The sequence below is a fragment of the Elaeis guineensis genome, chromosome 1, assembly GCF_000442705.2.
Source record: "Elaeis guineensis isolate ETL-2024a chromosome 1, EG11, whole genome shotgun sequence".
NCBI classification, from domain to species: domain Eukaryota; kingdom Viridiplantae; phylum Streptophyta; class Magnoliopsida; order Arecales; family Arecaceae; genus Elaeis; species Elaeis guineensis.
In genome coordinates this window covers 117,282,511-117,344,994 of record NC_025993.2, presented here as the reverse complement: position 1 = coordinate 117,344,994, position 62,484 = coordinate 117,282,511, and the positions used below count along the sequence as shown (strand labels likewise).

General features: G+C 36.0%; 1 protein-coding gene and 1 non-coding gene across 3 annotated transcripts; one reads left to right on the top strand and one right to left on the bottom strand.

Annotated features, from left to right (window-relative positions):
- Positions 1-20,422: 20,422 nt before the first annotated feature.
- Positions 20,423-23,907, top strand: LOC105038791 (ACT domain-containing protein ACR6). The gene is made up of 7 exons (XR_012142836.1): positions 20,423-20,641; positions 21,624-21,669; positions 21,793-21,907; positions 22,019-22,086; positions 22,312-22,907; positions 23,002-23,106; positions 23,189-23,907. It is a non-coding gene; the product is annotated as an ACT domain-containing protein ACR6 (transcript).
- A 1,287-nt stretch (positions 23,908-25,194) lies between these two features.
- On the bottom strand, positions 25,195-37,904 carry LOC105038790 (SWI/SNF complex subunit SWI3A homolog). 2 transcript variants are annotated; one of them, XM_010914693.4, is made up of 7 exons: positions 37,659-37,904; positions 37,023-37,549; positions 30,980-31,465; positions 30,699-30,868; positions 30,554-30,600; positions 26,056-26,216; positions 25,195-25,552 (listed from the first exon to the last, which is right to left on the bottom strand). In XM_010914693.4, exons 1-7 carry the CDS (start codon positions 37,717-37,719, stop codon positions 25,355-25,357), a joined length of 1,650 nt encoding a protein of 549 aa, XP_010912995.1. In that variant the 5' UTR covers positions 37,720-37,904; the 3' UTR covers positions 25,195-25,354. The 2 variants fall into 2 exon arrangements, 1 of the variants encoding a protein (XP_010912995.1); XR_002163697.3 differs by having other exon boundaries at positions 25,341-25,552; positions 30,699-30,864.
- Positions 37,905-62,484: the final 24,580 nt, after the last annotated feature.

Genomic DNA, 62,484 nt, shown 5'->3' with positions numbered 1-62,484 from the left:
AGGCCCATATAACGGTCCTTGAGTGCCCCCATGGTCATGTTAGGAACAGGAGGAGAATCTCGTCCTAACATGAGCAAAATAGAAGTCCGATTATTTTAAGATCGGATCGGGGGAGAGGTCCATATAACGGCCCTTGAGTGCCCCCATGGTCATGTTAGGAATAGGAGGAGAACCTCGTCCTAACATGAGCAAAATGGAAGTCCGATTATTTTAAGATCGGATCGGAGGAGAGGCCCATATAACGGCCCTTGAGTGCCCCCCATGGTCATGTTAGGAACAGGAGGAGAACCTCGTCCTAACATGAGCAAAATGAAAGTCCGATTATTTTAAGATCGGATCGGAGGAGAGGCCCATATAACGGCCCTTGAGTGCCCCCCATGGTCATGTTAGGAACAGGAGGAGAATCTCGTCCTAACATGAGCAAAATGAAAGTCCGATTATTTTAAGATCGGATCGGAGGAGAAGCCCATATAACAGCCCTTGGATGCCCCCTGGGCCATATTGGGGACGGGAAGAGAACCTCGTCCTAACCTAGGCAAAGTCAAAGGCCCGGTTCTTTCAGAACGGATGGGGGGAGAGGCCCTACAACATCCTTATGCGCCCCCACAGCCATGTTAGGGACAGGAGGAGAACCTCGTCCTAACATGAGCAAAGTCGAAGGCTCGGTTCTTTTAGACCGGATGGGGGGAGAGGCCCTACAACGCTCTTACGCGCCCCCACAGCCATGTTAGAGACAGGAGGAGAACCTCGTCCTAACATGAGCAAAGTCAAAGGCCCGGTTCTTTTAGACCGGATGGGGGGAGAGGCCCTACAACGCACTTATGCGCCCCCACAGCCATGTTAGGGACAGGAGGAGGACCTCGTCCTAACGTGAGCAAAGTCGAAGATCCGGTTCTTTTAGACCGGATGGGGGGAGAGGCCCTACAATGCCCTAATGTATCCCCACAGCCATGTTAGGAACAGGAGAAAACCTCATCCTGACACGAGCAAAGTCGAAGACCCGATTCTTTTTGATCGGATGGGGGAGAGGCCCTCACAACGACCTTTATGTGCTCCCACAGCCCCATCGGGAACAGAAGGAGAACCTCGTCCTAACCTGAGCTGAGATTGACTACGTCAAGGGCAGAAGGAGGACCTCGTCCTGACAATGACGAAAACTTGGTCACCCAACATGATCGGATAAAGGGAAAAGTCTCCTCAATGGCACCTCCACACCTCTACGCGATCCTGCGAAAAGCAGGGGGAAGACCCTCACCCGAAAAGGGGAGAAAAATTAAGAAGAAAAGCGACGAATTACACCGGCAACAGATGAAAAATAAATCACACCAAAGACCTAGGGAATCTCGTCTCAACAAAGACGGAAAGTTCCTACCAAACACCCCCGGCCTCTAAGAAGGCTCTCGATACAGGCCAAGAAAATAACGACCCCTTCGAGGTAATGCGGAGTTCGGACCATCGAGCTCGAGTCTATGGCCATGGACGATCAGAAAAGCAAATCAGCGTGGCGATGATTGGGCACCTCCAAACGATATCGACGTTGGACAAGTCAAAAGACAAAAGAAGTTCGACGGACGATAATTTAATACAATACGTAGACGAGGTAATACAAAATTTTTTTTTCATTTCATTCACAAAATATACACTACAAAGTCCAGCAGGCTAAAGAAAGAAAAGCAAAATGACAAGAACAAGACAAAACAACAGAAGAAAAAATATATACATGGGAAGATGGAAAGACAAAAAGGGGCCCTAAGGGGGCCCGACTTCCTCCGACCTCGGACTTTCGGCTTCAACCCTCGCCAGGGAATCCCTCAAACGTCCGACTTCTGCTTCCAATTCTCTCTCTCTCATTAATATCTCCATGTATCTTCGATGATATCGCTGGCTTTCGCTCTCCGCCTCTCGATGCCTTTTTCTCAGGACCTCGGATTCTGCCTCCGCATCCTTAACGGCCTACTGCTCGCATGCCAGCTGGATCTTCAATTGCTGCAGCTCGACCGTCCTCTCCCCAAGGGCGATAGAAAGCTCTTCGACAGTTCTTCTCAGGGATTAGAGTTTGCTGGAATCCCGAGAGGAAGCGAGTTGAGCCCTGCCAGCCAGCTACCCTTGAAGGCGGGCAACCTTGTCGGTCGCCATCCGGAGCCTCCCCTTGTATTCGTCCACCTACTTGCGCCAGTCGGCCCGGTACACATCGTAGCTCGCCTCGACATCCTGGAGCTGTTGCTGGAGGTCAGAGACCTTCTTCGACCACTCCCGGTCGCTGTCGGCCCGAGTCCAAAGTCGGGATGAACTTCCCTCCAGCTGGCCAATCCTCTCCCGGGCAGCCGACAGCTCCACCCTGAGGGAACTGATTTTGGCGGCTTGAGCCCAAATTTGATCGCTGGCACGCTTCTTGCATTCCTCAAGCTCCTTCTCAAAGTTCGCCTTCCTCCAACTGTACTCCATGATCCCCTTCACATGGAGATTCCGAAAGTAGGTGGCCTCCGCGGTGACTTCGGAATGACTCTCCCTCCACCTGCGAAGCTCGCCTTCCGTCTTCTTCGATATTTTTGTTAGATGGAGGACTTCCTTCTTCAGCCGCTGGATTGTAGACTTCAGCGGAATCCCTTGAGGCAAGGGAAGCGCTTCGGCGGGACGCTGCCATCGGGAGGTCAACACATTAAAACGCAGCTCATTACAAAGAAGTAGAAGAAAAAAAGAAAGAAAAAGAAGAGAAGAAAAGTCCCCCAAAAGGAGGAGACCAATTTTATTGACTGAACGTTTCTTGAAGACAAAGGAAAGAAGAAAAATGGCAATAAAGGAAGAATACAAAGTTAGAGGTCTTGGACCTCTGGATCAACGGGGGGACTCGGCACCTCTGGGGGGTGGACCGCGACGGCTGCAGCGGCGGTGGAGGGTCTGGCTTCATCCTCGGATGCCTCGTCCAAGAAGCTGAGGTCGAGCTCGGAGAATTTTACGACCATCTTCTCCTGGCAGAGCTCGAACCCTTTATTGAATGCGGCTTGGCCGAACTCAACCTTCAACTTCTTCATTTCGGTGGAAGTCTTGAACTCTTCCACCGCTTGACTCCTGGCCTCCGAGACCAGGGTCGGGATCTGTTCTGCCATGTTGGCGACCTCGGCCTCCGCCCTCCTCACCATCTCCTCCAGGTCGGCCTTCTGTTCCACCGAGGTCTATCTCTCCCTCTCAAGTGCCTCTCGGAGACCGGCCACCTCGAGGGCCATTTTCTTAAGGCGGGCAGCCTCGGCCTGCTGACCTTCCATCGCCTTGTTTGTTGTCTCGATGTTGGTGAGGAGTTGATGCCTGAGCTGCAAGGGCAACAGGAGAGTCAGAATGAGAGCTGGGAAGTTAATTAAATGAAGAAGCGAAAGAAAAAAGGAGGACGAATCTACTTACCTCGAGGAAGGCCCCCAGCGAGTCCCAGACTCGTTGTGTAGGATCGACGCGGACGATCCTCTGGACGACTTCGGACAGCGAGCACCCGTCTACCAGCTTTTTTATTAGATCCCTGTCACTAAAGAGATCATCCCCCTGCTCCTCTTCAGAGCCGCGGGACTCTTCAGTGGCAGCCCGATGACTGCTGACCCGGCAGGCCAAGGTCTTCCTCCTCTCACCCCCTGGCACCTCCTCAGGATGGGTCTCCGAAGCGGGGACCTCGGTAGGAGAACTCAAACCCCTCGGGGAAGCCCGGGCGACGGGACGCTCGGTATCTGGAAGGACGTCGGCAGCTGAGGTCCCCCGGGCGGGCGCGGCCGAACTCGTCCCCTCCACTCTGGCTCTCTTCACCGACCCGGAGGCCGCGGTGTTCTTTCTTTTGAGAGCCTTCAGGCCCCTGGCAAGCATCTGTGCTTCTTCGGCGTCCATGCCTAAAAAAAAAAAAGAGAAAAGAAAAGGAAGGCATGAAAAAGAAGAAAAGAAGAGAGGTAAAAAAAAATTAAAAAAAATAAAAAAAGAAGGAGAGAGATGAAATACTGACGGGATCCAGGGGGCTCAAACCGATGTTAAACAGAAACTGCTCCTTCAGGAGGTTGGGGAAAGAAGGAGTTGGATATTTGAGGAGCTTCTGGGAGGCTTGATGGTCGTCTCCCCCCAGGCTGGGCACCCGACGGACGGAGTCCCTCAGGGAGCCCCAAGGGATTAACTCTAGCCTCAAGGTCAGGCATCGGACATAAAGAAACTTTCCCTTCCAGTTGTGGATAGAAAAAGGAGCACCCTTCAGTAACCCCTTCCTACCAAACTGAGGAGAGAAGTACCACCAATCCTTCATCGAGGGATGACGCTTGAAGGTGTAGAAGTATCTAAACAAGGAAAGGGTGGGCTGGACTTCGACTACATGACAAAAAGAGAGGAACCCTATCAAAAACCTAAATGAGTTCGGTGCAACCGAAGCTAGAGAAATATCCAGGAACCGAAAAAGGGCAATGACGAAAGGCGACACAGGAAGTCGGAGTCCGACACGGAAGGCCTCCTGGTACAGGCAGAAGCAGCCGAGGGGAGGGGCACTAGTCCGGTCGGACGGACCAGGAAGTTTCAGTTCGTACTCCGGAGGAACCCCATACTGAACTCTTATCAGTTGGAGTTCGTCCGGAGTCAGAGAACATGGAATGGCGTCCGGTGCAAAAATCGGATGAGGTTTGGCTCTACCTACCGGTTCATCTACCGCCTGAGGACTCTGGGAGACCAAGACAGACGAATTCCTAGAGCCGTTAGAAGAAGAACCCTTGGAAGACATCTAGAGTCACACGAAGACCACTTACAGAAGTGAAATCCCTAAAAATCGAGAAAAATCACGGACAATATCCCGGGGGACTGAGGCGCAGAGCAAGAGGAAGAAAGATCGAACGACAAAAGAAGAACAAAAAGAGGAAGGAGTTCCGAGACTAACCTAGGCGATTCGAAGAAGTACGAAGGTGCGGAAAGGGGGACGGCTCGAGGAACGCCTAAGGCTGAGAAGGGCGCTGAGAAAAATCGAAGTTCTCAGGAAGAAGAAGGATGCCCGAATGAGACCGTCGGATAGAGCTGGACTCTTGGAGGAGGGGTGCGGGTTTAAATAGGCTCTGAGATCCGGCATAATGACGATTGCGAATCCCCTCTGACCGGTCTCTTTTCGCTGCGTGTCCCACTCACCACAGTGGGCAGTTAAAAAGTGACAGACGACTGACAGTGCCTTTATTACGCCATGCTTCGAGCACCGTTCCGCTGCAGGTTCCAAAAGGGGCTCTTCGGATCACCTCGATTTGAAAAGACTCCGGCGCACGCGCATTAAATGCCAAAATATCTGAGGACGATCGCGCACGGGCATCGAGGGAGCAACTTCGACTGTGACAATCTTTCTGTACTTTCTTCATTCAAAATTCAAACTCGAAAGTAGGGGGACTGGTGTTGGGTATAAAATACCTTCAGCCGAAGTTTTTAACAGGATTGACCCTCCCGAGACTCCTCCGGCTTTCGACCGCAGATGGTATCTCTCCGGACTTCTCCAACAGCCGGATTCCCGCAGTGCTGATCGAATTTTCCCGACGGACGAACTCCCACTACACCACCCGAGCTCCTTCAACATAAGTTCCCCCAGTTATCTATTAAACCGCCCCGAGCGCTCACTAAGCTCTGCCGACAGCCGACTTTCTACGACTATCAGCTGCTCCCCGAATCCCTTCCAGACTTCTTCCAGCCAGGTTCAATTCCAATCCGAACTACTTCGGACTCCGTCAATGGCTGAACTTCTCCAACGGTAGATTCCTACAACTACCAGATCTCAGCCCGGACCCCTACGGGAGCTGGATCTCGTCTCCGACCTCGACTGCGGAAAGACTTCGCCCAGACTCCTATGGGAGCCGGGCTCCGCCCTCGACCCCGATTGCTGGTAAACTTCGTCCAGACTCCTAAAGGAGCCGGACTTCATCCCTGACTTTGATTGCAGGTTGACTTAGCCCGGACTCCTACGGGAGTCGGATCTCGTCCCCGACCTCGACTGCGGAAAGGCTTCGCCCGGACTCCTACGGGAGTCAGGCTCCGTCCTTGACCCCGATTGCTGGTAAACTTCATCCGGACTCCTACGGGAGCCAGACTTCATCCCTGACTTTGATTGCAGGTTGACTCAGCCCGGACTCCTACGGGAGTCGGATCTCATCCCCGACCTCGACTGCGGGAAGGATTCGTCCGGACCCCTACGGGAGTCGGGCTCCGCCCTCGACCCCGATTGCTGGTAAACTTCGTCCGGACTCCTAAGGGAGCCGGACTTCATCCCTGACTTTGATTGCAGGTTGACTCAGTCCGGACTCCTACGGGAGCCGGATCTCGTCCCCGACCTCGATTGCGGAAAGGCTTCGCCCGGACTCCTACGGGAGCCGGGCTCCACCCACGACTTCGCTTACAGGTAAACTTCGTCCGGACTCCTAAGGAAGCCGAACTTCATCCCTGACTTTGATTGCAAGTAGACTCAGTCCGGACTCCTTCGGGAGCCGGACTACGTCCCCGACTTCAACTGAAGGAAGACTCCATCCGGACTCCCGCGAGAGCCGGACTCCAAGCTCCTCTCAGGCTGGTGGCTAGCCACCTCTCTCCGTCAAACACTCCAGTCGAACTCCAACCGATAGACCTGGACCTCCTGGCAGGCCGCAGCAACAGCCACGACTCTGCTCCACCTCCTGCGACGGATTCCACGCGGCTTCATCACTCCCTGGCAGGCCATAATAATGGCCACGATCCTGCTCCACTTCCTGCGATGGATACCGCGCGATTCTTCCATTCTCTGGCAAGTCGCGACAACGGATGCCGCTCCGCTCTCCGTAGCAGACTCCACGTGGCACGCCCCGGTGATAGCCACGGGTCCACTCCACTACTCTCTACAACAAACTCCTCCTGACTCTGGGCGGTCCACTGCCAGACGGTTACAGACATCGCTATCAGTTTGTTACCCCCTCCGCCTATAAAAGGGGACCCCAGATATGTTATTCTCCAAGCTCTATTTTCTATCTCAAAACTCTGCTAAAATTTTCGTTCGAGCACTCCATTCTTGTTGAGGCAGAGAACTGACTTGAGCGTCGGAGGGTCTTGCCGGAGCAACCCCACCTCCGATTTAGACTTCTTTTGCAGGTCCGGCGGCGACCGCGACTCCCTCGACTCCAGCTTCTTCGACGCAAGCGGATTTTTGCACCAACATTACACAATATGCGAGATTCTCTTAATCAATATAATCCTTCACGATTTTTTCTAATAAAGGAAGGGCTTTGAATTGTTGCACTACATAAAAAGGCTTGATCTCCGTGATCCTTGGTTGTATGATCCTGCTGATAAGAAAAATTTTGAATTAGTATACAATATACGAGATACTCAATGATTTTTGCTAATAGCATGGGCTATTTTCATGATCAATATATAAAATACTCTATGATTCTTACCAATAGTATGAGCTATTTATATGATATGATTTTTTGGGATGGCTCACATGATTTTATTAGCTACTTCTTTACGATCTCTCCCTGTGCCAAAAACCCAACTAAAATCTTGATAACTGGATTATTAGGGTTGGACCACTAGCCACTAATTATGACTTTTTCAAGACCTAAGTCTTTGTCAATAACCTCTTCATTGGTGTTAGCATTCATGACCCTTTAAAGGTGTGGACAAAAAAGTTTAATGTGGACCACTAGCCTCCAAACAATGGCCAAGTCCAGTTCCCCCTTTGTAAATTAGTCGCCTCTTGAAGGGGACTCCACCTTGTGTTCATGATCCCACCGTGGACTTGTCATTTTGGCCTGAATGTGAACACCTGACTATTACTTGGGTGAATTATTATGGGGTATGTAGGAATCCTTCGATTCTAGGTTCAATGCAGAAAGGGACTTGGTCAGTTGGTCCACCTTGAATATAGAAAACATCGTAGGCAGAATAGAAAACATCATAGGCAGCAAGAGAAACTTGACATGGTCCCAAAAATGAGACAAGGACCAACTCAAATTTTTGGAATTGGCTTGGTTTAGGGACTTATTATTATAATTGATAGGACTGAGTAAATAATTGAAATTCAAAAAAACCCACATAATCTGACCCGTATGAAACCGCACTTAAATCGGATTGTGATTCATAAAAAATTTGATTAATTATAATCGGATTCGGTTTCTCCATTTTTAATTCATATGAAACCAAATCTAATCGATCGATATAGTATTTTCAATATTTATGCTATTTTAAGAATTAAAAATTGATAATTATGACATGTTATGTACTAACTTATGGATATTATGAAATTATTATATCCTAGTTTCTATATGAATTGAATAGTGTATTGGTTTGTGATGTTTAAAATCAATATTGGATCAACATTGAAGTCCAAACCGACACAATCCATCTAAATCCGCTACAAATCATTAACTTTGGTTTCAAACAATTTATATATGATAAACAGTCGGTAACGAATTGGATTTTCTTCAATCCAATTGGGTTCGGTCGGATCAAATTTTTCTCTCAATTCGATCCATGCTCAACCCTAATAATTGCATAAGTTATCCGGGTACTTCTAAGTTCTAACTCAATCAAACGGTCTACATAATGCAGACTATATTCATCGACCCTCCAATATTATTAGTTAAATAAAAGCATACCAAATTATCACTTGGGGTCTAACTTTTTTTTTTATTATTGTTAGAATTTTGACTATTGTGTCCTTTGTCGATCAAAGTATGGGGCATACTGAGCTATTCTTAGGAATTTCTTCATTTCTGGTTGCATTTGGCAGAGACTACTAGTGGAGGGATAACTCTTCGAATGGGAATATCCTGCCAAAGGTTCCTAAAACATCCCGGAATAAGTCTATTTAGATAAGTGTGAAAAGCGAGAGAGAGAGAGAGAGAGAGAGAGAGAGAGAGGAAAACTTTAACCCCTCTAATTATTATTTTGCTCTCATCAAACTTTTGAATACACTAAAAAATAAGAGCAATTCTGTCATTATGTTAAAATCCAAATGCATTCATTTATTCTATACAGTTACCTTAACCAAAAGAAGATTTATCCATTTAAATAGATATTCCTCCAAGATTTATCCGCTCTATCAAATGTAGCTATAGTTTATTTTCACTAATGCCCCTTGCTTAATCTGAACTACATATTGATCCAAATCCCTACTTTAATTTTTTTATTGGGCTGTCAAAAAAAATACTAACAACTCGAACTTTGGACTCTAAACCTAACATAATCTATGGCATATATAATGAGATTCTGCCTAAAAAGATGGTTAAGCCCTATTTGGCAAAACTTTTGGAGAGATAGAAAGTATTTTCTGTTCTTTCAAAAATATTTTTGGATGATATAAAGTGGTATTTGATAAAAATCTAAAAATTATTTTTGGCTTTGTTAGAAAATCGAAAAGGTATATACGGAGAAGTTTCATAGAGCTTCTTCCTAAAAATACTTTTTGACAAATGTCACGAAGTTATTTATCTAATAAAATCCCATGGTGATCAAATAGCCACAAACAAATATTATAACAAAATACTATACTATGTAATAATATATTAATATATAATAATAGGTATAATACTTTATATTAAAATATTATGTTATAATCATTAACTAACATTAGCTATGTTATATTATATTATCATATCAGATCATATTATTATACTATAAATATATTATATTATATTATATCATATCATATTTATCTCATTATATTACATTATATCATAATATTATTATATTATACTATATTGTATAATAATAATATTGTACTGCATCATAATAAATTAGTCTGTTACATCATATTATGTTATATAATTATGCTATAGTATATGATATTATATTATCTTATATTATAATTATATTATTATAATAATATTTTAATACAGAATAATATATAATTTTATATTGTATTAGATTTTACAATACTATTGAATATCCTTCATTATCATTTTGTTATATTGAAAATATCTTCTCAATTTAGTTACTAAATATATGTTAAAGTTTCAAAATCTTTAGAAATATAATTATCAAATAATAAATAATTTTTTATAAAAATTTTATTTCCTAAAGCTCTACTTTTCAAGAGTTCTATCATCATTATTTATCCTAAATAGAGCCTTAGTTAGCTGACCAACTCAATAAAAAAAGAAAAAAGAAAAAACACCAAACCTACAAATTGTCAAAAATTATAGATTGTACATTGACCCCAAAAAAAAAAATTGTGACTTGAATAACAGAATTAATTTTTTTACGGTCATCGGAGGAGTAGAAGGTCTACATTATTTTTTTTTTTTTTTCTTCTTCTTCTTTCTCTTTCGCTCTTTTGGTGAGGAATGTCCTACTTGTTGCATGTAGAGCTTAATGATATGATACAGTGCGGCGCCTTTTCATGCCAATTTCTGCGTCATGTGCGAGGGTGCAGTTTGTACCAATAATGTTGAGACTTCAGCAAGCAAGCCAGTATATCCCGTTATGAAAGCATCTAGAAGTATCATACTCCACTCCGTAAGAAATCCGGTGATAGGCGCCATCAATCACTGTTGATGTTTTCTTCCTACGTACCATGTCGCAGATGCTTACGTCAATCTCTGGGTTGGCTACCAAAAACCTTGGGAATCATCCCCTCACCTCACTAGAATAACGCTCTCCAAGTGACACGTCATAACATATAACCGAACCTGGAATTTTGCGCGTTTCGACAAGGAATCCACAACGAAAGTTGGCACACAATTTTACACAACAGAATGTTATCCAAACTAACCCCCATATAATATCACCAATCTTATCTTCTTTGCTCTCTCTCTCCATGCTCCCCATTCTCGTTTTGTTGCTTTCTTTCCCAAGGACCATGTGGTGTGATACTAGATTTATGAAACTTAGCTTCCATCCAGCTCCCTTTGCCATTCCAACGTAAGGCATTTAAAGTCCAATTAATGTTTCATTGTCCATTCCCCTCTCCTTATGTCCTGTGACAATTAACTATAGAGAATATTCTCTTGTGAAAGAGCCCATTCATGGTTGAGAAGGCAGGCTAGATTAAAATACCCCGACTTAGAGCCAAGAGTTCGTGGGGTTAGGTAGATCCAAGAATTCATTTGATTTTTAATTTTTTTTTAATTTAAAAAATTATTTTTTAAAAAATTATTTTTTAAAAATAAAATTTTAATATATTTGATTCATCATGAAAAAATAATTTATTACAGAATAGTTTATATTTGATTAAATATTATTTTTTTTAAAAATATGTAAAATATCTATTATATCGTGATAGCATGGGACCATATCTTTTTGCTTCTAAATTTTATATAAATATTAATATAATATTTATATTAATATAAATATAATATTAATATATTACAATATAATATTAGACTATGATAATTTATTTTGTTAATATAATACGAATATATATATATATATATATTAATATAATAAATTTATTAATATAAATATAAATATTATATTATATTATATTAATAAAAATATTATATTAGTATAAATATTAAATTAATATTAAAATATAATAAATATTATAATATTAATATTATATTCATATAAATATTATGATAATATTAATATAATATTATATCACTATTTAATATTTTATCATAACCATCTATTGATATTTTACAGAATCTTAACCGTTGATCTAAAAAGATATTTTAGAGAAGAACAAAATAGCACCACTTTCTATCCCATGAAAAATGCCAAAACACATCTCTCTCATGGATTTTCATTTTTCATGAAATGCGGAAAGTAACTCCTATGAAAAAAAAATTTTACTCTTCTTCTGCTAAAACTTCAACCAAACAAAAAATTTTCTGTCTACTTTTCTAGAGATACCTCTTTCTCCTTTATTTTTTATCAACCATATGAGTCCTAATTTAAATTGGACCTAATTTAAACACAAACTATACCCAAATTGAAAGCTTGCAGGGAGAATAGATTCTTTACGGGTCGCCGTCAGGAGATGGAAGATCATTAAATAAGTCGGTCCACAAGCGTGTATCGTAACACACATGGCATACATGGTCATCCCATTCCATTGAGAGTTGCACAGTAGTCTGCAGTGTTATAAGTGTAGACGGTTTGATTGGTTTAACAGCCAAGTACGAGCGTGACTTAATGCAATTAAAATCAGATATGCTCAATTTAACGAAACAAAAATTAACTCAAATTCAAATCTATCCTTAATGTAGACGTACCTAACGAATCAGTCTAATCTCAGCTGGTCCGTATCCCTCTCCCGAGTGGAGAGGACCATGATTGAAACCCTGGCGGTCATGAGCATCCCTCAGTATATTTCTCAAAAAGAATTAGACATGATCTCAAACAGACTTGGCTTTGTCCAAACCCATCAAGCGCTGTAACTTTCAGAGGGGTTTGGATCTTAGATTTCAAATCAAGCTGGTTCGCTTGTGGCTAAGCAAGCTTTGGTGGGGTCCAAAATGAAATTTAAGAATTAAGATTGTTAAAAAAAAAATATAGAGAAAATATCATATTTCCATTAAGTCCTTATCACCTTAGTTCTTTTGAAAGGATGAGATTATTTGGTGGGACCAAAGATTTTGTTGAGCCACCAAACTTCTGCAATAAATTATATCTTACACCACATGCACCATCATATAGTGCACCACACCAATTCAAACGCTCATTCATATAAATCAATTATTGAGACAACCTCTCGATGAATGAGATCCGCAAAAACAGAAATTTATGATTGATGTAGTGCACCACATGATGGTGCATGTAGTGTAAGATATAATTTATTCATGAGAAAGTTCGATAGTCCAATGAGATCTTTGGACCCATCAAATATCCTCATCCTCTAAAATAGACAAAGGGTGACATGGACGGTGAGAGAATATATGCTTAATAAAACTCTTTCATACATGATCATTTTTATAGGCTAATTATTAAGATAAATGTTTGATGAATAAAATTCATAAAAATTAGCACCGATGATTGGCATGATGCACCCACGTAGTGTAAGATGTAATTTCTACTTTCTATATTCTATACTGGATGGGTCTTTTCGGAGATATTTCTAAGGTCATGTGTTTAGACGGTGGTGCTGACCCTTGTGGGTGGGCAGGATTTGGGAGGCCATGTTTTTCCTTTTTTTTTTTTTTTTGGTGGCAAGTCATATTCATCAAGCTGCTGGATTTTAGTGAAACACAGGCGCGACCATTTAATTTGAAATAGTCTTTTGTTATGTGGTTAATAAGTTGCCATGCAAACAGCTTGCCTACTTTGACGTGACCTGGGCGGTAAGTAGGCTTGGATGGTTCTACCCAAAAAAAAAAAAAAAACTAGGCTTGGATGGGAATAATACTCTAACGTGGTCCTTGTGTCACTTGAACAAGGTTCGGGATAAGTTAGCATGATTTATTAGCGTCACCCCATGCATTATCATCGCAAAAAGTGGGATCAAAGAAAGAGATAGGTGCTTTTATGCTAGAAGGCCTACCCATCAAATCCATTTAACTACCTTCTCGTAGATAAGAATAATAGTCTTCTATTTTGTTACAACAATTGATCATTAACATGATGGTCGGTCAATTTGATGGATCACCGATAAAAATTCTGTAAAAATACTGACTTACTAATTTTTATTAAAAAAATAAAAAATATTTAAGATGCATCTAGCATCATTTTTATTTTCTACTCTATTTTTAAAATAAAAATAGAAAATTGAGAGTAAAAATTTTATGCTAGTATTTATATCTTTCATTTTCAATAATTATTTTTGTTGCTTTAAAAAAATTAAAAATTAAGAAACTTTTGCTTTCAATATTTAAAAATATAAAATTTATATTTTTACTATTATCGCCGGCACAACCACCAATGCCATATTTTCGCTGCCAATGCCATCACTCCTATATATATATATATTTTTTTTCAAAAAATAATTGATTATACCAAATATATCTATATTTTTAAAAATTAAAAATATAAATAGATTTTTATTTCTAAAAATAGGAGAAAAAAAAGAGAAAGCGATGCCAAACGCTGCTTTAGTTTTTGATAAAATAACTAGATCATTGTACCAGAGTTTGATCCTCTTATCTGGGCCTCGACTAGAAAGGTCTAATCATGCAATCATAGCCATCCATGAATTGCAAAATGATTGAGATTATATAGCCTGCACAATACATGAGAAATGTTGTCTCATGCATAATATGAGATATACGATCTATTGCAGGATGGGCATCGGAGGCATTGAACCCGAAAGTCCATACTGGATACAATCAAGGGACTCTACTGCTTAAGTACTATCACTCCCCCTCTCCCACGTGAGGCCCTTTTGCGGGGCAAAACCGTGCGGGCGGAGTGCTGACCGGGTCGAAGGCCGGGCCCGTTCCAGAGCGGATAATACCTCACGCTGGGTGGAGGAGATGGGTCGGTATGACTGGGCAGTAGACCTCAACAATTGGCGCCGTCTGTGGAAACCGTCCCCTACCTGTGCAGTAGACCTCCCTTGCTGGGGGGCTCTGTTGCGGGATGGGCATCGGGGGCATTGAGCCCGAAATCCCATACCGGATACAATCAAGGGACTCTACTGCTTAAGTACTACACTCTCCTCTCCCATGTGAGGTGTCTTTTGGGGGCAAAATCGTGCGGGGCGGGGTGCTGACCGGGTCGAGGCCCGGGCCCGTTCCAGAACGGACAATACCTCACGTGGGTGGAGAGATGGGGTCGGTACGATTGGACAGTAGACCTCAACACGATCAAAGCCATCATGCAAAATAGATGGATGCTAGCGATTGCATGATTGGACCTCCCTGATCTATGCTTGGATTGGGAGGATCTCAACTTGTTATTTCATAGATACGGTTGAAAGCCTAGAATTTGCATACATCAGGAGAGGACCATTTGCCTAATAATTTGTTAGATATGAGCGTTTATCAATTAAAAATTAAATAATATAAAAAATATAATGATGGCATTTTCATAATAGAGTAATGCATTTGATAACTTAGCTATCTGCTTTGTTAATACCTAAGCCCATTGGCATAGAGGATGATACACTCTTGGTGTTTCCGAAAGCCTAGTGTTTGGAAAATGTAGACTAGGCATAAATAACCTAATTGTGCTCCTGATTAACGATAGCCAACAATAAATAAGCAGTCTTTTCTTTTTTTGTTCTCTTATTACTTTTTTATTAAAAGAGAAAGAGGATGGGGAAATCCATCCCACTTAATAGTAAGCATATATGAAATACCCGCATGTGAAGCACAACACAATTTTTTTTCCACTTCAACCACCACCAAATACATAGCATATAAGGTGATAACCATGGCTAAAATATACATGAGAGACATCCCAAAAAAATATTTAAATAAAATTAATACACCTAAAAAAGAATAAATAATGATGATGACGACGATGATAGTGATGATTTCATTACCCTTCTATGGTTATGGCATTAAAAAAAGATGCAAACAAAAACATAAGCTAAATGGTCATGCAAAACTCTAATTCAACAAATTTTCAATACATGGTGGGAATATCTAGAGGAGAAGCAAACTCTGACTTTCGACCACAGGCCAAGCATTCCTCTTAGGAGAAGCACAGGAGAGATAATTAAGTAGGGGTCTCATAGTCATGACACTTCATTGGGAGTAATTTTTTGTATATCATATGCAGTGTAGAAAAAATACACCACCTCATCTGATTAGGCCACCATCGCTTTTCAACGTACATTTAATGCCTGTAGTTTTATTTTTTCTTTTGAAATTTTGAATGACGAAAATATCCTTACTCTTCTAAAAAAATTATGACATCCTATAGTCATATTATGACTTCCTGCAGTCAAATTATGACTTTCTGTTAAGAATTTAGCTACAGGATGTCATAAGGAGGGGTATTTTAGTCATTAAAAATTTTATAAATTTTCAATGATGAAAATATCTTTCTCTCTTTATGACTTTTGAAAAAAAAATATGATTTTCTATGTATAGAAAGTTATAATTTGACCGTAGGATATCATAATATAGCCACAAGATGTCATAATTTTTCAGAACAGGTGGATAACTTTGTCATTCAAAATTTTAAATGAAAAAGCAGAACTGGGATATTAAATACATGTTGAAAGTGGTGACTATGTGCTCTAATGTGGTTGGGTGGTACGCTCTATATCATTTTATTGTATCGCACATGATGTACAAAGACTTTCTCCTTCATTGGTAGAGGATAAGATTAAAATATCTATCTTATACATTGTTTGAAGATTTGGTTCAAAGCTTTCTTTTCTTCCCTCTTATCTTCTTATTCTAGGCTTTTTATCTATTATTAAGACCTTGAGTAGGCCTATTCCTTGGTGGAGAGAAGAGAGGTTTTGCATGAGTGGTCCTCACCTGCCAACCGCATTAGCAGTGGTTCCATAGAGCTGAGAAAAGTGGGTTGGTAAGCAATGGTCCAGCTGACTGACCTGGAGTTTAGTAATTCATATCCAGCTAGCTACAATTCCTTCCATGGCTATGAGAAGGAATGTGAAACACACCAACCTTCATTTTCTTTAGGCTTGGCACACTCTAAATCATGATAAAGGGCAGCTAGTTGGATGAACATCAAATGCTTGTTGGTCTAGGCCTCTTATCATAGTGCCTTTTTCTTGCTAATCCTAGTATGCTAAAACATCAAAAATGCCACTTGCTGTCTATGTGAAACTTTAATGATTTTGCTCGCAGCTATTAACTCAGCTGATTAGTATCTCTCCTAAGAACTCAACATAAATCATGGTGATGACACATTATTGTTGTAGTACCAAAAGTCTAGAGTCTTATTTATAGTACTCCTAAAAGCAAATATTTATAGTCTTTGATCCATCTCGGAGTCATGATTGTCCTCATGTAAAATTAAAATATGATCTTAAACTAATTTAGTTGATCTAAAAATAATCCAAATAAGAGTCTTAAAGAGCATGTGATAAATGTTGTTCTTTTTTTATTACTATTAAATGGGTCTCTCATCTTCCTTGCTCTCTCCATTTGCTCTCACCCATCCTGCGACCTTGTATTAGCATTTTCACTAGTAAAATACTTAATTAATTCAAACAAAAATTTTTCAGTACTTTTGATAGGGAGATTAAAGAGATCAGCCTCTCTATTTCTCTATCTGTCATAACTCGTGACTAACTGATCACTTGTCTTTTTTAGAGGCAATAAATATCCTTAAATATTTCATTTACATTCCATCAAAAGAGACAAAATCTCTCTACATTGTATCTCCAACACAAGTCATTTTCCTTCCTTAAAATCTCATATTAGGTACAGTAAAGCAAGATTATAATCATCTATATATTTACATATGTTTGAGGAGGAAGACATCAAAATCTCTGATCCATGTGAAAGATATACTGTTTTCCTTCCAAAAATAGAAATTCAATAAAAATATTATTAATAAAGGCTTTCGAAACTATTGCATGTATCATTCGAGAGGTAACCATAGGAAAGAAGATGTCATATGCATAGCACGTTTATTTTACTAGTATTATAGAAAATAAAAATAACAACAACAACAATAGATAAGCTCACAAAATTTGGATTGGTCATTGGCTTCACCTCTTAAACATAGTTCCTTTCACGAACAACACCAACTTTTCTATCAACTCTTGTAGCAGCCAAATGGCTTCACAGGACCAAGATGATGATATAAAACGAACCTAGATGGATATTTGTATGTTTGCATTTATGAGCTTTTAATGTTTGTAAACATTAATTAAGAGCATGATCATAATAGTATTTGGTTGATCAGCTCTTCTATTAATGGAATTTCATTCACATAGCCATGAGAGTAGAGTGACAGATATATAAGATGCAAGAGTACATCTAATCTTGCATTTTCAAAATTTAACAATTTTAAAATCTATTCAACATGACGATTTTGAATATGGGTAGACAATTCTTCTATAGCATGATGCCCCATTCTATGACATGCATGCCATTAGTTTATGCACTATGGGACTATCCCAATCAATACATAGCATTCCTATCATTGCAACTCACATGCTAGTAATGCACATACCATAGAGAAGAACGCATAGATGCTGCTCTCAAGTGCTGCTTAAAGACTATTTATTTCATGTAGGGTGCAGTTGAAAATGTTGTGATTAGAATGACAGTTACGAAATTTATTCTATTTGATTGTCTCTAATTGAAAATTGAAAAGGATAATCACTGTTATTTTGTTTTATGAAGGTGAAAAGTAATAACATTATGAAATTATTATATGATTATTATAATGATAGTCACTAAGGTAATTATGTCACTATAAAATAAATTTTATATTATAATAATTAAATATATTATATAAGTATAAATATATTTGTAATGTATGTTATTATAATACTTAATAATTATTATATAGTAGAATTATAAAATAATTATTGTGCTTATATTATTATATTATATATAGATTGTAATAAGAAGTATTATAACATAATAATTAAATAAACATCTTATGATAATAATACTGATATTTGTATTATTAAATGATTATAATAATACTATAATATTAATCTAGTAATAATTATTGCTATAATATTATAATAATTATTTAATAATATAACTATTACTCTCAAGACATAATAAATCTATTTAATTATTATCATTTCATGATGATTTTATTATAATCTAAATATAATATAATAATATTAATAATTGTTGCATAATAGAAATTTTAATATAATTATGAATATTATTGTATTATATAATACTATAATAAGAACCAATAGATACAAAACAATAACTAATAATAGTTATACTATATAATATTATACTATTTTAGATTAATGTCAATACTATAAATTTTATTTAAGATAATTATTATTTATTTTATTTTAATAATAAGTTTATATTTGATAATATACTCATCAAAATAATTAATATATTTAATATATTATAATTAGATAGGATTTGTAATTGGAACCATGGCCATTTTTGCTTGTATTTCGATTAAAAGATTTGGGCTTTTTTTTCAAATTCAAATATAGCTGCATTTGCAATTACAAGTATCTAAGTAATCAATTAGATGTCTGCATTTAGATATAGTATTTGAAACTACAACCTTCTGAATTACAATCAAAGAAACAGCCTCTTGATGCTTTTCCTTCCATCTACCCTTTCTAGCTCTCTGTTCCTGTTATATAGCACATGATATAAAACATGCATAATGGAACTAGATAGCCAAATATTTCATGTTAACTTTTGTTCATATGTCTGAGATAAACAAAACCACCAAATGGATTTTATTTTTTTAATAGGTTTTTTCATATCACATCTAATACCTTATCAAATTGTAGAGCCACAGTGTCAAAACTCTTGGCACCTTGTAGGCTCGCTTGCATTTGTGTGAGGATATTAATTTATAGTGATTTTAAAGAACCATTTCAGAGAAACTAGATGGATAATCACAATTAATACATGGAAGCAACGGAAACCATGAATTCTGATTGCTAAGTATTTTTCTAGAGACAGAGGTTAAAAAATAAAGAAAAAAAGAATCATTAGACTGAAAATTAGCCCTTCCCAGAGCAAATTCTTAACTTTCTATACAATGTCTTCTTTTGGTTCCTTCGACATTACTAAGCCAAGATATGTAACCAAATCCTCGTAGGTGATCATCCTCTACCTCCATCAAGATACAAGTTAGGTGCAAACTAAATAAAGTTATAGCATTATTTAATTAAACTTGCATATTCATATGGCATCAATTGGTCATCAACATAATATATTTAAAAGCCGGCCTTTATTGTATCTTGACCTATATAAAACTGATATATTTCAAGACTTAGGTAGTCTAAAACCAATATTGATTTTTACAAACATCTCCTAATATCTTTATTATTTTAGCCAAATATTTTAAAAGTAATATTACGATTAATGCCTCATGAAATATTACTTAATTTAGGTTAAAATATACTAGCAGAGATATCAATATCTCAGCCAATATGTCTGTATAATTTTGATATGTCAGTTTCTTTTAAAATTTGTTTTTTAAGTAAATAAAACTATAAGAAGATCAAAGCTGTTGGTCATTAAGTCCACGTAGACCGGGAGAACCGGTCGCTCACGCTGGCTTACTGCCAAGCAAACCGGCAGCGGTCCGACCAGCCCACGCCTCACGCGCGGAGACCGCGATTCGCCCACGTGGGAACACATCCGACGTTACGGACCTCCACTAGAAAATTAACTCTCCCAAATTTTTTTTTTAAAAAAAAGATGAAATATCTTCACTCCCCAAATTCAACAACCCACTCCTGGAAGTTCACCATCGTCAAGACATGACCCCAATCACCAAAAAGAGAGAGTACAAATATCAAAGCATCAAAAAGTTACTAGAAGAGTGACATATCTCAATTGGCAGATCTCACATCGAATCATAACTGACACGTCATCATACGACAAGATTCCAGTCTGAAAAGATGGGGTAGTTTTAAACGGCTGGAGGGTGGCCTTGGTTGCCATTCAAAGGCGTTGCCTTTTTCTTCTCCTCCCCTGCTCCCTTTTTCTCCTGCTCCCCTGTTTTCCTTCCTGTCCTGTTTCTATCTATCTCTCGTACAGATATATATAAGGAAGTTTGGGTTATCCCTTTTTTTGGGTTTCATGTGGAGTTCTGTGGCACTGGAGATGGATGATGATGAGTATGCCAAGCTCATTAGAAGGATGAATCCCCCAAAGTATGAGATTCCTTCTGTTCTGTTTCTTCTTTCCATCTTTTTGGCATGGTTTTGTTCTTAATTGGCTTGAGCTTGTTTTCAAGGATTTTGATGTTGGTCCCTTTGGCTTAAAGGTTGGTTGGACCTAGTTGGTGATTTCGTTTAGTTAGGACCAGTTTTAGCTCTTTCTTTTTCTCTTTAAATTTTGTTCTTCTGTGATTTGGGTGTGCTTTGCTTGTATTTAATGCTGTTTTTTTTTTTTTTTTTCAGGTAGTGTTGGTTTTCTGGGCGTTAAAGGTTGGGTTGGGGCCTAATTTTTGCTTCCTTGTGTCTTTTCTTTCTTTCTTTTTTGGTTTTCTTGTTGTTTGGTTTGATGTTTTTGTTTTGGATTTATGATTTTTTTTTTTTATGGGCTCCTATCTGGGTTTTTGGTGTCCATAGTTTTGGGATTTCCTGTTCTCTTCTTTATTTGTATTTTTTTTTCTTTAGAAAGATCTTTGGACTTGAGCATGATTTTTCTGGGTTTCTTCATGGACCTTTTGTGCCTTTGATGCTGGGATTAGGTTGTTTGGAGTTGGTGGGGAGCAAGAATAAACAATTTAGACTCTACCCGGTTCTGTTTCCCTCATTTTTTGGTTGAGTTCTTATTTGATTTTAGTGCCTATGTATGTTGTTTTACAGGACTACCATCTGATTTTTTTTTTCTTCTTCTTTTTCTTAATGTTGACAGAAATGATTTATTAAGAGTTCCTGTTGATTTAGTTCTACCTTAATTTTTCTTTTTAAACTATGGTTTTTCTTAAAGTCTCCCGTTTACTTGTACTTTTACTGTTGAAGTGGGGTTAATTGGAATTTATACTCTAATAGGAGGATAAGAATTTTTAGCTGCTGCTCGTTTTCTTCTTTTATGGGTCTTCCATTTACTGTGTAGCCTTCTAAATTACCCTTTGGTTCCTTGTTTTTTGTATTGCTTCTCAGCTATATCTATTGCTTTTCGCTGCAGGATTGTGATAGACAATGATGCTTGCGATAACGTAACTGTTATTCGGGTAAGGTTGAGCTTCTCTCGGAAGGCTTGTTTTAAGCTATCAGCTTCCACTGAATCCATTTCATATTTGTGGAAATCTTGTTGCTGTATTATTTCTTAGTGTCTTTAGTCTTCCATATCTTAGGTGCACAGCGTCAACAAGCATGGAATTCTCCTTGAAGTAGTCCAAGTCCTCACTGATCTGAACCTTATCATCACCAAAGCTTATATATCCTCAGATGGGAGTTGGTTCATGGATGGTAAGGCTTGCCATCAGATCAAATCTAGAAGGAAATAGAAACACAAATTTAAGACCTTCAACTTGTCTATGTGCACTGAAATTTACTTACCAAATTTTCTCATGGTTTTAGTCTTTAATGTGACCGACCGCGATGGGAATAAAGTCAGGGACAAAAAGATCATCTCTTGTATACAAACAGTAAGTTTGCTATATTCCTTGATCAGGTTTGTTAGTTCTTCGAAAACTTTAACTTAGCTTATATGCATTTGAGGATGCTAAGGACTTCCAAATTCTTCAAACACTTGATATCAATCCATGTTAGACTTTTGATACCCAGACCTAGTTCACTTCCTGATAGATTCTCAGTATCAGATCAAGTTCCAATCACCTAATCATCTTGTTTTGATTGGAATCATTCTGCAGTCCCTAGAATCAGATGCTTGCTACTTCCCCACACTCAGGAATTCAGTTGGCATTATGTCGTCCGAAGAGAATACATCAATTGAGCTAACGGGCACCGACAGGCCTGGCCTACTTTCTGAAATATTTGCTGTGCTCGCTGACTTGAATTGTAATGTGGTGAAAGGAGAGGTCTGGACTCACAACACCAGAGCTGCGGCAGTGGTTCATGTCACTGATGAGTCAACAATGGGTGCAATTGAGGACCCTCAGAGACTCTCCACGATCAAGAAACTACTCTTCAATGTCCTTAAAGGGGACAACACTTCGAGAACTGCTAAGATGATGGTCTCGAGAGGGCTCACCCACACGGAGAGGAGGCTGCATCAAATGATGTTCGATGATCGAGACTACGAAAGAGTACGTGTGATTGGAGAGGGAGATGAGAAATCTAGGCCTCGAGTTGCAATAATGGACTGCTCGGAGAAGGATTATACTATAATCATTTTGAGGTCTAAGGACCGACCCAAGCTTTTGTTCGACACTGTTTGTACTCTCACGACATGCAGTATGTTGTGTTCCATGGAACGGTCCACACAGGAAGCTCGGAAGCTTATCAGGCAAGACATAATGGAGTTACTCGTGCTCGATATCACTATGGTTCCTTGCAATTTTTGCAGTGTTTCTTAAGGTTTTAATTTTGTTCGACTGCAGGAATATTACATAAGGCATGTTGATGGGCTCCCCATAAGCTCAGAGGCCGAAAGACAGCGTGTGATTCAGTGCCTCGAAGCAGCTATCGAGAGACGAGCCTCGGAGGTATAATTCACTTCAAGCCATTACAAGATATATGCGATGCTTTGGTTTGGTTTTCTGAAGTTCGATCTTTGGATCTTTACAGGGATTGGAATTGGAATTGAGGACAGAGGACAGGGTTGGCCTTCTCTCGGACATTACAAGGATATTCCGAGAGAATGGCCTGCGTATAAGGAGAGCAGATATATCAACAATTGAAGGCAAAGCAGTGGACACTTTCTGCCTTTCCGAGATGTCGGGCAACCCTGTGGAAGGCAAGACCATTGATTCACTGCGTGAGCAAATCGGTCAAACAATTTTGAAGGTGAAGCAGAATCCCTTGCCTCCTCCTAAACATCCTGAATCAGTGAGCACCACTGGATTCCTCCTGGGAAATTTCTTCAAGGTCTGTTCATTGCAGAGCTTCAGGTTGATTAGGTCCTCCTCATGAACCTGTTTCACACTCATGAAAGAAGATAAGAGAATCTAATGTATAGCCAACACAATAAAAACAGCCATAGCTCCACTCTGTAAATAGCTACGCCTTCAGAACATTAGACATTTGAGGCCGGATTCCAACTAGAGAAAATTGTATAGGAATGAGATACTTATCCTTTAGTTCTTAATTGCGCACACACTTGTAAATGGATGTTACTTGGTCTGTAACAAGATTGAGCTCGACCCTTATCTCTGAGAGGAAAAAAAAAAAAGAAAGAAAGGAAGGAAGGAAAAAATGGGGAAAAAAGAGGAATGATATAGTTGGTTTGTAAATGAAATGTACATTTGCTTGGCAAGCACTCCAGAAATTTATTATTTGTTTGTGTACTTGTATATGTTATATTGCTCTAAGTTCAGTTATATTGTTGTAGTTCTAACTACTTTCAACAAGGGAAGCTAGATTTAATGGTGATTGGAGACCAAACTGTAGGTCTAATTAAGTTATAAGCGCATAAGATGATGGTCATGTAGCTGTAATTGGAGCTTGTGGGCTACACACCCTATTTGAAGAGCCTTTTTCTGGTTTATGAAGCATTTAAGGTGGTCTCTGTGAGTTTAAGATAGTGATATTGCATCAATTAAGGCAAAAAACTAAATATATGCTCCCCCTTAAAAATAATCTTGACCCAAGTAGGCTTATAATAAATAAGCATACTTGCATGCTTGATGTCATCTTCTTTTTTTTTTTTATTCTACAATACCTCTTTCATCATTAGTTATTCGTTTTCTTTCGTTTTCATTGAAACTTCATAGTAGATTAATATAAAGTGAAAATTCAAATCAACAGTCATCCATGTTCACTGTATTCTTCTTTCACATAAGGTTCCAATTAGGAAACTCTTCATGAACCTTCCAACTATTTAGGCCGATGTAGACTGCCAATGAAATGTTCGTTATAAGTGTTATGTTGAATTTTCACTTTAAATTTTGTAAATAGATTTATAACACAGCATTTTCGAGCATAGCAAATTCAAAGCATCCAGCCTGCCCAGGGAGAATTAGATTCTCCAAATCTAACAAAACTAAAAGTCAAAAATCTCTGACATCACTTTTAGAACAAATTTTCAACATGCCAAGAACTTTCCGAAAAGCCCAAGATACACTTAATCATTTTTTTTTTCACCATATAATTTCTTTTTCCCCAATAGATGCCCCGCAAACTAGCCACCTTGCCCCCATCCCCTGGATTAAAAGTCTGACATCTGTGGTCACAGCCGTAGCCAACCAAGCTTCCTCATCACTAAGAAAAACCACGAGCCATTGACTTCTTGGAGGGGAGAGAGAGAGAGAGAGAGTTGGCCAACCGCGTGATCGAATGCTCGTATCCTTGCAAAGAAATGACACATGACATGTCAACAGTCAGAAGTCGACGGGTCAACGTTCTCTCCAAACATTTCCTCAATAAACAAAAAGATTCCAACATGGAATCCCCCAAATAGACCGTCTAAGTTTAAAACACGATTTAAAAAGGAGTTTAGAAATCAGAGGTAAAAGGTCCCAGGTGCAACTGGTGAAAAGCTTTGCCAACGTTATCCATGGTTGCTTAGCGAAAACAAGGAAACAAGTGCTAAATCCCAACGGTAAAAGGACACCCATAAAACTACACAGATCATGTGGTATTAATGAACGCTTATTTAACCTGTATGGAGGTATGAAGTTGTCCAAATTTTGTATTAAAAAATTACCCAGGGTGCTTTCTTTAAAGCTGCATACATGACAGTAGGAAAGAAACCAGAATCAGGAATCAAGGATAAGAAAACAAGGGCTCCCTAAGTTAGGAACCATTGTTCCACAAAGATTTGGGGAAAGCATGGTCCTTCCATCTTGGAATCCCAGCCTGAAATATCTGCTGAATGACCTCTACCCACTTGTCAAGAAGAGATTCCTTCATCTGCTGCATTAGGGTGTATTCCTTCTCCATAATGAACTCCAGCTCCTTGAAATGCTTGATTTTATATTGAATCTTTCTCATCTGTTAAAAAGACATCAAGACAAAAAGGAGGCAAGGATCAAAATTTTTCTAAATCCAGCTTAATTTTAAGGCTGCATCCAGAGTGACTGGCTGCCAGTTGAACTCCAAAGTCCTGAAATTATGATAAGATTGAGGAGATATTTGGCTGTTAAAGAAGAGAGAGTTTCAAGAGAATGGATCATCCTCACAATTTTTTCAAGCATGCATCCCTTTATGACAACTAAACTTGCTATTTTCTGAAAAGGCTAGAATGCATATTGTCAAATGGAACACCTTGATGCAAAATTAAGCTAATTTGTTTTCATAGGTTGGTAGGTTCCAAAACCCACGAGGGAGGCTGGAATCTTGGAAGAAGCCCGGAAAACAGATCAGATGATATTTTATGATAACAGAAATTACTTGTCCAACTTGTGTATCCAGAGATGTTGATTTATCATCAAACAAAATCAGGTTATATTCTCCAGACAGAGACTGAGCATGAAGTTAAGAAATGAGAGAGAAACCTGTGCTTCAATAATCGATGCCATCAAAAGTTCCATTTCCCTCTCTTCCTGGTCCGCTAGTAGCTTGGCACGGGCAGCTGCTGCCCCAAGAGCTGTCGCAATGGCAGCTTTAGTTTGAAATGCTGTAGCACTAAAATTCTTCTGTGGCAGTTCTGGAGCATCTAAGGAAGAAAGGGACTCGCATGTGAGATGCCTAACATATCTGGTGCCATAGCAGCAGAAAAATCTTTCAACATGGATCATGGAAAAGCTGAAGCAATCATTCCACTTACATACAACTCGGCATCTTATATAGGTTAGCAACACTACTTTTCATAGAAACAGTGGAACTTCAATGGTTTAGGATATAGCAAAGCTAAAGTCAATTCATTAACCTTATGACATACATGCACTGATTATTCTATCAACGAAGAGTGACTACGATTTTAGGAAGATAGAAGAATTTTGAACCCTTCTCTTTATATATCCACACACACACACACACACACACACACACGAGTGAAGGCGGATGTATCTTTGGAACTAGCTGCAAGCTCTGACGAAGCTTGTGAATGCCAGAATACTACATTCATAAACGGACAAAATATTCAGCTAACCAATCCACTAAGATAATACCTCCCCAAAATATTCATGAAAAATCGCAGTTGTTTATTTTGATGGTTCATCTGTTTGAGTTTGGATATGATATTTCAAATTCCCTCTTTTAAAACAAATTGGATTTGCTTGGGGCAAGATGACTTTTACAGATCCATACAATTCTATTGTGATATTTATTTTGTTTCATAGAGAGTTTGTTGATCAAATGGTATGAACTCATCAAGACATGTAAAAGAAAATTTAGAAACATTAAGGAGTTTGGCACCAAGTTAATAAAGCTTCGTATAGGATTCTTAACATGCTTCTCTTCTTACATTACACTGAAAAAAAAAAAAAAAAAAAAGATGTATGCAAACTGGCTTCATTTGTACCAATACGAAATTCACTCATGACCTAGAAAAATCAGGAATCTATGCCCCAAAACAGCAAAACATCAATCATACAATGTTTTTTTTTTTTTTAAAAAAAAAAAAAACTACTCCCTAACAGAAAGAGTTTCACTATCTATTTGGTACAGGTGGCACCTTCAAAAAGCCTGCAAAATAATAAAATTTGCCAAGTTCTTTCAGCTATGAGAAGCGCCTTATGAAAGGAGCCAGGGATGTGAACACAAGCAGTCGATGCGGTAGAGGATGCGATTTGTGACTAGAATAGGCATGCAAACATAAAGAAAAGAGCCAATATTAACAAGGACATGAAAACTTATGACAGGAAAAGGAGTAGGAGACAGTCGAGAGAGGGTGGGGGGTGGAGTCATTCTGATCTTTAGGGTTAAAAAGTTCAGTTCATGGATATACTTTAACCTAAATAACTACATCAGCTATTAGAGTGGTAACCAACAATTTTATAACATGTAACCATCATTCACAAGGATATCAACCTGTAGACACCCTTTTCTTTTTGGTTGACCAAGACCAATCTGAAATGCACATAGAAGGCTCAAAATGTGAACATCATAATCAAAAACTTAACAAATGTGTCGTCCAATTCATATTCATCTATCCATCTATATGTATATAATGCATGCACGTCCTAAGATCTATACTACTACATAAGAAAATCCATGCATTTAGCACACTATCCATCTTCGATTAGGGTGTGCTCTTCTTTTCCTCTTCCATTTTTACCCTCAATTCATCTGTTCAATTTCTCCTTTTTGAACATTGGAGATTAATATGTATCCTTATCTTTTATTCCACTAACCTGTCTCTCTTAATTACAATCTGAGAAATATATCAAACCAAATATATATCTGATTAAATCATAATAGAAGCTCATTGTTTGGTGTACCAATTCTTCACCATATATTTGAATTTAAGTATGCATCGCATGTAAAGAAGGGAGGCTTAGTGCACAAGGCTCCCAACACTATGGGGTCTGGGGAGGGTCAAGTGTATGCAGCCTTACCTCCGAATGCAAAGAGGCTGTTTCTATGTTTCAAACCCATGACACCCCATAGGTCACAATGGAGCAGCCATATTATTGCATCAAAAGGCTCACCATCTAAAATATTAATCACATGTGACAGGGTCATAATGTCTATATAATCATGTCATTGCTCAGAAATGAAAACCATGATGATAAAACAAGTAATCACAGCAATCTATCGAAAACTCCTTTCACTTAGGTACACCCAACATGTTACGGCATCATAACCATCCATAAAACTAATCATGTGCATCTCATGTAACAAATGGAATATTACCAATAATGGCTTGTGGCCATTAATTTGACTCTACCTACCTTTCTAACAGGGATATTTAAAACAAAGTAATCTACTTCTCACAAGGCCATCAAAACATATTGGACATAAAGGCCCTTTAAGTCGCAACAACATAGTAAAGATGTATGGTATTAACCTGTGGAAAAGCTAAATTTGACAGACCATGCACTAAGACCCTTAATAATGGAAGCATGTAGTGTCTGTTTGGAAGCTGGAAGATCTTATCCACCCAATAAGATCTTCCGGGGAGTTTTAGTTTGAAATATGCTGAAATCCTAGTGAGAGGAGTGGGAGGAGCCATTAGAATCTGGGATGATTTACCTTATCCTAGAAACATAAAGATAAGTTATGATCCAATCAGCCTCCCCACCTATCCCTCACTTCCCTGGTTCCTCCTTCCACCGTAGTTTAGTTAAAAGAAGCTGACACCTGAAAGATCTTATCAGCCAATCAGTACCTAATTAATCCTTGAAACTTCCACTGAATTTTGAATAATTTCCTGAGTACCCAAAAAGCCCCTTCAAATTTTAAAAGGGCAAGATTTCCTATTGAGCAATCAAATTTAACTTCTTGGACATAAAGAATCAAACCTCCATGAGAGGCTTAAGTTTCACCATGTTCCAGTGAACAAGCTGGCATCATTAGTGCAAGATCAGGAAAACATATCCTCCTAGCTTCTAAAACCTATCAATTTTTATATTTTACCTTTTTCTTTATGGGAAACTTTCCTATTATGCTAGCACATATGCCAAACAATGGTTATCTGAATAACCATATGAAGCAAGCCCCACTCTAAATATTCTTACCTTCATTTATCTCCGATTCTCCAAACTATGAAACTATCTGGAACTACCCAAAAAGGCTGTCAGGAAAGCCCTACACATGCTAGCTAAATCAAGAAACTGATTCTAGATTTTTTTTTTTTCATTTATCATAATGTTTGAGCATGTCATATATACATATTTGATTCTTTTTAGTACTCTTAATGTATTTGATTCTTTTTAGTACTCTTAAGTTAGTAAACTCCCTTGCTTTCTTGCAAAAGAAAGTAGTCCTTGAGAGAGCTAACTCATCCCATGCATAAACCAGAGGATGTGTTCATTCCCAATTGTCTATGATGTGTTTAAGAAAGGTCCTAGAGGAAATGGACCTACGAAAATCCCAACCTTGAAAAATCTCATTTGGAGCTTGATAAAGAGAAAGAGTCCTTCATCTCCATTACTTTTAGCCCCATGTCGAAACAGATGTTCCCAATGGTCTTCAACTGAATATCTTAGCTATAATAATCTCAATCTACACTTAAACCTGTAAGGATTATCCCGTCACACAAATTTGCTTTATAGATAAAAGTTTAGTTACTTGACTGACTCTGAATCCAGCGTCAACCCTTTGTAGGTGTTGCATTCTTATTCAAGGCAACTTGAGGGAAGAAGCAGCTTCCTATATAACTTCAAAGACTAATCAGTATCAATGACAGCCCATGTTATATGCTACAGCATTCAGGCTCATGCAGCATTGAGCAATCAATCATGATTCACCAAGATTAGGAATAAGTTAAGATAATAAGTGAAGAAGGAATAGTCTGTTATAGAGAACTATCCTAATCACTAAGGAAAAACTATTCTTTCAACATGGCAAAGTAGAAACACAATTTGGACACTTCAAATTATATAAGATACCTATAAAAATATGCCTAGACCAAAATCATCTTCTTTAATAGATTCTATGGTTAATATAAACCCAAAATGAACATAAAAAATGAAAATATGCTGTTTAAGTGACACCTATTTAACATGCTTATCAATTCCTAGCTCACACTTCCTTGCATGATAACGACAAGATAATCAGTATCTATTACTTGATGAAGAATCTGAAAAAATCCAATATACTGAACAGGCAATTCTATGTTCAAAATACGTCAACAATGAGACATGATCAAATACCTGCTTGTATATGCATCTCATCTATTACTTCACAAAAGAACCCACAACAATTCAACATTCAGAACAAGTATGTAAATGACTCTATCTCCAAAAATATCTCATATGACAACAATTAAATATCTTATATGAAGACAATTAAATACATCTGCTGCAACTCAGCTATCACTGACAAGAACAATTCAAAACAGTTTAATATACAAAACAAGAATGCTATATAGCAAAAACAACTAAATACCTGTTTGTTTATCCATCTCCACCTCCTGATCCTCAACCTTGACAGCACTGAAATAGTTGCATTACAGTAAGCACAGCAAAGGAACAGTACACACATTTTTCATTAACGCTGAAACACCAAAAGAACTGCATTAATGCTTGCTAACCTCTTGGGCTCATTTTTAGTTGGGAATGATTTAAGCTTTTTTCTAGATTCATCTTCATCAATATCGAAGACCTTCCACGCACATGGTTTCTCATTGCACAATGCTTTAACAGCTGCCTCTGCTGCAGCTGCTGCAACATGTGGGCCTGCTGCTGTAGACAAGAGAGCTACCTAACAGAGAAATTAGGTTTCTTTGGGTTTTGTTTATACAACATTGGTTCGGTTTTCCTTTTGTAATTCAGCAGATTGAGATTAGAAAAGTGATCAGCAGCGAGTAGCTACCTGTTTCATCAAAGAATCCGTAGCGTTTGCAATAGATGGAATATGTCTTCTCTTCAAAGGATGTACTGGAGTAGATTCTTCTGCAACCTTCTCCTTCACATCATCATGCCCATGACCATCTGTCTTAGGCTCTGGCAGTAGCTCACTAGAAGCATGTTGGATTGCTTTAGAATTGGTTGGTTGGTTGCCTGAGTTTTTAGCATCATATTTACCACTGAAGGTGCCCAACATATGGTCACCAAAAGGTAGCTGTATAAGCCTTGCAATACAATCAATTCTGCTCTTTGTTCGCACATGCTGGGCAATAAGATCCCAATCATCTCCATGCTTCAGAACAGCTTCTAAAAGAAGTAAGGTCTCTGCATCTGTCCATGCGCCAGTTGCATGGTTAGCATTGCCATCAGCATGACCACTATTGTCATCTGCTGATTTTCCTTCAATGTCATTCCTATTTTTCGAACATTTCAAACATACCACAAAACCACCCTGCAGACACATTAACCGAAAATCATAATCACATATCAATATAACTTTCACATGGCAGCCCTTATAGGACCATGAAAGATCTTACACTAACATGACAACACCAAGTAGAAGTTCAAGTTCTTAAACACAAAAATATTTTAGTTCTTCCACCTTATTAGCAGTTTAATTAACTACTTTTACTAATAAAAGCTTACAAAATGCAGAGTTGAAGATGACTTACTATGTAACAATGTTGTATTGGTTAAATTTATATCACAAAGTCAAGTATACCAAATCCAAACAAGCAGCAGAGTATATACTTGCAGGAGAAAGTGAGGATAGAAAGTCATTACATCTAATCTTTTTAAAAGATAAAAATGAAGTTATTAAGTCAAAGCAAAAGTAGTGCAAGAATTGATGGCAATGAGCAATGTTACTCCATGGGAAACAACTGTAGGGTGTAATCTACATATGAATTTTCTCCAGCCTCCACAAGGACATGATCAAAATTGGTACTTCTTCCAGTGAAATACATTCAACTTTAACAAGTAATGATGAAGATACCCAAGGTTTGTTATTCATGCAAGAACTGCTCGTAAACTTGCTTTGAGGTTCCATCCAGTCACATGTTTCAGCTTCATTGCCGTCTTCAATTCAAGACGTTTAAACTGCGCAGAATGGATCGCCGCTATAACCAAACCACCCCCCTCCCCCACCCCCACAAAAAAAAAAAAAAAATCACGCACACACACACACAGACACACACCCCACCCCAACTCCCATGCCCACACCTATCCAAAAAGAGGGAGGAGGGGAGTTGAGAAGTTGAGAAGCACTTTCATCTATTTTAACTTGGGCCTACTTGACTACTGCAGAAGCAAATGCCAGAAGTTGAAAGAAATGAAGATTGGTGGAAGCGACTTTCGCCCCACCAACCATGTCCACAAAACTCAAATCAACCTTCACACTGAAAAATTGCAACTCATGGTTGCATTTTCTTCTTACCAAAGATGCCCTACATGTAAAAGCTAAGGGCTTGAAATTGATGCCTTACAAGCTTTTTCAACATAGGAAACTTGTAAGTCTCTCCAGAACTCTTGTACCGATTAATGCTCCAACAAGTGCAAACAAGAAGAACTGAACAACAAGGGGTCTTAGATTTACACCATAATAAATGAAATCATCCCTTATTTTTGTGTTTAATAGTTCACCAAAACTATCCCTTATTCATTCTTTCCTTTCCTCTTTTCCCTGCTATCCATTTCTTTCCTCTCTTTATCAATCAATCTAAACCTGCTTCCTATATTCTGAGTTATCAATATATTTTATTCTTGCTGCCCAATAAAATAAACAGAACAAAATCTTTGCATCATTAAATGCTAACCATCATCAAGGACTGAAGATCTGCCTCAACATTATCAAAGCCTACACAGTCCTAAGTGCCGACACCCTTAAAGGCCCAGGTGGAATGTCAAAACAAAAAAATGGCATCTAGAATTAAAATTATTTAAAAATCAGATCTATGGGTGTAAATGGGCCAGGTCAGTCCTCGGCCCAAAGCAAATCTGAGGTTTAAACCTCAGAACTGAGCCTAGACAGGCCCAACCTAAATTTCATGCAAAGTGTCAGGCCCAAGCACAACCTAACTCAAGATATGCTTTAGGGTCAAGCCAGGCCCATAATGGATCCCTGCTTAATTTTCACCAATTCTCAGCTCGGTCTTGGCCTGAAAATTGATCGGGCCTCAATTTCCAGGCCCAAGCCTAGCAAGCCTGGTTTGTCTCCATGTCAGATTTTCAGGCCATTCAAGACAGCTTGGTCCGTCGATTCCCTTAATTAGATCTTAACATAGGTGATGCACATGGTTTATCTAAAGGAACATTTGATGGATGTATATGATGCCATCAATCAAGATAAATTTGATAAGTAAACTTCCTATTTTAGTTTATTTACTCCTTAGGAGCTATTCATTTAATAGTAAATGTATAATTACTATAGAAAAATGTACTTATGATGGGATTCAAGGAAATCATTGGCCTTACAATTGGATTAAAGGAGATCACTCACAGTCCATGCTACATGCAACTTTTCAAAGATTTCTCTTTATTTGGAATCTCTCTAGCCTACAGGGTCTGCCTAGACACTTGTCTTAACATTTTGAATCAAGTTTGCATATGCTAGATGAGATTGATCGATCTATTAGTATTGGATGTTAACTAGTCAATAATTCCCAATTCCCATCGACTTACTATGTCTTAATTGATAAGTTATCTTCATTTATTAGATTATAACTATTGTTTTAGGCTCTCCATTTATGTTGTTTTAATTTATCACTTTTGGACCACCTTGACCTCTAGCTTCTTGCCCAAGTACTTGCCTAGCTCTTGGGAGCTAAGTGGGTATGGATGCTATCCATATACCGCCAACAGACTTCTAAAGCTCTCTTCGGGCCATGATTTCCCTTTTAAGATTTCTTCTCACATGCAGTCATGTAAGATACATTGATCATCCAACATGGATGATGATCGACAAGCAACCAAATAGTTTGCTTTATATAATAATACAGATTCATAATATTCATATAAACATTAAAATTTATAGTTTTTAAGAAGCTAACAAACTTGTTCCATCAAAAAAGAAAAAAAAGAAGATAACAAAGTCAATAGACAAGGTAATATGAAACTTCGACATTTAACATTTGTCAGAACAACAAAACCCATGCTCCCAAAAGGATATAAAAGGTATCCAAAACATCTTTTAACAAAATCAAATATTCAAATAGAGAAACATGGACAGGATGGTCACAGATACAAGTTATCTTCTCTTGTTTCTCTACCAATAGTATTGTTTCAAGAGCATTAAAAGAGTGTATTTACCAATGAAAGAGTGCATTTGCATGAGTTAATTGTATATATTCTAGTAAATTTTATTTTGCACTATAAATGCCTTACTCTTTAAGTGCAACTTTGATAGAAAGAGCTATAATATCTTATCATATATATTTATATATTAAAATTAACGAATTGCATCTAAACAGTGGGCAACAATCAAATCACTTCCTAAGCACTAAGCAGCTTGTGCCACCCAACCACATACCTAGGTGCCAACTAGGGGTGAAAATGGATCGGATATTATCCATCTGGATCCAGTTTTGTATCCGAACATATTCAAATATGGACAAAAATTTAAGGATCCAACTAGTATCCGTATCCATATTCATATTCGTCAAAGAAAAATGGATATGGATATGGATAGATAACAATCCAATCCATATCCGATTCTACTTGTAATCATATTTAATTTTTATATAATACTTATTAACTTTTTAAGAGAAATATATAACCACATTAATATCCTATTAACTTGATTTATCATCCACTTAGTAATAGCTTTGATTCAGTGGTTATAAAGTTTAATTATCCGACTTATATCGGTATTTATATCCATACTTTCAGTATCCAATTTGTATCCGTATCTATTTAAAATAAATATGGATATGAATTTTTGCACCCGATTAATATCCGTATCCATATTTGTATTTGTCAAATAAAACAACTATGGATATGGACATACAAGTATCCAATCCGTATCCGATCTAGTTTCAACCTAGTGCCCACTCAAGCAGTTGAGTGGACACATTACTGACAACCCTTGAAAGCAGCATATGTGTAGAAAATAGAGAAATCCAAGCACCTAGCCAAGGCAACCTACATACCTAGATGGGAACCTTTAATAATTTTAGTTTTACCTATTATGTTCCAAATTAGTTCCTTTCTTTTTTTCCTTTTTTCCTCTTTTTGAGATAGAGGCAGATCACAAATGGTATTCTACCAAGGTCTGAATTCTTGGGGATACACCATCAAAGACTTGAACCTGGAATCTATACTTCTTTGGTGATCAAATACTTTAACACAAAGCAAATACCTATATTCAAATAAATTTCAATTTTAATACAGGCCAGCATTAAATGTCTCAAAATTTTCTCTACATATAAGCTTTATATAACAAGTTTATATCATATAGTATGACTTGAATTTTTGCTGCTAGAAGGGTGATAGTACATCTAATGTCAGATGGGAACCTATTGGTGCTAATCAAATCCGAAGCTTCTAATCATAAGAACTTCAAGATAGTACCCAGTTTGCCTTTTTCTTTTTAGTTATTTATGAGCTGTACATAATGGTAAAGAGAGGGGCATTATTGCAATTTTGTTAACGGCATAAAGCCTTAAGAACAAGAGAAAGTGACCCGATGCAGGAAACATAATGCATTACAAGTACCAAAAAAAGTTACAAGTACCACAAGAGAAGGATGAGCAGACAAGACGAATTCAAAGAAGAATGTACAAAATTGAAAAGCAAAAGAACAAGAAGATGCAGATTGCAGACTGCAGGTAATTTTCAATACTAGGTGCCTTAAAGCTAGCATCATTAAATGGCTCTAAGGAAGATGGTGTAGTAAACCAAAAGCACGTTTAATTTAAAGCAACATGCTAAAATTACAATCGCTATGGCCACTAGTTAGACCTAGCAGGATGAAGAAAGTGAAGAGGTAATTTATGTAAAGGAGTGAAAGCTGTCAATCAAATGGAGTACTTTACTTTTTAAGAAAAAAGAATACTGATACTGTCCAATCCATAGTTGTCTAGGACCTCTCAAGAATCTTATCGATAAAGATGACTACTATAGAATCATCAGAAATGTTTCTGATTATTTAACTTTTTCATTCAACACTTGGATACCATTTTCAATTTAAAATTCTTGAAAACATTGTAATTTGACATATATGTTATTTTTTCTATGTATGAAATAGCTTTATGTACAATTATTTATGGGGATATGCTTTTACATGCCATGCAGAAATGAATTCTTGAAAAAAGTGGCGCCCAGCTGCAAATAGAGCATTCTCAAGTGAACAATATGTACAAATATGTTCAAGAACAGATTATTAAGAATGAATATAAACTACCTTACAAGGATTATATACCGGATTGAATGAAGTGGATTTGGTAGATAGGGCACTGAGTCAGCTATGGAATATATTGTGAATGGATATGTTATATTGTTAATAAAAAATGGTAAGACAGTCACATACCAATCATTAAAATGTGACAACTAAGAGCATATCATCTGCATGCACATGCAGTTCACTTTATCTCAATTACATGTCTTTCCACGGCAACCTATTAATATAGTCAAGTGCGAGGATGCTATCAATAAATGCACAGACATCGGTTTTTCGTTAGAAATGCAGCATGCAAAACCCCTAATGCACATGCCTTTTTGCTTCAACACTCAAGCCAGCATGTGACAGCCCATTAGTTATCACCAAAATCAACATTTTTGAAGCTTTTGCAGGAACTTGTAGAACCGTGCCATATCTCTTCAGTTTTGTGATGGTCTAATAACTATACTGCTACCATGACCTTATTCTTTGATACTAGAAATTTCTGACAGTTCAATACAATTCATAGCAAACTCTTTGAGCAAACAAAACTCAAACATCTAAAACATGGATTTCTTTCCTCTTCCTCATCCGAATTAGAACAGAACAAGAAGAAATGTTCAAAGAGTGTCACCTCGATCAGTGGTTCATGTCGACCAGAGACACCCTCATTCCCGCAGACCGCGCACACCGGGCCCTTCCCCGGCGCCCAGTCCCCAAACACATCCGAGTACGACGACAGCGGCGGCAACCTGAACCCAGTCTCCCCAGCCCCAGCAGCCGTCGCCGCCACCGCCGACCGCCCCGAAGCCAATTTCGAGGACGCTGGCACCACCTGCACCCCAGCCCCCGCCTCCTCCACCACAACCCGCGGCCCCACCTCCTCCGGCTGCCGCGGCCGCCCACCTGAAATCCCGAAATTGATCAGCCCCCATCTCTCCAAGAAAAGGAACACCTTGTGAAGGGTTCCAACGTCTCCGATCAGCGACTTCCGGACCTCTGTGAAGGTCAGCCGACGAGAGGGGTCCTCCCGGAACTTGTTGATGATGAAGTCGCGGTACTCCTTGTAGACCCTAAGGTTCCGGGAGGCGGCACTCCCATCGAAGAACTCCGGCAGCTCCCGCCGCTCCGTCTCGTGGATCTCGTCCCATTGGAACCAGCCTGCAAGCAAGAAAGACGACCAGGAACCCTGAGATCGAGACCAGAAAAAACCCTAACCCTAACCCTGAGAGAGAGGGGGGGAGAGAGAGGAAGGATATCTGAAGGTAACTGGAAGAGCTGGGGATGGAGTAGAGATCGCGGCTGAGGTCGTCTTCGGAGCTCGGCATCATCGGGCTCGCAAGCGGGAAGGGAGGGAAGAGGAAGCACGGGTTGGTCGGTGATGAAGGGCGCGAGGGTAAGATCAGACGGGTGAAAAGTGTGGATATGGAAGGGATGGGGTGATCTGGACCGTCTGATGGATGGGTTTTCTTTTTATTTTTTCGTTAGAATGAGGGAGAAAAAGCGCGTTGGGGTTGGGGGCAGGGCGGAGTGTCGAGAGCCTGGGTTCTTTCTCTTGAAGGGCTTCGGGCCTTTATTTAAGCTGGTTGTTTGTCACCATCCATGCGCTTACCGCTGTTGGGAATGGACTGGGCCGAGAATTACAGGTGAAAGTGGGATAGATATTATCCATATAGATTTATTTTTATATTTAAACTAATTCAAATATGTATAAAATTTTAAAAATCCAATTAATAATTATTTTTATATCTATATTTATAAAAAATAAATAAATATGGATATAAATAAACAACTATCTGATCTATATTCAAATATCTAAATCTATATGTAACCTACATAATTCTATATAGAACTTATTAATTTTTAAGAGAATATATAATTATATAAATAAATTATTAATTTAATTTATTATCTATTTAATAATATTTTTAATTTTATAGATATAAAATTTAATTATCTGAGTAATATCTGTAATCATATCCATATTTATAGTATCTAAATGATATCTATATCTGTTTAAAAATAAATATGGATATGAATTTTTATATTCAAATAATATCCATACCCATATTTATATTTGTCAATAATATATATATATATATATATATATGATGGTATTCAATCCGATTTCAACTAGAGCATTATTATTTCGGGCCAGACCAAAAGACTACTTATCAAAATTGAAGTTGTGTGTATGTGTGGACCTTGATAGGCAAATAAATGATGCCTTGAATTATTAAGAAACACAACAAAGTCTCTCTCTCTCTCTCTCTCTCTCTCTATATATATATTATATATATATATATATATATATATATATATATATATATATATATATATATAGCTGAATGATTCTTCAATATAACAAAGATTTAGATTAGTTGATCAAGAATTATTCGACTTACACATGGATTTTATGATTGGTTTCCCATTAATTTGGAAGAATTTAAGTGATGATGCTATTTGTTGTTATACTTGGTGTTCTTTTTGTTATCTTAATTATTTTTGCCTCTCTAATTTACAACTGCATAAAAGTTTAATAATTTCCATTGTTTCTTAACTTGTGGCAAATTTATCATTTTTATTACATTTTTCCCTTTTGCAAGCGGCATTGGAAATAGGCCAGCGTGAAGGTCATGGAAAGTCGTAGGTGATGATGGTGTGAAAATAGGACTGGAATAATATAATATTTATTATTATTCCTTTATATGATTAATATAAATGATTATTATAATAAGAAAAGGCTTTTGATTGAAATATATCACTTGCTTGAAGAATTTTTTTTGCTGGAGTTTCTTCCTACAAGAGCTCAGATTGAACATGCTTTTCAAAAGTCGAGATAGCTTTTTCTTCTAGAATTTAGAGTGAAGAAGGTTCGGCATTCAAACTTTTATGTAAATAAGGCAATTAGGATTCACCATGTTCAAAAATTTTAGTCACCTTAAAATTAAAATTGTTATTATTGAAATTTTACAAATCGACGATGATATGAAAAATATGGATGTAATTAACTCCTTGATCTCTTTGACCCACGCTCTTTAGGTGATGAAGGACATATTGTTCAGCTAATTTGGATGTTACTAAATGACTGTATGTCAGACGCAGAACTAACTCAATCTTTTTGGAAGCTAGTTTTGGACCCGCATTGCACATCGAAGCTATCTAAAATGTAGAAAAGAAAATATATGCTATGAATTTTTTTATAAATCAAAGAAGATATAATATATAATTCTATTTCAGAAATTTATACATGTCTATTGGTGAACAATGTTCAAATGATAATAGATTCAATTATAAATTTAATATATCTACAACAAAATGAATGGACCAATTAATTTAACATTTGGTGAAATTATGACAAAATCGATAACAGTATTTTTAATCAATTATTAAATCAACAATTATGTACCAAAAAGTCATTAAAACAATAATTTAATAACAAAAATTATTATTTTTAATTAAATTAAAATAATCATAATAAATATATATATGGCATCATTCAATAACCTTCACAATAATAATATCTTCAATCAGAAGATTAATATATGTAACAATAAAATAGATTGGCTAATTAACTTAAAAATATCAATATAAATTTATACTTATATCCAAAAATATGTGTAGAAATCAACAGTCAAGTCACTATATTCTTTCCTAAAAATAAAAAATATCGAATTATATATTAAATTATTTAGCATATAAAGCTGTGAAAAAATGTCCACCCAAAAAAAAAGGATAAAGAGGCTTTTTTTTTCTAAAATATTTTTTAAAAACATAAATCATACAAAAGCATAGAGATAAATTTTTAAAAGAGAAAAAAATATAGTGGCTAGATAATTTATGCATTAAAAAAAATATGTGGGCGCCCATACAAAAATTGATAAACTTGCTTACATGTGGAAGCTCTTATAAAAAAAATACGAGAACGTTTATGCGAAATGGAATGGCTTTTCTTTTATGTAGTCGGACCTATATACTTTTTATGTGGCTTGCTATTTTTAAAATATCCTAGCCATCTATATCTCCACCCACCCTCCCCAACACCCCCATTCACCCCTCCTACCTCTTAATTGTTCCTGTGACTGCCAGCCTCACCTTTCTCGTAGATCAAAAAAAAAAAAAGCAGAGAAATCCAACTCAACAATCTCATCTCCTTTATCTCCAACACCTACCAAGATAAGTACTAGACCAAAAATTACAATAGATTGCTCGAAGATGTCCTCAAGTAAGAACCAAAAACTCTCAATTGTGCTTCTTGTCTTTTTCATCCAAGTTTTTGAAAGAAAAGGGAAGGAAGAGGAGAGAAGAGAGAGAGAGAGAGAGAAGGAGAAGAAATGAGAAGGATAGAGAGAAAAGAAGACAAAGAGAGAGGAGGAGAAAATGATAGAAATCGAGTCAGCAGTAGTCGAGGCGATGGGGGCAACAACAACAGTGGTCGGACAGTCGTCGATGGGGTTGTATGGCCAATTTAGGGAAAATAGATAGGGGAGGTGAAGGGGTTAAGGTTAGAGCTTGGTTTATTTTGATCTTTTTATCTCTTTTAAGTCCATATCATATTTCATCATATTTTAAAATAATCCAACAAATCCATCTCAGTATTTTAAGTAATCTATTTTTGCCATATAGGCACCAACAGCAAGCTTTATTTCAAATTGAGCGGTCAATAGAAGATATTGCAACAAACTAAAACATATAAAGTTGACATTATAACAAGTGGAGATACAAAGGAGTATTTGCAAATCAAGATAAAATATATGTGTTATTTTCTTTTTATCCTAATTTACATTTAGATGACATCATGAGAGAACAAAAATAGAGATCACTATCTGGGGGGAAGGTAAACTCAGCAATCATGGAAACAGATAAAAGAAGAACAAAAGTGAGTAAAATGGCTTACCACTCCCTTGTACTAGACCATGAGGTCATCGGGATTGTAAGGCATTTCATACTTGCAAAACCTTCAAAATTTTATGAGGAATAGTTCACCAATATTAATCTAATCTGAAGAACCATGATCATCGTCACAAGTAAAAGAGACTTGGATGGATTATATAGTATATTCTAATTTCTTGAGGTGTTAATATAAAGGTCCTTTGCTTTACCAAAAAAACAATATGAAGGTCCTTTGGCAAGTACGATGGTAAATCTAACTCAAACTCCTACAATTAGGAAAATTCTAAATCAAGATAAAAACTTGCTTTTATATAATGGAAGATAGAATTGCAAACACATCCTTAGATTAAATTTTCATCAGCATGTTTTAAGAAATTATTATTGGATTAAATTTCCAATAGATTACAAAGTGTAGAAAGAAGAAATAAAAAGCCAGATTTTTTGAATTTGAGAACATGACTTATGGTCATATCAGATTTGTAATCATGAGATCATGGCTATTATGGCCATATTACTATAAGGATTACAGGGGTCAAGCTTACCATATTTTCTTATAATTTTTTAAACATATTTGTTTTTTATACCATACATGTTTGGATATGCTACTATAGTAGCCTTTTCTTTTTGTGTGTTTATAGATTTGTATCCATGAAGGTAAAGAGAATGAGAAATATAGAATTTTTTTTTTTCCAAATATCTTTTTCTACATGGTATCAGAGCAAGGTTGATCCTTGCTTTTGATCAAACTCCGACTTCTAGCTTCCTTCTCGGGTGTGCGGCAGTCCATCGGCTCCATCTTTTTTCCTCAAGATCGACGTGTGGCAGTCCACCAACGTCGATTCTTACGTCGATTCTACTTTAGTTTCTTTTTGATATTAGATTCTACTATCTCTTCGAAGGTCTCGGTCGATCGACAACATCTTACTCCGTGTTCTTTCAAGTGGAGATGAAATTATTCTCTGATTGAGCTTCATTACTGATACTAAATCTAAATCTGATTCCATTTGTGTTCTATTTGTGATTACATTTGTGATTTGCCTTCCAATGTCGACTACTACGGACTCTTTGAACTCATTCGAGCACTCTCCTGTGATTAATATACCTCTGGCTAGCAATACTCCAATGAGTAATGATAGCATTAACCTCTCAATTGTCCCAATAAAATTGACTGAATCAAATTATATAGTGTGGTCAACGACTGTCAAGATGTATATTGCAGATCGTGGTAAGGTCGGCTACATCAATGGATGAGTTGTCGAACCCTCAACAACTGATCCACGATATAATACTTGGTTGATGGAGAACAATTTGGTAATGGCATAGATCATTAATTCAATTAGTGCAGAGATTTAAAGAATGATCCTTCGAAAGAAGACTGCTCGAGAGATGTGGGTTCTTCTAGAAGAAATGTTTGGGCATAACCAGGACACTGTTCGTATTTTTTAACTGATCTGCGAAATTCATCAGCTTCAGCAGGGGAGCTTGACTATTACCGCCTATTTTGGTGCTCTTCGCATGGAAAGAACTTGATTGCTACACTATTGATGATTGGGCGTGTCCGGCTGATCAGAAAAAGTTCTAAGACCATGAGCAGTGAAATCAAATCTTCAAATTCTTAGTCCGATTGAACTCCGAATGTGAGGAGTTGAAGAGCTAGATTCTTAGCCTCGACTCTCTTCCTTCACTTGAACAAGTTTATTACAAAATTTTAGGTGAAGAGGTGCGAAAAAAGATGATGACTCCTTCTACTTCTCTGATTGAAGATCACTCTGCTCTGACTTCTACTTCTAAGGGAGGTCGTCCTAGCAAAGGGCACGAAAATACTAAGAGAACCAAGATTTATAGCCACTATGGTAGGAAGAATCATTCTGTTGACTTCTGCTGGGGGTTTCATCCTAAAAAAAAGACTACAAAATTCAAAAATAACAAAAAAAGCCAACCCACAAGCAGTAATGCAGTGGTGGCCAGAGGGATCACTCCTAATCAACCAGATAGAGGGACAAAGAGTGAGATAGCGAATCTCTCCAGTGGTGACTTAGCTTGTCTTCAGCACATTCTCTCTCAGATGCATCCACATCTCCTGATGCTTCCATGGCTTATGTGAACAATCCTTTTGGTGATAGTACAGGTGGTATGGCTCTTAATGTTACCTCTCCCTCCTCTCCAGCTTGGGTGTTAGATTTCGGTGTCATAAACCACATGACAGATAACTCTAGCCTTTTTTCTTCCTACATCTTTGGATCGGGGCAAAAGAAAGTTACTGTTGCTGATGGCTCTCAATCCACAATTGCTAGAAAGGAGGTAGTTCAGTTAATAGATAATCTTACACTTCATTCTACTCTTCATGTTCCTGACATGTCTTTAAACCTACTTTCTATTGGTACTATTACTGAAGATCTTAATTGTGCCGTGACCTTTTTTCTCATTATTGTATCTTTCAAGATCTGCAAATGAGGCAAATGATTGGGAGTGGTCGTAAGATTGGTCGTCTTTATTACCTTTAGTCCAAGCAAGTTACTGCTTTTCACACTAGAGCTGGTCCTGAAGTTGACACCAAACTTGAGCATATCTACCTTTGGCACCGCCATCTTGGTCATCTTAGTTTTCCATCACTTCATTTTCTTTTTTCCAACTTATTTTGTAGGGTTAGTCATGAACTCTTAAATTGCAAAGTTTGTCAATTATCTAAGCATTGTCGAGCTTTGTTTCTATATTCTATGCATAATATTTCTGGCTTGTTTGACTTAATTCATTCTGATGTGTGGGGACCTACAACTGTTGAATCTTTAGATGGTCACAAATATTATGTTACATTTACTGATAGTTACTCATATTATACCTTGACATATTTACTTAGGCCTAGAGAAGAAATCGCTCACATTGTTCAAATCTTTTGCAAAATGATTCTGACCCAATTTGGAAAGAGAGTCAAAGTTTTTCGCTCTGATAATGCTCGAGAGTATTTTGCTCATTCTCTTGTTACTTTTTTTCAAGATGAAGGTATTCTCCATAAAACTTCACGTGCCTATACTACTCAACAAAATGGCATTGCTGAAAAAAAAATCATCACCTACTAGATATGGCTCGCACGCTCTTATTTACCCACAATCTTCTAAAAAGGTACTGGGTTGATGTCATTCTTACTGTCATATATATCATCAATCGTATGCCTTCTCATACTCTTGGTAATAAAATTTCTTATCTTTTCTTGCATCTTGATAGACCTATTTTCTCTTTATCTCTTGGTGTGTTTGGGTGTCTTTGTTTCATCCATAAAGATCTAAACTTGACCCTCATTCTATCTCAGAAATCTTTCTTGGGTACTCTCCTACTCAGAAAGATTATAACTATCTTGATCCTACTACTGGACGTAGATTTGTTACTAAGAATATTATATTTTTTGAACATGAATCATTTGTGCATTATGGGAACTCTCTTCAAGGGGAGATTCATAATATGGTGGAAGAGAGCTCCCATTTCGATTCCCACTTCTTCTAGAGATATCCATAGAGATGAAGGTCAAGAGGAGAATGAAGGAGATATAGGGGCTACTAATGAAGAAGGCCATACTACTAACCACTCTCTAGAGGTTGCTGAGTTGCAGGATCCTTATCTTCTATCTATAGCTGATGTCTCTACTCAAGGTAATCTTAATGTTGAACTTGGCATATCTATTACCTTGAGAAAAGCATCTAGAGAATGCACTAAACATCCTCATTCTAAGTATCCTATTGATCAATATGTCAGCTATGCTTATGTTTCACCCTTACATCTTGCTTTCCTGTCTACTATCTCTACTTGCCCAATTCCTAGTTGTTTTACAGAGGCTAGAAAGGACTCCAAATAGAATCATGCTATGGAAGAAGAAATGAGAGCCCTTGAAAACAACAATACTTGGAAGATTATTGATATTCCTGCAGGAAAGCATGTGGTGGGCTCTAAATGGGTGTATCCTATCAAGTACAACTCTAATAGCACTATAGCAAGATATAAGGCGAGACTTGTTGCAAAAGGCTTCACCCAAACATACGGTATTGACTACAAGAAAATATTTGCTCTAGTTGCAAAGTAAAAATTTGTCTGAGTGATCCTATCTATTGCTACTCAATACTCATAGAATTTATACTAGATGGACGTCAAAAATGCATTCCTCAATAGAGATTTGAAGGAAGAGGTTTACATGCAACCACCATCGGATTTTAATATTGAAGAAAAATATTGTAGACTAAGAAAAATATTGTATGGACTGAAACAATCTCTCCGAGCTTGGTTTGATAGATTGTGGATTGTCATGAAGAGTTTTGACTATACTCAAGGTAATGCTGATTATACTCTCTTTGTGAGGAGAAATGAAAATAAGGTGGTTGTCCTAATTATTTATGTTGATGACATGCTTATCATTGGAAATAATGAAGTTGAAATTTAATTTTTGAAAGACATGTTGAGTTCTGAATTTAAAATTAAAGACCTTGGTCATATGAAGTACTTCTTGGGAATAGAAGTTGCAAGGTCAAATGGGTGCATCCATTTGTGTCAGAGGAAATATGCTCTCAATCTTCTTCGAGAAACTGGGAAGCTTGGGAGTAAGCCAATCAATACTCCCATAGAAACTAATCATCACTTATCTATCATAAATGGGACTCAACTCTGTCATGAAGAGAAGGAACAATATCAACATCTTGTAGGTAAACTCTTATATCTCACCCTTACAAGACCTGACATCACTTATGCAGTAAGTGTAGTTAGCCAATTCATGTGTGCCCCTACCACTGCCCATATGAAAGCTGTTGATAGAATTCTAAGGTATATTAAGGGATCACCAGAAAAAGAATTGATATACAGGAAGAATGATCATCTCACTCTGGAAGGATATACTGATGCTGATTGGGTTGGATCAGTTGACGATAGATGCTCTACCATAGGCTATTGTGTATTTTTTAGAAAAAAATTGTTAACTTAAAGGAGTAAGAAACAATCCACATGTGCTCGCTTCAGTGCAGAGGCTGAGTATCGTGCTATGGCCTATGGGGTTGCTGAACTTCTATGGATAAGAATTCTCCTAAAGGACATTGGTATTATAGTAGAGTCTCTTATGAAGTCGTATTGTGACAATAAGACGGTGATCAATATTGCTAACAATCCCATCCAACATGATAGGACTAAGCATGTAGAAATTAACCGTCATTTTATCTGAAAAAAGATAGACAATGGAGAATTATGTCTTCTATATGTCAAATCATCTAATCAAGTGGCAGATGTCACTACTACAGAAAGGGCCTACGGTAGCAAAATCACTGCCATAGCCAAAAAAACTACCGTCATAGCCTACAGCAGCGGTTCCGTAACTGCTGCCACTATCGCCGTTGTCGTAGGTCTATGGCAGCGGTTGCTGCAACCGCTGTCATATATAGGGTATAGAAGTGGTTACTCAATCGCTGCTATAACAAACTATAAAGCAATGATTTTTCAACCGCTACTGTAGATTGGCTATAGTAGTGATTGGATTAAAGTAGTGGTTGGATAACTACTGCTATAGTTATCTAGAGCAGCGATTATCTAACTGCTGCTATAGCCTCTATAGCAGTGGTTCTACAACTGCTACTATAAATTCTATAGCAGCGGTTACAAAATCGCTGTTATATCTTCTATAGCAGCAGTTACAAAATTGTTATCATATTTCAAACTATGATAATGATTTTACAATCGCTTTTATAGATGTACGATAGCGGTTTGTCAACCGCTGCCATAGATTTTGACAGCGGTTGGTAAAGAGCTACAGCAGCGATTGTATGCAGCAGTTGTGCAACCGCTGCCATAACTTGTTGATCAATAAAAAAAAAAAAATTATCATTTTTTATCCTTTTTTTATTTGATAGATGCAATTCAATATATAATTACTCAGACTAAAATTTGTAAGAACAAAAAATTTCACATAAAACTCAATAACAAGTACAATATTTCTCAAATACTCAAATTGTATTACTCAAATTATATTATAATATTTTTTAAATAAAAATAAAATATATCAAAAATCATGTAAATCAAAATCCTCCTCTCCAAATATTTCGTCATTATCGGGAGGGACTGAAGCAGGACCAGGAGGGGCTGTAGCAGGAGCGGGAGGGACTGTAGCAAGAGCTAGAGGGGCTGGAGCTGAAATGCTAGCCAATATGTCCTGAATGTTTAAAAAATCTACTCCAAGATCAGTAGACAGCTGTGTCACCATAGCGGACATGATGCTCTATAGCTGAGATGCGTGCTTCTAAGCTTAAGCTGCCTGCGCCAAGGCCTCATCAAGCTGCTCCCGACTAATAATCCCGAAAGCATATGAGAAGACGCTCATCTCAGATCAGTAGCTCATCAGTCTATATCCGGGCCTATAATGAATTCTCCTAGAGTGCTAAGGTCCTAAGACCTGAGACAGATGGTCATGGGAGCCAGAGGTATCTGGGTCCTAGCTCGCAAGCGCATCTAACTGCTCCTGTAATTGTAAATTCAAATAAAATCTCATAAAAAATACTATAATACTAATCATACTCTAGTTATTACTTATAAAAATTCTTTCAATCATGATGTTTATTGGCCTGCCCTTCTTGTCCGTACGACTCGATAGTGCTACGGCTGGACATCACCCCCTCTCTCATTAGCTATAATAATTAATCAGCTTATTAGAAACACACAAAAATAACAATTCAATAACTTGTAAACTAAAGAGTCAGAATTCATTACCTCTCTATGCACACGACTGGCCATAGACTCATGGCCGAGTGTGGGTACTTCTGAGTAGTTTGGTTCTTCCAATTCTGACGAGATGCAGCCTAAAAAATATTTAAATCACATAAGTTAAAATCAAATACAATTGTTAGTATAATGAAAAATTCACAAGTTACAAATTAAACCAAAAACTCTTGACTCCTCCAATGCCTGACCATCTCGTCCCACTGACTCAGGGGACAGTCTTGGATCCAAGAAACAAGCTCCTCCTCTATGTCCTTACGATGCTCTAGCCACCCTTTGTGGAGCTTGACCTTACAGTTCCGATACAACTCTTCAATCTTTTGCAGTCGGGCATCTAAAATCCTTTCATGATCTGAAAAATCATACATCTTCTTTATAAAGTTATCAGAAGTCAGTTATAAAATTATTCTAATCAAAAGTATAAACATATCACATGCATATATATATATTTAAGATACACTTATCCAAATCTCTTTCCACACCCGATCTTTGAAACCAGCATCCATCAATTGTCAGTCTATGGGTAGTACGAAAATGATGTCGAAACACCTCACAAGCACACCGAAAAGGAATGCATCTCCCATGCGGTCTCTCCTACTGTTCTCTCCTCATGATCGTACTCCATCATGCCTGATGCTGGTGGTTCCACACATACGACATATGTGTGGGACCGCAAAATATTCTATTGGATGATTCACCTGTAATGAAAATATATTATGAATATATAAGAGTGTACAATAACTATATAATAAATAAATAATTAATTAATACAATAAAAATCTACTCTCACTAGGATCGTGCAATGTGGATGCCGGTGGAGCCTCATCGATGGATGAAGTATGTGCTAGAGATGCATAGACCGACGATGTGGCTGTCAGTGGAGGCTCAGATGTATCGATGGGAGAAGTATATGCCTGTGAAGCCGAAGCTGAAGCCAATGAGGAGGTGGATAAAGTATGTGCCGGCAACAGCTCAGATGCCAAGCTCTGCATAGTCCGTCGAGGGACGGGAGTGAAAGCTAGATGATGTTTTGATACCATCGTGACCTACAACGTTAATGAACATTAACAAATATAACATATTATTAAACAATAACATTAGTAGAGCATTAATAAATAAACACTAACATTTATATCAAGATGTTGAACTTATCGCCTATTGGCATCTATAATATGGACATCACCATCACTCCTAATAAATGCATCCGAGATCTTGACAATACTACATAAGTTTTATCCTAGAGGAACACTTTATATGCATGGTCCAACATCGTCATCAACCTCGATATCATCAAAGATATGTCTAGACACCATCCTCACAACAACACCCCATTGAGGCTCTAAAGGATCACCAACATAAAAGACTCGACTAGCTTAGGAGGCAAGTATATACGGTTCTTCAGTATAGAGATGGCATTACATGTGGATGAGAGTAAAACCATACTCATTAATCTTCATCTCTATCTGAGATAAAGTATCAAACCAATCGTATTTCATCAATGCAACCCTTCCTTTAGAATAGTAGTCCAAGATGACCATCTTCTCTACAACCCCATAATAGTTCAGATCCTCCGTACAAGGCTGTGAATCCCTCAAGCTAGCATAACACCCAGTGGTGGCGCTCAACATCACGCCACTATTTTGTGTTGCCATATTTACGGCTCGACTGTGAATATTGAACATGTAGCCATTAATGATCAGTGTTTTGTACTCACGCACGGTGCGATTATGTCCCATTGAAAGAGTACGCACTTCATGGCTCACATCATAGACGGTAATCTCCACACCTAAAAAGATGACACCTAATTAGTAAATATATTCAAATAGGATGTACAAGACAGGAATATATACTCACTTACATGATCTTTGAACCACTCTGAGAACTCTTTGCTATGCATTTTTTCTTTTTTTCGTATACTTAGAGTACCGTATTTTATTCTTATAACCTCCTTATGTTTGTTGCATAAGAAATAAATTTAGGTGTAATGAGGTATTTTCTTCTAAGTAATGAGAAATAAATAAGATTGAGTGACTCACCTTATGTATGGCTCAATGACATCATAATTAAATAATACGTAGCAGTGCACCTTGTTCCTTTCTTCAAGGCTCAAATCAATGAGATAGTATGAAGTGGGAAGTCCACCTGACCATGGAATGGACTCAAATGCAGGTTCAATTGGCTCATATTGATCATCCTGATTCCTCATTGATCGGTTATGACATGTCTCGAGCTTGTTTAAGTATATCGTATAAAAATCCATATACTCTTGATCCAAATAACCTTTTGCTATGGATCTCTTCGGGCGATTCATATTTTTTACATAAGATTTCAACATTTGAATATTCTTCTTGGTGGGGTACATCCATCGATAGAATACTAGGCCTCCAAGTGCAACTTCTCCTGTAAGGTGCATGGTAAGATGCATCATTATTATAAAAAATGATGGTGGAAATATCTTCTCCAGATCACATAATATAGTCACCGTCCTTACCTTCATTTTCTTCATATTTTTCTTAAGTAACCTTTTCACACAAATATCTCTATAAAAGTTGCAAAGATGAATAATAGCCATTCTCATATTTTTTGGCAACACATAATAAATAGCTATTGGGATCAACTATTGCACCAACATATGGTAATCATGAGTCTTCAATCCATCAAGTCTCACATCCTTACTATTTATATGCTTTGATATGTTGGTTGAGTACCCATCTGAGACCTTTATGTTCTCCAACATATGAAGAAATGTAGATCATTCAAAGATATTCATAACATTGCATGCATAAGAGAGCCTCCACTGCTCTCTACCTACCGGCTCTGGATGGAGTGATTTTCTAATACTCCATTCTTGTAAGTCAAACCGAAAATTCAAGTTATCTTTGGTCTTATCCTTAATGTTCAAGATCATTATCAATAGGAGCTCACACACATTCTTTTCAATATATATGACATCTAAGAAGTAGCGCAATAAGTTTGTCTTCCAATATGATAAGTCAAAGAATATGCTTTTTTTTCTTCAATTAAAGTGTATGTCATCTGCCTTTGATCGGTGCTTCCTCTTCTTACTACTAATTGGATCATCTTTCTAAAATTCAACACTGAGACCATCCAACTCTCTCAACACCTCACTCCCAGACATCTAGCTAGGTAAATTTTTTTTTTCATTTCATGGATAAATACTATCCATAAAAAATAATTTATCAATCTTGAAAAATATGAGAACATGGATAAATTGATCAATAAAAAAGTTGATCAATTTTTTTATGATATTTACCCATAGGGCTTATTTTTTTATAGGTAAATATCATAAAAAAATTGATCAACTTTTTCAATGACCAACTTACCCATGTTCTCATATTTTTCAAAATGGATAAGTTACTTTTTCATAGATAGCATTTATCCATAAAATAAAAAAATCTTATCTACCCAAGGGGTGGCTAAATTATTTTTTTATTAATCAAAAAAATAATCTTTTTAATTCATTCCTAACATACCCTTAACCTTATAATAATATAATATTTATATAATATATTATAATAATATAATAATATAATAATATATAATAATAATATAATATAATATAATAAATATTAATATTTATAACATATTATACTATATTATTATATATAATAATATTATGTCATATATATTATATTATATTAATATAAGATATTAATATAATGTAATAATAATATATAATAATAAAATAATATAATATATTAATATTTTATATAATAATATAATAATATCATATATTATATTATTATGATATATTAAAATAATATAATATATTATGAAATAGTAAAATATAATATTTACATAATATATTATAAATATAATACCATAATAATATGATAGTATAATACATTTTGATGTGTATTGATATAATATAATAATATATTACATAATAATATATTATAATATATAATAATATAATAATATGATATAATAAATTATAATATACTATAATATTTTATAATCATATAATAATGCATAATAATATAATAATATGATATATTTGATCGATTAATATGTATAATATATTATACTATATTATTGTATATAATAAAATTATATTATTAATATAAGATATTAATATAATATAATATTATAATATATTAATATTTTATATTTGTAATATTATAATATAATAATATAGCAATATAATATAATATTATGATATATAATAATATATTATAATAATATAATAGTATAATAATATAATAATATATATAAATATAATATAATATATTTTATATATAATAATATATACTAAGATAATATAATATATTATTATTATATATTATATTATATTATTATATATAATAATATTTATATAATAAAAGTTATCATAAAAAATATGGATGGATCATAGCAACTTATCTAGAAAAATAATAATATAAAAGAACATAGATAACAAATTCTCAAACTATTTTTCAATATACAAAAGATTATGAATAGATTATTTTCCTCTCTAAATATTATTTGAAAAATACATATCCAAAAAAATATAGTTTTCTGAATAAATCTTTTATCCACAAAAAAAGAGGCCATGGGCCTGTTCTTTTGTGGATAAAAAATTTATTCAGAAAACTATATTTTTTTAGATAAGTATTTTTTAAGTAATATTTAGATAAAAAAATAATTTATCTATATTTTTTTTATTAATAAAAATCAAAATGATACAAGAGAGGGAGGGAGGCTAGGTCTAACCTCCAAAATACAATGAGAGAGAGAAAAGAAATAGAGGTGACTCATTTCAACAATTAAAAAATAATAAAATATAATTATAAAAAATTAAAAATTAAAAATAAATGATAAAAATCTTACTGATCGTCAGTAGTATTTGTGTCATCATCATCGAATGTTGTATCATGTCCACTTTTATCTTGAAGTCTCTCTTCGGTATCCAATCAATATTTAAAGCAGACAAGCATTTCAATTATATCGCTTGTCATCCTACTTCTTTTTTTATCAAGAATACATCGACTTGCACTACAAATAGATTTTGATGCTATTGTGGACATCGACACAATTAAGATATCACGTACAATGACAGATATAATAGAATATTGACTTTTAACACTCTTCCATCAAGCTAATATATCAAGATTTTCTTTTTGATTTTCATCATATATAGATTGAAGATCATTTCATAAATAAAATTCAAGTTCACTGCTTAAAGATGAAGATGTAGGTAAACTTGAAGTATGTGTATGTTTGCTATGTACAATGAAAGAAAAAATAAATGATGAAGAAGAAGTACTAGAAAAAGAAGTTGAGCTTTGTGAAGCTGATATGGGCAATCTAGATTCATAAATCTTTTCATCATATAAAGCATAAATATCATAAAAAGTTTAGGTTACTTCAACTTTAGCGGGTTTCGAATCTTTAAATATGTTTTCATTATATGCATCAAATAAAATCAGCATACCACTCAATTTAACATGTGGATCAAATACAGTAGCTAAGTTATGCATAGGACATACCTTATCCCAATACTTATTCTATTTAGATTCTATTTCTTCAATAATAGATATTAAAATATCATCAATTCTATGTTGTACAAAGTTTTGGCTAATGATATATGCTTGTTGTGAAAATGAACAAGATGTTAGATAATAAACATCAAAAAGAGCATTAGTGGCATTATAAAAACTAATTAAAAAATCTTTCAAAATTTTATCTTTGTTCTAATTATTTTCAGTCAATATAAAGTCTAATATATGCTCATTAATATATGCACTTAATAATTTTTTATATATTAATGCATTATGTATCATAGTATATATTGAGTTACAATGAGTTACAATGAGTAACTACATCAAGTTTAAATTTTAACGTTTATCATGATCTATACATAGTTGCTTAAATTCTTGAATTTTTGCTCTTGAAGCATGAATAAAAGAAACTACATTTGTAATTTTAGTAATGACATCGTGAATTATACCTATGCCAGCTTAAATAAAGAGATTTAAAAAATGACATGCACATCTAATATGTAACAAATATCTATTTAGAATGGGATGCATGAGTCTTTCAATATTACGATAGCAGAATTATTATTAGATATATTATCAAAAATAATAGATATAATTTTATTATTAATACTATATGAACATGTAGTTTGATAAATAGTATTAGAGATTTGTTATCTAGAATGTAAAAAATCAAAAGCATGAAAAATAAAAATATATTTATTTAATTATCAATCATTATCAACGTAATGAGAAATAACAATAATAAAATAATTGCTACTAATAGATACTGATCAAATATCAGAAGTTAACGCAACTTTTGTATTTAGGGTAGTAAGAGTTTCAATCAAATCTTGTTTCATTACTGAATAATTAGTTATAGCTACTCTTCTAATGTATGTCTACTAATTCTTCTGTAAGTAGGTTGTAGGATCAATTGAATATACTCTTCAAAATTAAAAAACTTACATAAGCTAAAAGATAATTCATCTTTAACTATCTATTTTACGAGTATTTTTCTTTGATTTTCATAGTTATATACAAAATTACCTATAAGATTATCCTCTTATATATTAAAGATATTTTGAAAATGAGAATCACTCATCCTATGACTCTCTTGATATCTCTTCAAATGGCCAATTCTCCTACTATTAGCATAACTATATAACTTGATATATTTTTTATATTTTACTTTTAAGACTCCATCAACTATAACTCTATCAAAATCAGTCTATACAACACTAATCCTCTTATAGGAAGAGGTTTGACCTTCACTATTAGTTTCGTAAGGATTAGGAAGATTAGTTTTTTTCTCCTCAAAAATAGGGAGAATGCCAAAATAACTCTCATCAAAAGATGCCATATCTAAATATGATGAATACAAATAATAAAAACTAACCACAACCATAAGAGAAAATTGAGTAGAGGCAGAGTGGAGCTGTGAAGATTTGTGAGCTTTCTCTTGTGCTCCTCAAGACCTCAACAAGGACCTCTAATAGATGAACTAATCCTCCTCTTGTGTAGCATTTATATAATCAAACTAAAAATTAAATTGCTAATTACTAATTAAATATTGTTAAGAGAGAGAAGAAGAAGTAGTAGTAAAGAAAGAGAGGAGAACTAGTTTGGTGTGGTGAGAATGGAAGAGGATGGGGTATTTATAGAAATCCAAATATTTTCACTTCCCCGAAATATCCCTAAAACTAGCTATTTTATGGTTATTGGGGGGGTTAAAATTGTAAAAATATAAAAAATGGCCATTGGGGGTGAAAAAATAGCTGCTAAGGAAGTACCTACTATGGACCATGCCTAGCATGGGCCCTTTTTGAAAAAAATAAAAAAAAATAGCTCATTAGGCCTGCAGGCCTAATAGGCCAACGAGCCGTGCCTGGCACGACCCACCACCCCTAGGCTTAGGGCCGTGCCAGACCAGGGTTTTATGTAAAAGGACTGTGCCACGCACGACCCATTACCCATATCTACTTTGTATAGCTTCATATGTCGATAAATGAGGCATCATTTCAACTTTAATTGTCTATGCTATTTTTCACATTAGCTATGCTGAAAGATCATTAACTGCTTCAACTTATCAACCAATTTGAAGACTTTAACAGTAGTTTAGGACTTTTATTCTCTTTTCTTTCAAAAAGGTTCAATATAATGCTAAATCAATCAATTAATTTTTTCAATTTATATCTATCCATAAGGGCTTTAACGGTTCAACATTGAATGAAGAAAGTTTGATTAAAATATGAATTCATAGCAAAAATTCATATTATTTTTGAAAACATTTAATTACTATAGGGAGTAAAACATTGTAAATATGGTTGCTGGCTATTAACCATTTTTATCATAGACTTGAATATTACTCGAAAAGATCTCATTGATTGGTAAAATTTTTCTCTTTAATATAGATTATACTAAAATATTAAATTCTCGATTAGTCTATCCTATTAAACATGTTCTATTTAGTTAGCATTTGAGTGGATTCAATTTAAAATAATTTTGAATAACTAGAGAAAAATGAAAAATTGAATGGTGGTCCTTGAAAAAATAAATGAAAAATAATTGGATTTTAATGCTTAATCAACATTTATCCTATACATTAAAGGGGCATGTAGAGGTCTTCTAGCTTGCCAATTGTCATCCTTATTATGTGCTAAGTGTTGGGATGCGTCGGTGATTTCATACATGTATTTCGAAATTTTTTCGAATAAATTATAGTGAAAGATAATTAGATTAATCAAATTAATCTAACATGTATATGATCTAATCATTAAATCAATCTATTCTAAAATTTATGATATGATATGTTATATATAAAATTTAAAAAATATTGAAGATAAAATTAGCATGCATGCATGTGAGCAGTAGATCACATCTACTGCTAATCTGAGTTCAAAACTCGATATCTTTGTATGGATTGATAATCGCCGTTGCTTAGAGATATGGTGAAAAAGATCTTTGCTGGTTGGTCGTAGTTGCATATACGTCCGATCTTTATGAAAAATCCACTCGAAGTCCCGATCTAATCAATCTTCTTGAGAGTGCTAGCTCACGCGAAGATCTTCTTTTTGACTGATCTGAATCTTTTTTTAAATCTTTAAAATTTTTTCAGAGATTGAAGATGAACTTCAAGATGAGATAAAAAGGTGAAAGAAAGATGGAGAAAAAAATAATTTTTTTCTTATTTTTTCTCTCTTCCCAAATCCAAAGGTATAAAATCTTAGAAAATATATTTTGCATACCCCAAGAAGAAGGACTCTCCTCTTCTTTTTCACATCATGAACCCATGCCCAACTCCTTTCAACGTGAAGGCCTCTCTCTCAGGTCTCTTACATGCATAAGAATGAAATAAAACTTCTTTTATTTCAATATGAAAGGAGGTGGGATGAAGAGTCCTAAAAATCATGGACTCTTAATGTGTTGTCGCTCCTACTAAAAAATTCATGCCAAAATATACCAAAAAAATATGGAACACCTCTCCCTATATTTTTTTATGATAAATTAGTTCTCCAATTAATTTTTCTCAAAAAATTTCCTCTTAATGTTGCTTATATAAGGAGAAAAAAATAAGTTGGTGTGGAGAGATTGATTTAGATAAGGACAGACTTTCTTGATAAAGAATATTTTAAAATCCAATTTCAAAATCTTCTTTTTATCAAAATCAAATCAGATTTAGATGTGAGATAGGAAGGGAGAAGAACTCTTTGGAATAAAAAAATCTTGTACAAAAACTATTTGTGCGTGGAGATAGATAGCACGCAAAGTGGGTTGGCTTGAGGGAGAAGAGTTCAATCCTATATGGACTCTTTATTTTCTTATTTGAATCCAAATCAAATCACATCTGGTTTAGCCCAAATAAATAGATGAAACTCGATCTAATTAGGTTTATAAAATTTTAATCAATTTTTTATTAAATTAAAAATTGATTGAACCAAAATTTTGATTAAATCAGAGATAATTCTTCTTTAGCGATTAGGTCATCTCATAACCTGATCGGATCAAATCTAATTGAATCTAATTCAATTAGATTTTATTTAATCCTCTTTACTCAATCAAATTGAGCTAATTAATAATTTTATTATTAATTAATCTTTTATTAATTTATTAATACTTGATGAATTAATTTATTATAATTTTTACATAAAATTAATCATCAATCGAATTGATGATTAAGCCCTTAAATGATTCTCAATCATTGATCAGCCACATGATCAATCAGAAATTTTTTTTGAGTGTGACCCCATAGGTTCGAATCTAAGCTAGTAGTATAAGAATACTTTCTAAACCAATCGATGTAATCATCTAGCAATGGTGATCCGACGTCTAGATAGGTCGAATGAAGGCGAAGCAACATTCAATAACCTACTGGCATATGGTTATCGTATAATTCATCCCTTTGACCCTAATGCTCGAAGATGACCTAGGATTTAACTGTCAATCCTAGGTAAGTTATCCATATTATATTTTAATCTTTTTCAAATCCATCTCATGGATTATCCGAGTTCAGATTTTGCTAAATTGAAATACATTGATACATTAACTACTACTAATTTGGAGGGGTCAATCCCATCTTGACTCACGCACCGATTTGATAAGTACTTGATTGTATCCAAAATTTTTTATCATTGAATTATAAATTCAGATAATCTGACATTAAAGTACAATGAGTTACTTGCAAGTCACCGTAGTGATCTCAGGTCGGAGGGACACTTATACCTATATCCTTCGCGAGCTATCCTTGACAACAGAGTGCTCTGCAGTTGATCACGTTCAGTGATGATGTACTCCTACACCTCACCTGCATACCATATCAGTGTCTCCACATCATTTGGTTACAAGGACAACCAACGCATATGGCATACAACAACCGACACTTGATATCGCTATCATCCTAGTAATAGCATATCATTTGATCACGAACTAATTTAAGGATTACACGATAAATCCTCCTTTATCGATCAAAGTAATCCTAAAGACTTCATCATAGCATAGAAATTCATTAGAAGATGTAATCTTGTGATGAATAAGATCAAATAATTTTTATTATTTATCAATTCATATATAATTATATTTAGCACAATCATCAAACGATTGGCTTTAGAACACATTTTTCAATAACTCTCACTTGAACTAAAGTCAATCAGTATAGTATCATATGCCCATATTCGATTTATCATCTCAAAACTCTTAGATACCGAGATTTTAGTAAATGGGTTGGTCACATTCTCCTTTTCGTCAATCTTCTAAAGTTCGACGTCACCTTAACAGATTTTTCGAATAAGATGATAGCGATACAAAATGCCTGATAAGCTAATGGAACTTCGATTCTTTGGCATAAGCTATGGTTTCGGTGTTGTACAATACAGCAGGACCATCATCGGAGGGTAACACTTCTAGCTTGTCAGTAAATCTATACAATCACATAGCTTTCTTGCAAGCATCGAATGCTGCAATGTATTCTGCCTCGTAATTTGAATTGACTATATTGCTCTACTTAGAACCTTTCCAGCAGATTGCTTCATTATTTAGAGTAAGGATATATTCTGACATATTCTTACTATTATTATATCCAACTAAAAACTGAAGTCATACTCTATAAGTTTTTAAGTCAGATTCTCCATAATCGAGTCACCATCCTTAGTATTTCTCAAATACTTAAGGATGACCTTCCAATGATTCTCATCCGAATTTTGTGGATATCTACTCACTACTCTAGTGAGTACAGCATATCCGATCTCATACATGATATACATGATAGAACAAATTCTATTCATAAACACCCTATATATGTTGGATTGGGAAAATCCAAGCAGCCTCTTAGATCTATCTCTATAGATCTTCATCCGTAGGATGAGAGGTGCCTTTTCCCAAGTCCTTTATGAAGAACTATGATAATAATAAAATTTTTATTCTCTGTAATATAAGGAATGTCATTTTTGATTAAGAGAATTTTATTCTCATACAAAACAAGAAATACACTCACAGAACTATTAACCTATTTGTATTTACAGGATTTTTCTTCGTTCTCAATGAAGCCATATATTTTGATCACTTATTAAAATACATGTTCTAACTCCAAAATATTTAGCATTACCACAGGAGAAAATATCTCGTTATGGTCAATACCATAATGTCGACGATATCCTTAAACAACCTGATGAGCTTTGTAGGTCTCCACTTTCTCATCTGCACTCTCTGATCCTATTGAAGATCCACTTACATCCTATGGGTTTTACCTCTTCAAGTGGATCAATGAGTATCCATACACCATTGACCTTAATGGACTCTATTTCAGACTTTATGGTTCAAGCCACTAATCAGAGTCGGACCTCTACATGGCATCCATGTAGGTGATCAAATCTTTGTTGTTCTCATTGAGTTCAACAGGATCACGTCTTGAAATTAAAAATTGAAGTATCTATTCGACGGATGCGGTACTCTATCGGATCTCCTTAATAATACCTCTGCAATGGGTTCCGGATATGATCTAATCAAATTCAGTTCTATGGGTTCACTAAATTGTGTCAGTTCTTCTATCTGTCAAATTTTATAAGTTTCACATTAAAGGTATCAGTACTTTCACCACGGTACTTCTTTTCTTAAAGAAATGCTGAACAACTCTTGTTCTTTAGCATAGTAAAAGTTATATCCTCTGGATTCTTTAGGATTATCCTATAAAAATACATATAGTTTCGAGATCCAAGCTAATTGGTCTGTAATTGCTTGATATAAACTAAGCACTCTCAAACCCTAAAATAAGAGAATATCGGCTTACGCCTAGTCCATATCTCATGTAGAGTCATTGTGACTGATTAATTCAAAATTCAGTTCAGAATATAATAAGCAGTCTTAAGATCATAATCTTAAAAAGAGACTGACAGACTTATAAACTCCATCATGGATCGAATTATATCTAACAAAGTCAATTCTAATAAGAAAGAATCCTATTCTCTTCTAGATATATCAAAAACTCCTCAGATGGGTATTCTCCTCTTTGGTCTGATCGAAGAGTTTCAATACTCTTTTCAGTTTGTTTCTCTATCTTATTAAAAAAATATTTAAATATTTTAAATAATTTAAATTTATGACAAACATATTCATAGATTCAATACATCAGTATGTATCAGATTGAAAACATCATTGGCTTGTTTATCTTTTTCAGCAAAAAGTGATTCGATCATTTTACTAAAAAAATAAGATTGACAGGTTGACATTGATCTACAATCATTAACTTTGAGAATTATCTCCTGTTGATCCTATTCTTGTTAAATGATCGAGTCTAAATTGCCAAAGATAGGCATTTGTGACATAATCTACTTCAGGGTGTTTGATAAATGTGTACATTACACTAACAGACTGTGACCTTTCGTAAATATCATTTCTTAGTTGTCTACATGATTTTAACATCATTCATAATGATATCATAAAAATTATTATACAATAGTAACAATCACTAAAATGATATTGTTAGAATTGAAAATAAGCTCGATGATTCCTAAAATCAAGATTAGAACATAACTTCCATCTCCAACATTCAGAAACTTTTTATTGTTTTCAAACTTTCTACTAACCTGAAGTTATTGCAACAATTTGTATAGACTTTCGATATCCAATATCCAGGTAGTAGTGTCACAGATAGAGAAATCACAAGGTGTTATAAATATTTTATCGAGCAATCCTTTGCTGATTTCTCTTTCTTAAGCTGTTCTGATCAAGTGACTCTGCCAGACTAAGTTAATCTTAGCCTCTGTTAATTCGGGCTCATCAGCCTAAGCACGACTCTCTTGCACCTTTCTTTTCTTTCTCAAAGGATTGTTGCCCCACTGAAGACATATCTTCAGAAATATGAAAGAACTCCTTCAACTTTTGAAGAATTTCCTCCCACTGAGCATCATCGAATTTATAACTAAATTTATGATTTTTTGCTACTCTCAAAAATATCACACGATGATATGATCATTTGGCCAATTCTAATAAGTGCCTTTGATCACATCATATGTGTTGGATGTGAAAACTTCAGGTGCTGAATCCATAATCATATTTAGGATTCGTTCATGCTCTAAAAGTATTTACAACTTCTGATACTATCTATCAAAGTTGAGTCCTATAAATAAGTCACAATCAAATAGTAAATGGAGCAACGGATATCTAGTCATAACTGAAAGGAAAACACAAGACCTCTATGTTTATGAATTGATTAAGCTTAAAGATTTGGACTATAGTCTAAAAATTCTTTCACTATTTTATACGAATTAGTACCCTCTACCTTCAATTCTAAAAATTATCTTAATTCTTTAGTGAGTACTAGAATCCACACAGATTGCATACAGATCCGAAGATGGCTCGATCAATCCATATGCACCTATGGATAAGTTCTCAACTAATTATTTCTTCAAATAATTTTTAGTAATTAATTTTGCCTCAGATTTTATTTCAGTAGGTGATGGGTCTCCACTGAATATTCTGGTTAGGTCAAACCATTAACATGAACCTACTCAGTGTTTCTAACAATGAATGATCAGGCCCGAGGATGGTTCGATCAATCCAACCATCATCAGATAGTATAATAAAGTCATCGTATGATGAATGATAATTTTATCATTTAAAGAGAACATCAGACGGATGGCACATGCAATGTCAATCAAAAATAATAGATCCATTATCATTCACTTTAATGAGAGGCTATAATCTAGTTATCCTCATAACTAGCTTATTTTAGAGACTTAATAATTTAGAAGATTTAATTTATGAGTCAAGAAAAGAGAAGAGATCAATCAATAAATCATAATCTTCCCACTGACTTCACCAAATTATTGAATTGGATTAAAGTCATACTAGTTGAACTGGCACCTAGATCAGTCACACTGATCAACCTTAATGGCATGGGTCAACTCGAATAACTTAGCGATCTAATCAAAATATAATTCATCAAATTAGCCAGATAAGTAAAATCGGTGGGAGGGTCTCCTAAGCTTGCCTTAG

Coding starts and splice junctions, on each gene's coding strand:
- LOC105038790 (XM_010914693.4), bottom strand. CDS start 37,719: ATGATGCCGAGCTCCGAAGACGACCTCAGCCGCGATCTCTACTCCATC. Junction 30,869..30,979: donor CGGATTCTTTGATGAAACAG/GTAGCTACTCGC, acceptor TTTCTCTGTTAG/GTAGCTCTCTTGTCTACAGC. Junction 25,553..26,055: donor CATCGATTATTGAAGCACAG/GTTTCTCTCTCA, acceptor TCTTTTTAACAG/ATGAGAAAGATTCAATATAA.